Source organism: Hippopotamus amphibius, chromosome 13 (genome assembly GCF_030028045.1).
Source record: "Hippopotamus amphibius kiboko isolate mHipAmp2 chromosome 13, mHipAmp2.hap2, whole genome shotgun sequence".
Taxonomy (NCBI): Eukaryota; Metazoa; Chordata; class Mammalia; order Artiodactyla; family Hippopotamidae; genus Hippopotamus; species Hippopotamus amphibius.
Genome location: NC_080198.1, coordinates 94,192,922 through 94,265,010, shown reverse-complemented (window position 1 = coordinate 94,265,010; position 72,089 = coordinate 94,192,922).

Here is a 72,089-nt window from a genome sequence, read left to right as displayed (position 1 = left end):
TCATTTTTTCATACAGAGAATACATATTAGAATACATGTAAGAGCTGTTCCGCTCTATCAGTTACAGCAAATGCATGTTCTGAAAAATCCCTTAAACAACTAATTTTCTGGCAACGGAGACTATCTTATTAAAAAGACATTTTAGTTTACTGTGTATTGCTAGAAAAATAAGTTATTAAATAAGAAGCTTACAGCTCAGTCGAGAATCCCTTTCAAAAGCACAATCAATAAATAGAAAGGGGGAGTAGGGAAGTGCCCCAGGATCCCCACTGTCTGAGGGGCCCTTGCTATGCTCATTGGAACAGCAGGGTCATAAGAAGTGCACCTTTAGATTTGATAAATCAGACAGACCTTAGTTGGATCTTGATGGGCACACACATTGGGCAGTTCAGGCCCTCATCCAAGCCTGAGTTTTCTCATGTTCTTTGAAGGTTATTGTTATCATTATTATGCTTCTTGGGAACATCACTGAAGCTTTTACTTTATTTCATTTTATTTTTTAAGGTAATATATCAGTTACAAAAAGTCCAAGTTATAAGTAAATAAATACATATAAAATATAATGAATAAATCTATGTAACCTTACTATAGACATTCCCCTGCACTTTACAGTTTCCTTACCTATGCTGGAGATCCTTCCGTTAAGAACATAAGAACTTATTTTTCTTTATATTACATTGTATGGATACAGGATAATTTTTTACATTAAATCTTACATATGGACCTTTAGGTGCTTTCCAGTCTCACTTTTTTAAAAATAATGTTGCAATGAATAAATGTATACATACAAAAATTCACAAATATGCAAGTATATCTGCAGAATTGATTATTAGGTTAAAATACATCTCCATTTGTTGCTTTGATGCACTTTTCAATATGTTCCTCATGGTGGTTATTCCAATTCCCATCCCTCATTTCCTCCCACAGTAGCAGGTGAACAGAGTGTGTATCAAATTTTTTGAGTCTGATTTTTGTCAAACTAGACTGGCATGTCAGTCTGGTTTGAATTTGTATTTATTTTATTTTTGACCAAAACTGAGAATTTTGTTAATATGTTGAAAATATATTAGTAGTTTTTGATTAATGAGCAGTCCAGTCATATCCTTTGCACATTTTGGGGGGGTTATTATTTTTTTCCTCATCAATGTGTTGGGCCTTTTATAAATGAAGGAAATTAGCTTCATGTCTGTGATAAGAATTGCCAGTGCTTAATATGTTAAAACTATCATAATATATTTTTAAAATTTGATGTAGTTTTAGAAGTTGAATGCTTTATGGCATTTATTTACACATCAAGAAGGACATTCCCATTTCAGAAATTATGCAGTTATTCTTCCATTGTTTCTTCTATTACTTTTTCAATATTTTTGGCACATTTAAGTATTTTTTCTTTTTTTACTTTGGAAATTTTCCTGGTTAACATTTGAAGTATAGGCACAATCATTTTTATTTCTTTTCGTATGTCTACCTATTCGTGCCAAGATTTCTTTGAAGAGCCAATATTTCTCCCAAGTATTGTAAACTTTACTTTTGTCATAACTAAATTTCTGTAGGGCTACGGGGTAGTTTCTAGAATGTGTATTCTAATAATTTAATGTCTTAAGTTCACGTAGCACATCAATACCGTTGAACAATAATGTCTTTGTAATTACTTAAATATCCAGTAAATGTAAACTCTAGTCATTACTATTTTTTTTTCTTTTTAAAAAAATTTTTTATTGTAGTAAAAGTCAGATAAAACATACTATTTTAACCATATTTAAGTGTACAGTTCAGTGGCACTAAGCACATTCACGATGTTGTGCAGCTCTCACCATCATCCACCTCATGAATTTTTCAACTTCCTAAACAAACTCTATCCCCATTAAACACTAACTCCCCATCCCTCCCAATTCCCGCCCACCCGCACCCCCCCACCTCTGCCTGCCCGCCCCGCCCCGGCCCCTGGCATCTATCAATGTATTTTCTGACTCTGAATTTGGCTATTCTAGGTACCTCATATAAATGGAACTAGACAGTATTTTTCTGAACCTAAGAGTCATTACTATTTTTTATTCATATTTTTTCATTCTATTCTTGATTAATTTCTTTTTCACTAAAAAAGTTTGGAATCATCTTGTCTATTGAAATAAAAAAGACAAATAAATACACAATGCATTATTATTTTTACAAGTATTATATTAAATTATTAAATGTATAGTTTAACATGGACAGATTGACTTATTTACACTTCTAAAGTCCCCATGCACAATTACGATGTACTTTCCATTTGTTCAAGCTTTCTTTTGTATTCCTTCAAAGACATTTGAAGTCTTAAAGTTTATTCCTACATATTTTATTTCTTGTGTTTCAGATTGTAATAGGATCTTCATTCCATTTAATTTCTACTTCATCCCACATTCTTGCCTATTGGTTTTACTCATTTATGTATTTCTATGGTGTATCCCACTACCTTACTGAATTCTTGCATTAGTTGCCATGATTTTTCAGTTGATTAACTTTTCAGATAATCATTTTACCTGCCAGTAGTGATAGTTTTAATTCCTACTTTATCACTTTTATACTTGAAATTTATTTCTCTTATGTATTTATGTTTGCTTGTATTTAGAAATATGAGAATTAATAGTCAGTATCCTTGCCCTAGACTTTACTAAGAATGTTTTCTTGTTTGCCTTTTATGCCTGTTGCCTTTGAGGCTGAGGTGAGACTGTATTTATCAATGTTATAAATTTTTACATTTGTATTTTTTGTTTTTCTAAACTCAATTATAGATATTTAATTTTATCAAAGGCCACTTTAATGTCTACAGATGTAATCTCTTTTTTCCCTGAGATCAAGTAATATGGTTAAATTATATTAAATTCTTAGTTTTGAAACATTATCTTCCTGATGGTCCACTAATTTTTTATTATGCTTCTAAAAGCTACTTGCTGAGACTGAATTTATGATTTTTGCAACAAATTATTTATTTTATTATTTTTTTTATCTATCTTTTCCCATTACAGTAAAGGTCCTTAAGGACAAAATTTATCTCTTGTTTTTTTTTCCACTAAAACTCAGCATCTAAAGCTACCTGGCACATAAGTAATTTCTCAAGAATATGTTGACATTTATTAATTCAATAAATTGAGATTTTTCTGTTTTGCCTCTTTTGTTGAATTTCAGTGTCAATTTATATATACTTCACAAAAATCTAGAAAACAATTCAAATAGCTTTGGACTTATCACTGCTTTAAAATTAGAGTTAGTTTAAATCAGTAGGAACACTTACCTTGGAATTCTAAATGCAGTTATGCCTCAGGTATAAAACTTTGTATGGCTGGTTTAAGAGACATTTAGTGTCATTTAACACTTAAAAAGAATTATCTTAACACAGGTTATTTGCTATTTAATAAATGAGTTTTTTGTCCGTATATAATATTGAGCCTTATTTGTATACCTATTGATCTATCAAGTATCTATCTAGTACTATCTATTATCTATTTAGATGATCTAGAAGCAATCTGTGTATAATTTAAGAACAACAAAAAAAATTAAACCTATATCTCACTAAACATTATAACATTTTGTTTTCTTGTTTTTGTAATCTCTGAGAATGGAATCATACTGTTTGTGGTCATCTATGATATTTTAACTCAATAAAATAAATATGTTTTTCTAAATTCACCCTTTTAATATTTTTTGTCATTGACTCATTCTCATTGTAGTACAATAGTCCACACATTGGGTTGTTAGCAGTTTCTTGGTAGTATGAGATCCACTGCTGTAAATATTTTTGCCTCGTTTCCTAGTACTTAAGAGTTTCTCTACAAGAAAGTTTTATAAACAGGACTGCTGGTTGGTAATATACACCCATTCAAGTTAATAATATAACTCCTAATTATTTGTCAAAATGCTTGGATTAATTTACAATCCCACCAGCAATGTGCCAAGGTTCAATTTAATGAATATTTACAACTGACATTTGATATTATTAGACATTAACTTTCTTGCCAATCTCATGATGTAAAATGATATCTAATTGTGGTCTTAATTTAGATTTCCCCACTTACTAATGAAGTGGAGCATATTTCATATGCTTTTTTGTTTTTTAATGTGTGTTTATTGCCCATTTGTCTTTCCTGTGCAATTTTAGTTAACTATTAATTTGATTTTTTTTAATGGTTGTAGTGTTTTTCAGGCTTTCTATTTTTTTCTTATGTCAGTTTCAGTAATTTATAATATCTAGAATTTCCTCTGTCTTAAACATTTTGTATATGATAATTCATAAATTAGTTTAGATTTTTTTCCTGTTTGATTTCTACTTACAGTTTTGTTTTTACTCCTAACGTTGCTCATTGGTGCCTAATGTTATATTCAGTATCGCCAAAGGATTAATTTAGTCTTTATTTTTCTTTTACCAGAAGATTTGATTTGTTTCTGTTGGGTCTTGCATGCTGACATCAGCCAGAGGCTATTTTATCCCTCTTGAAAGTCCCTACTTTAATTGAGGAATCTCAAGTTCATTTCCCTATTTTGCCCAAGGTAAATGAGATGATCACAGCAGTGTTCGCATTCAAGAAGATGCTGTCTTACATGTCTGCTTATCTCTCCTCCTCCCTGCTTTGCTTCCTTGATTGTTGTCATCTTTGTTGTTTTATTTGGGGTTTTTTTTGTTTGTTTGTTTTAACTCTTAGAGATTTTCTTTAATTTCTAATGAGCCAAGAGGTACCCTAAAAATAACAATCATAATTTTTTCATGAACTAGGTATATTTAGAAGGAGAGTTTTTCAGAGAACACAGCATAATGTATTTTTAGAAATCAAAGTGCTAATGCATTTATTTTCAAAAATTTAGAAATAATTTGTAACTGTCATAATCACCATAAATATGGGGTTTACTGCATTGTAAACTATTATTTTTTTCTTAAAATTGTTTCATTCATTTATATTTATGCATATACACATATGCTAAGGTTTAGGTTTGTCAGTTTATTATATATTCTGTTTTTATAACCTTTAAAAATATTTCATTATAAGACCTTTTATCTTTTCTTTTTCACTTATTGTTTGTGTGATATTTTGGATGGTTTTTATGTTGGTTACATTAATAACCACAATTTATATATGATATCCTCAAATTTCTATTTTGTATTGTACCTTAAATTGCTATTTCTTAAGACATTTGTATTTGTTTCCTACTGATTATATTCAACAAAATAAGAGCTCAAAATGAAGAATTGCCACATAGGTCAAGAAAATGTTCATAATGAAAGACAATAAGAAAAAATAAAGAACATATTTAAGCCTCCCTGAGGAATTCAGAAACTGGAATTACCACTTACAAAATATGGCACAGTTGTTGTGTTAAAAGGTTAAAGTAAAGAAGGGGGAGTGGCCAAGATGGTGAAGTAGGAAGACTCTGACTCACCTACTTCCACAGGCATACCAAAATGACAACTATTTAAAGAGCAACTGTTGATAAGAAACACTAGAAGATAGCAGAAAAGATCTTCTACCACTAAAGATATAAAGAGAGAACCACAACAAGATGGGAAAGAGGGGTGGAGATGCAACATAGTCAAGAATTATAAGCAATCTAGATTCAAAGCAATCCTTGTCAAATTACCAACGGCATTTTTTTACAGAACTAGAACAAAAAGTCCTAGAATTTGTATGGAGACACAAAAGACCCCAAATAGCCAAAGCAATCTTGAGGGGGAAAAAAAACAGAGCTGGAGGAATCAGACTCCCTGACTTCAGACTAAACTACAAAGCTACAGTAATCAAGACAATATGATACTGGTACAAAAACAGAAATACAGATCAATGGAACAGGATAGAAAGTCCAGAGATAAACTATGATCAACTAATCTATGACAGAGGAGGCAAGGATATACAATGGAGAAAAGACAGCCTCTTCCATAAGTGGTGCTAGGAAAATTGGACAGCTACATGTAAGAGAATGAAATTAGAACACTCCCTAACACCATACACAAAAATAAATTCAAAATGGATTAAAGACCTAAATGTAAGCCCAGACACTATAAAACTCTTAGAGGAAAACATAGGAAGAACACTCTTTGACATAAATCACAGCAAGATTTTTTTTGACCCACCTCCTAGAGTGATGCAAATAAAATCAAAAATAAACAAATGGGACCTAATGAAACTTATAAGCTTTTGCACAGCAAAGGAAACTATAAACAAGGCAAAAAGACAACCCTCAGAATGGGAGAAAATATTTGCAAATGAATCAACAGACAAATGATTAATCTCCAAAATATATAAATAGTTCATGCAGCTCAGTATCATAAAAGCAAACAACCCAATCAAAAAATAGGCAGATCTAAATAGGCATTTCTCCAAAGAAGACATACAGATGGCCAAGATGCACATGAAAAGCTGTTCAGCATCACTAATGATTAGAGAAGTGCAAATTAGAATGGGCATCATCAGAAAATCTACAAACAATAAATACTGGAGAGGGTGTGGAGAAAAGGGAACCCTCTTGCACTGTTGGTGGGAATGTAAATTGATACAGCCACAATGGAGAACAGTATGGAGGTTCCTTAAAAAATTAAAAATACAATTACCATATGACCGAGCAATCCCATTACTGGGCATATACCCAGAGAACACCATAACTCAAAAGGACACATGCACCCTAGTGTTCACTGCAGCACTATTTACAATAGCCAGGACATGGAAGCAACCTAAACGTCCATCAACAGATGAATGGATAAAGAAGATGTGGTGCATATATACAATGGAATATTACTCAGCCATAAAAAGGAACGAAATTGGGACATGGATGGACCTAGAGACTTTCATACAGAGTGTAGTAAGTCAGAAAGAGAAAAACATCCTATATTAATGCATATATGAGGAATATAGAAAAATGGTATAGAACAACTGGTTTGCAAGGCAGAAACAGAGACACAGGTGTAGAGAACAAACATATGGACAGCAAGGGGGGAAAGCAGGGTGGGGGGAAGTTAGAGTGGGATGAATTGGGAGATTGGGATTGCCATATGTACATTATTAATAAGAAAAAAAAATCAAAGTGTAGACTTCAAATATATGCAGTTTATTGTATGTCAATTATATCTCAATAGAAGTCCTTAAAAAAATTATACTCCTGGGCAGGTGACCCAAAATGGAGGATAATTACAATTGCAGAGGTTCTACCCAAGGATCCAGGGGTCTGATCCCCATATTATATTCCCCAGCCTGGGGGTCCTCCACTGGAAAAATGAGCCCCTAGAATATTTGGATTTGAAGCCCAGAAGAGCTTACTTCTGGAAGAGCCAGAGGACTGGGGGAAATACTCTATTCTTAAAAGGTGCACATAAAATCTCACACACTCTAAGACACTGGGCAGAAGCAGTAATTTGACAGAAGCCTGAGTCAGACCCACTTGCTGATCTAAGATAACCTCCCAGAGAAACAAGAGGCAATTGGAGCCCACCCTGCAGACACAGACACTGCAGGCAGCCATTTTTAGGAACTCTTTCTATGATGAGGATGCTGATTGGACAAGCATCACTTTGGAATCCCCCCCCTCTAGCTTATTAGCATCAGGACCCCCACTGAGCTTACCAGCCTGTCGGCACCATTATAGGGATACCTCAGGACAAGCAACTAGCTTTGGGGAGATACAGCCCCACTCACCTGCTACCTTAAGATCCCCTAAGCCCATAGCCTATCCTGACCCAGTCCTGTCTACCAGAAAGCCCAAGACCTGGCCCTGCATAACAGTGCACTTGCACTAGTCCCAGGACTACCAGGACCCTGCAGTCAGTGAACCTGGGACCTGACAGTTGGTCACAAGCCTCAGAAATCCCTGTGTCCTGGCACCAACCATCAGTGGGCTGACATTAGATGTAAGGCCACCACAGCCCCATAGCCTGCCATGACAGGACCCATACCATCCAACAGCATGTCAGCACCAGCTCTGGGAGATCTTGGGCCCCAGCCCAGGCCACCAGCAGGAAAACACAAGCTCTGGAACACTGGGAACTTCAGCCAGCTGCCCTGGGACAAGCCCCACCCACCAGTGGGCCAACACCAGCTTCAGGACACCATGGACTCTGCTGCCAGATATGTCAGAACCTGGTGTGTCTGCTAGTAGGCCCACAGCTAATATCATACTCACTGATGAAAAAATAAAAGCATTTCTTCTAAGATAAGGAATAAGAACAAGCATGCCCACTCTTACTACTTTTATTTGGCATAGTATTGGAGGTTCTAGCCACAGCAATTAGACAAGAAAAAGAAATTAAACAGACTCAAATTGGAAAGGAAAAAATAAAACTGTAATTATTTGCAGATGACATGATACTACACACAGAAAATTCTAAAGATGTCACCAAAAACCTATTAGAACAAATAAATGAATTCCTTGAAGTTGAAGGATACAAAATTAATAGAGAAAAAATAGTTGAATTGCTATACACTAAAAATGAACTATCAGAAAGAGCAATTAAGACAACAATCCCATTCACAATCATATCAAAAATAATAAAATACCTAGAAACAAATCTAACTAAGGAGGTAAATTCCTGTACTCGAAAAACTATAAGACACTGATGAAAGAAACTGAAGATGACACAAACAGATGGAAAGAAATACTTTGCTCGTTAATTGGAAGAATTAATATTTTTTAAATGACCATATCATCCAAGGCAAACTACAGAGTCAATGCAATCCATATGGGAATCTCAGAGTTATTTTTTTTTTCAGAAATAGAATAATTGCAAAATTTGCATGGAAATACAAAAGACCTCAAATAGCCAAAATAATCTTAAGAAAGAACAAAGCTGGAGGTATCACACCCCTTGATTTCAAAGTATAATACAAAGCTACAGTAATCAAAGCACTATGTTACTAGCACAAAAACAGACACATAAATCAATGCAACCAAATAGAGTCAAGAAATGAACCCACACTTATATGGGTAATTTATGACAAAGGAGGCAAGAATATACAATGGAGAAAGAGCAGCCTCTTCAAATGGTGTTGGGAAAACTTGACAGCTACATGCAAAAGATTCAAATTGGACTACTCTGTCACATCATGCACAAAAAACAAATTCAAAATGGATTAAAAACTTTAATATGAGACCTAAAACAATAAAACTTCTAGAAGAAAACAGGCAGTGAGCTCTTTGACATTGCCTTTGTAATATTTTTTTTCTATATGTCCTTTAGGCAAGGGAAGCAAAAGCATAAATAAACAAATGGAACTACATCAAGCTAAAAATCCTTTGCACAGTTAAGGAAACTCTCAACAAAAGGAAAAGGCAGCCTGCTGAGTGGGTGACGATAATTGCAAAAGGTATATCTCATAAGAGGTTAATGTCAAAATATACAAATAAATCATACAACTCAATATCAAAAAACCAACCTGATTAAAAAATGGGCAGAAGGTTTGTATAGACATTTTTCCAAAGAAGACATACAGATGGCCAACAGGCTCATAAAAAGATGCTCAACATCACTAATTATCAAGGAAATGTAAACCAAAAACAACGTAATTTCACCTCACACCTGTCAGGGTGGTATCAGTACTATCAGAAAGATAAAAAACAACAATAGTATCTGTGATTTGAAATACCAGTGGCTATTCTTATTGAGGGGAGGCCTGACCCTGAGAAGACCCCACATACTTCCAAGTTGCCTCTGCTCCAGGAAAAGGCAGCTCTCCTGCAGCGCTATTTTCTGGGGTGTGTGCAGACTTTTCACCAGGAGGATTAGGGACTCTTTTTTCTTTCTGTCACAAAGGCAAGTTCAGTTGGTAATAACAAGACAACTGGTGTATCTATCAATCTCCTGTCTTGTATGTAACTGCTTCCTGCGTCACATTTCAGCTTAGTTGGTCATGTTGTATTTGAGCCAGCCCTTTTCACACTGTCACATCTCAAGGATTTTACCCTTTCCTCTCTTGCTGGAGGTAAAACAGTTTGTGGCACATGAGTCACTAGTGGCAAAGTAATGGGCGCTTTATAAAGAGGGTGTTGTCTGCCAAAAAGCCCTAGAAAGCCCACACACCAGAGTGATAAAGGACATTTAGGAACCCTTCTAACAATGCTGTGAGATCATGCTGTTCTCTCTCAACCAGATCTTAGCAAGGAAAAAGTAAACGGTGAAAACATGAAAAGATGAAATTGAAGAAAAAGGATTAACTATTAACCCAAGTCAACTTAAATTCCAAAAGAATCATTAATATTTCCCCAATATATATGAGGAACAGAAACTCCTGCTGGTGAGGATATGGAGAAAAGGGAACTCCTATGCACTGTGGATGGGAATGTAAATTGGTGCAACTAGTATGGAAAACAGCATGGAGATTCCTCAAAAAATTAAAAATAGAGCTACAATATAATCCAGCAATTCCGCTCCTGGGTATTTATCCAAAAAAACAAAAAACAAAACACTAATTAGAAAACATATATGGAATCCTATGTTCATAGCAGCATTATTTACAATAGCCAAGATATAGAAAGCAACCTAAGTGCCCATCAGTAGATAATGGACAAAGAAGATATGGTGTGTGTATATAAACATATATTTTATGTTTAGCATATATGTGATATATATATATGTACACACACACATATACATACAATGGAATACTATTCAGCTGTAAAAAAAAAAATGAAATCTTAACATTTGTGACCACATGGATGGACCTAGAGGATATTATGCTAAGTGAAGTAAATCAAACAGAGAAAGACAAATACTGTGTGATTTTAGTTACATGTGGAGTCTAAACAAATAAACAAACATGACAAAAGAGAAAGAGACTTATAGATATAGACGACAAACTGTTTGTTGCCAGAGGGGAGAGGGTGGCAGGAGAAAATAAATACATAAGGGAGATTGAGGTACAAACTCCCAGTTGCAAAATAAATGAGTCATGGGTATGAAGTGTACAGTGTAGAGAATGTAGTCAATAACTATGTAATATCTTTGTAAGGTGATGTATCTAACTAGATTTATTGGGGTGATCATTTTGAAATGTATAAAAATATCAAATTACTATGTTATATAACAGGAACTGACATAGTATTGTAGATCAATTATACCTCAAAAAGAAAGAAAAAGAACAAAGAAACTCATAGAAAAGTACATAAGATTTCTGGTTACCAGAGGTGTAGCATGGAGGAAGGGGAACTAGATTAAGGTAGTCAAAAAGTACAAATTTCTAGTTATATGATAAATAAGTACTAGGGATGTAATGTACAAATTGATAAATAGAATTAACACTACTGTATTTTATATATGAAAGTTAAGAGGGTAAGCCCTAAGAGTTCTCATCCCAAGGAAAAAAAAAATTATTTCTTTAATTTTTTATCTCTATAAGATGATAAATATTCACCAATACATTGTAATAATCACGTTGTATTTTAAGTCCAATAATTATGCCTCATGTCAATTATATCTCAATAAATTGGATGACAAGAAACAAAGTTAAAATAGTAAGCTGGAAGTAAAAAATTGAATAAAGGAAAAGAGACCATCAAAAATGCAAAGCAAATATAAAAAAGCAGCAAATGAAACAAACGAAGATAAAAAATAAAAAATAAAACTGTTGCAATGACATTTCAGTGTATATTTAGCAGCAGCTGAGACAGCTAAATAAAATATCAATTTTTATTATATGATTTTTTAAAAAACTTAGAGTAAAGCACTGAAAAAAATTAGGTAGATAATATGAAATAAATATTAAGGTTGGAGAAAACAGACTGAGAAGGCATAACATGCCTGCTTTTAAAGTTTCAGAGGGAAAAATTTGAGGGTAGGAGGCAGAGGAATGATTGGGGGAGATAATGGCTGAGAATTATACAGACGTAATTGAAGATATGACTCTACAGAGAAAGAATAAGAATTATAAAAATAGTCTGTATCTTGGAGCACTGTGACAAAACCGGAGACTCCCAAAGACCATGAGAAGATGTCAAAAACAGCCACAAGGGTAAAACTTTATCACATACTCAAGAATGACAATTAGACTTAAAACACACTCACAAGAGGCAACAGCAAGAGGAGTCAGATTGTGGACCAACATCATCAGGGCGTTAAGAGGAAATAACTGTTACCTTAGGATATCTGATACACTAAACCTATTCTTTGGAATTCTAGGTTTATTTATGTATTTATTTATTTAAAGACAGTAGAGAATACTTTTATTTTTTTAATTAATTAATTAATTAATTGGCTGCATTGGATCTTCATTGCTTCACACAGGCTTTCTCTCATTGTGTTGAGCAGGGACCCCCCCTCATTGTGGTGCGTGGGCTCCTCATTATGGTGGCTTCTCTTGTCGGGGCACACGGGCTCTAGGCACGTGGGCTTCAGTCGTTGCGGCACACAGGCTCAGTAGTTGTGGCTCAAGGGCTTAGTTGCTCCACGGCATGTAGTATCTTCCCGGAACAGGGATCAAAGCCATGTCCCCTGCATTGGCAGGTGGATTCTCAACCACTGCGCCACCTAGGAAGTCCCTCTGGGTTTATTTTTAATATACTTAAATGTTTTCGAAATCATTCTAAAAGCTATGTCTTGTTTGTACAGATAATATACTCTCTTATAGTAAACACTAATATAATACAAATGCAATACAGAAAACACATGAAGTAGGGCAGTGACTTTTTGTAGGAGTTGGGTCCCAAGCTGGCTCCCAACGACCCCTGACTCCTGATATTTGTGACCCTGTGTAGTCGTCGCCAGCATGTTATATCAGTCTGATAAGAAATAGAATAGGGCAGAAGTGGTGGTATCATAAGTTTCTCTCTTTTGTATCACTTTGTCTGGAGGGTACAAAGTGTCATGTGTGAGGAAATGATGATTTGGTAAGTAACTGAAGCCCCCAGCAACCAGCCAGAAGAGGATGAAGCATTCTGGCAAACAGCTACAAAAGTGACTTTAGAAATTGATCTTTCAGCCTCAGTCAGGGCTTCACAGGACTGCAGCCCAACTGACAGCTAGATTTCAGTCTGAACCAGAACCACCCAGGTAAACTGCCTCTGAATCCCTGAGCCGCAAAAATGGAGAAAACGACAATTTGTGGTTTAAAGCCACTATGTTTTGGAGTAATGTGTTATATGGCAAAAAACAACTAAAATATGTGACTAATACATCTTTTAATGTGTCGTAGCTCAGGTTGCCAGACGAAGCAACATAGACTGAATGGCTTAAGCAATAAGAATTGATTTCTCACAGTTCTGGAAGGTAAGTCCAAGATCAAGGTGCCAGTGCTTCTGGGTCCCCAGAGAGGGCGGTCTTCCTGGCTTGCAGACGGCCACCTCCTTTCTGTCTCCTCACATGGCAGAGAGAGTAAGAGAGAGGGAGCTCTCTTCTTGTGAGGACAATAATTCCATCATAAGAGCCTCACCCTCATAAGCTCATCAGAACCTAATTGTCTCCCAAAGGCCCCACTTCCAAATGCCATCACATCGGTGGGTTGGGAGTCAACATATGTATTTGAAGGGATGGGCAGCACAAATCAGTCCATAACAATATGAGAAAAATATTAACGTTTTGGTGGATGTATAAGCTGCAACTATTAACTGCAGACACTCCTTCAAAGCCACAAAATCAAAGATGACATATTTCAAGCTACCTGGGACATCAAACACCAGTGTTCTCTTCCAGAATCTGCTTGATTTCTCTTTCTGGAAATGGCACTTGTTTCTCTGACTTTTTTTTTTTTCTCTTACATACACAGATAATTTTATATAAAAAAGATTATACCATTGCTCTTCCACTCAAAAATATGTTATGGGAGTCTTTCCAAGTCAATGTAAAAACCAACTAGGCATCAGATTTTGCGCAGGCTGCAGAGTATTCCATTACTTGAATAACCATCATGTATATAATGTATCAAATATTGATGCACATTTAGCTTGTTTCCATTGCTTTGATTAACAAAACGGAGATGAATAGCCTTGTACATTCATCTTGGTAGTACTGCTAAATTACTGCCTTAGGAAAAGTTTCTAAAAGTGCAATAGCTTTGCCAAAGCAATGGAGACCACATTTCAAATGATTTATTTTCCTCTTGTATTTGAAATTACACACTCAACATTTGCTGAAGTGATACGTTTATTCCCTGTCAAAAAAAGGAAACTAAGCTAAATCCCTTCCTACTTCACCTTGAACGTATCATTCTATTATTTTCTAATTTACTGTGATTGTTTATTTAGACAAATTAAGTCATATTTGAAATTTTCTTCATGCCATGCTTTTTTAAACGAGTGTTAATTTAACATAATGTTAGATTGATTTTTTTAGCACTATCTTGCTTCTGTCAACTTTATTAAATTTACTTTGAGTTACAAAAGTAATACATCCTTTCTGTAATAAGTTTAGCTATCAGAATATAAATTAACTGACAGTTAGCTGTGGCAGGGCTGCTGCAAATCGGCCAGTGGTGATGCCTTTTCTCCATCCACTGGCTGGACTCGCCATCAAAGGGGAAAACCCTCCTTTCTTTGTTTAGTCCCTCTCCCTAATTTTTAAATTTCACTTGTTTGTTTCAGAGTAAGATTATGCATGTTGGTGGCGTAGTTCTGAATATGTAGAGCTCTTGATAGCATTACACTGTGCTGTCTCAGAAAGGGGAAGATGCGTGCAGTTTTAAAAGTGGACTCCCTCAAATATGGGAATACCTGGGGAGTTCCTGAGGGATGGCAGTAAGCTAACTGCAGTCAAGTACAGGAGACCCAGGTTGGGCTGATGTGACCACTGGCCGATTCTGGACTCCAGGCCCCAGCATTGAGGCCATGAGAACCGAAGTAGAGGCCCCTATGTTCAAGCTATAGAAAAGGGATTTAGAAATACCAGCCCCTGAACCCTAATGCATGTGTTATCATAGTACAAGCAGTGGGCCTTCTTCTTTTCCTGGACCATGTAAATCCAGGGATGAGGAGAAGGCCCTAAATGTGTCATATCTTAGACTTCTTTTCATCCTTGGGTAGTAGGGACAAGCAAATTGAAGTCTGTATACATATTTTTTAATTTTCAAAAATGTGGCACTATTGCACCATGACTATCATAGAATGACTGATGCTGATAATACTGCTGACTTCATTCATTCATTCATAAACTCAATCATTCTTCCCACCAGCTAACGGATAGTCATAGTCACTGCTCGCACAAAGCTTACAGTTGAATATGGAAGGCAGACTTAAACATACCACAGAAATACATATGTAATCATGAATTATTACATCCTCCGGAATGAGAAGGCTACCTGATCAATCCAAATGATTACCAATTTTAGCCAGGATTTCTCTGCTCAGCACATTATTTCTGAATCAGCTCTTAACTATTTTTTTTTTAAAGCATCTCTTTGGTGATGGTGGAGCAGAAAAGGACCTTGCCAGTTCCTATAGAAAATAGTGAGCCCATTCAATCATCTCTTGACTTTATCTTTTTTTTTTTTTGCACTTGTAACTTAGTATTTGATTTAAATCTATTTGCCCCTTTGTTTATTGTTCTCTCTTCATAATGAGGGTGGCAGTCCACGATGGCAGGGACTTGGCCTCCTTCCCTATATCTGTCATACCTTCGAAAAGTTTCAAAGGCATAGTATATACTGGACAAGTGTTTACTGGATGAGTAAACAAATCTGAGTCAGGACTACTCAGGATGTCAATATCTGAGCTGCCATATAAAAATGTGAAAATCTTTAACAAATACAGCATTTTTTTGTACGAGAAGCTAAATGTTATGACCTCTGAGACAAGTAACATTTGACTTCTCAATTCCTTCTTCTCCTCAAATCTAGAAACACTTTAGTCAGTCAGATTGTCCTCAACAGAGACCCTGTCTAAGATCTCAGACTTGGAGCTCTGTCTCAGAAGCCCCCTTCCCTCTTCTCCGAGCCCAACTGTTTATCCATCCCTCCTTTCCTTTTAGAGATAAATACTGCAAACAGATACTCCATGCATAGAAGTGCGGCGTAACTTTGCTACGATATCAATGTTACTGTGAAGGCACCTGAGACACACACCCAAACTTACATAGTGAAAAGGCCTCTGCATTCATTTATTGAGAAAGTATTTCCCCTTTTTCCAAGTCTTGTGCTCAGAAGGAAAATTGTCATTACTTGTATTTCCGCAGCTTTTGTTATTTGCTTTCTCAGGCATTATTTAATATTTTTGCTGAAATACAGGGATTTCTCCAAGTTTTGCTCTTACCCCCTCCTCAAAAAAAAAAAAAAAATCCAAATACAATTGCTTGATACCAAGGTCTTCTTTCTTACCAAGCTACTTTGGGGTGACACCTCCATTTTTTCTAAGCTCTTTATTGGAATATATTTGCTTTACACTCTTGTACCAGGTTTTGAGGTACACCAAAGTGAATCAGCTACATTTATACATATATCCCCATATCCCCTTCCCCCTGCAACGCCCTCCCTCCCTCCCTGTCTTGTTCATCTAAGGCATCCCCCATCATCAAGTTGATCTCCTTTTGTTGTACAGCAACTTCCCACTAGCTATCTATTTTACAGTTGGTAGTGTAAATATGTCTATGCTACTCTCTCACTTCGTCCCAGCTTCCCCTTCGCACCCCCCCACCCCAGCCACGTGTCCTCAAGTCCGTTCTCTACTTCTGTATCTCCACTCTTGCCCTGTCACTGAACCCAGTGATACCTCCTTTTTACAATGATGCCACCTAAAAGAAGTTCCCCCACTACTTATAGTCAAATTCTAATTATTTATGCTACAACCTTCAGTTTCTCACTGCCATTTCAGCAGCAGGAATTAAAGCTCTCTTGGCTACCTTTCTGAAATTTTGCTATTTAACCCTTTCATTCCCTTGGGCAGGTATCATCTTTGTACACAATCACATATATGATAGACACAGTACATATTTACCAAATGAAGTTCTAACGAGAGAACTTTCCTTTGACTCTGAATCCCTCTAATGCTACTGTTTTCTTTCTTTAAAAAAAAAAATTCTCTGGCCTTACCTTCCCCAGTAGTTACATTTTCTACTTAACTCAGCTTCTTACCCCTACTTCAGCAAACATTGGTTGAACATGAACTCTAAGTTGTGTACTTGGATAGATCTGGATAGAGAGATGCATGCCCTAGTTTCCTTTTTGACCTAATTAATATGCTTTCCCTCAAACTAAACAAGGGTATTAGCCAAAAGTTTTTTGTTGTTGTTGTTGTTTGTTTGTTTGTTTTTAAGTAATACAGACTAGCAATGTATTCGTGGTGAGTTGTATTTCAACAGACATTTGCAACACTGAGTTATAAATGACAGAGCATTTGTAGGAAAAACAAAGATAACCAGACTTTGTTTGGTTATCTTTGTTTCTGAGTTCTTTCAGACTTTTAAAGTGGTAACTTTCTTTTATGGAAACAACCAGACTCTGGGACTTTGAACAGTGTTTGTGGTTGCAGAGCAGATGCCTGTGTCATGACTTGTATTTCAGTCATGTCGGAGGCCCAGTAAGATACAGAAATCTGCGGTTGGCTACCATGCCTCTTGGCCCTACTAAGAATTATATCCCCTAATCTTTAAGAACTTCATACTATCAATTGGTCTCCAGAGAACAGCACCAGAGAGACCTAAAAGAAATCCATTCAAAGAAATGGCTATTATAAATAACTCCTTCTCCTTTCCTTTGACTTTACACACAGTCACTCTACATTATTCAGGCACTGAATATCCATGCTGTGAATTATTCAGTCCTCCACTGCCTCATCTCCCTCTTGATGTCTGACTCTTGCCCTTTTCCAAGTCATTAGAAATTTCACTGAGGTAGACAAAGAAAGGGACTGAAGATTAAAGAGATGGCTTATCCATGTCCCTTAATGAGAGATCTGTTAGAAAAAGTGCTAATATTTTGGAGAACAGATCACAATTTTTCAATATATGTAATGGATAAAATGACATAGTAAAACTAATGAAAGTAACAATAATACTGTTTGTTTTTCATTCAACATGTACTAATTGCATTGTGTCACTAAAATAGATGTTCTTAATATAGTACTGAATAATAATAATAATAACAAAAAATAGTAATTCCTTTCAGAAATTTACATTCTAGTCGAGGAAAACAAGTGCAAACATAAACAAGTAAGTATGAAAATTTTAGATAATTACAAGTGCTAAAACAGAATAGCAGGATAGAGAGTGTTAGGATTAGGAAATTTCTTTAATACTGGGATGGATGTAATGTCTTCCTTGAGGTGCAAATGCTCAATAGAACAATTAAAGAATAAGTGTGACCCAACTGAGAAGCAGGTCATATAAAACCTAAACATAAACTCATCATATAACCTAGCAATTCCACTCTTAGGTATACACTCAAAATAACTGAAAACATTTATTCACACAAAAATGTGCACACAAATGTTCATAGCACCAACATTCATAGCCAAAAAAAGCCGAAACAAGTCAAATTATCATCAACCAATTGACCGATAACTGATAAACACCATATGGTATATTCACACAGTGGAATATTACGCAGCCATGAAAAATGAATGAACTACTGATACATGCTGCAGCAGGGAAGAACATTGAAAATATTACACTGAGTAAAAGAAGATAGACACAAAATGTCACATACTGCATGATTCCATTTATATGAAATGTCAAGAATAGGCAAATCCATAGAGATAGAAGTTAGATCAGAGGTTGCCACAGGCTGAGAGGAAGGGGGGTGAAGAATGACTGCAAATGACTGTGGGGTTCCTTTGGTTGTGATGAAAACATTCTGAAATTAGTGATAGCGGATATGGTTGCACATCTTATGGATATACTAGAACCTACTGGTTTGTAAATTTTAAAAGGATACATTGTATGGTATTTGAAGTATATCTCAATAGAAGAGAACCCAATGATTTATGTGTCTGCCTGCTAAAAAATAATCTTTTCAAAACCAAATTCTTTTTATGTCACTTATCAGTTTAAAATAACAGGTCCTCTGCACTTATAGGTTAAAACTCAAACACATGTGGTCAACACATATGTTCTTTATTATCTGCATTGTCCTAAGTCCCCAGCCTCATCTCCAGTCATTTCTGTTTACCACTTTCTTGAGTCATAAGAAATACTTGCCTTTGCTTTACTCCATGAGCTCTTCTGCACTTTACACCTCCTCAACTCATGCTTCTTGGAGTAGTCTACCCTCCTCCTTCTTCACCTAATTAACAGCACTTGCGACTTTCTTTCAGAGCCCCCCCACCAACTTAGAAACACTTGCCTTGTGGTTCCATGGAGTCCTCTGCATATCATAGATCTTTTCTAAACTGTATTATGAGGATCTGATTTTTTCATCCATCTCCTCCTTTCCACAGTATGGTTTGTGAGAAGAGAGGTCATTAATGTTTTCTTCTATGCAACCTCAGCATTTGTCAGAGTGAGTGAGTGTTCAGTAAAATTGCTGTGGCTTGAATATGAATAATATGTTAGTTTTCAAGCCAAAGTAGTAAATGATGTCATACATGGAGAGAGCATAGAAAAAAATAAAATAAAATGTAGTTTGAACTTTGGTAAAACCCTATATTTATACCAAGGAGGTGGAAGTCTGGGACACCTGAATACATATGAATACATATGAGTTCATTCTATGAGAGATGCTTATAAAATGTATTGCTCATTCCGGGCTATTTATAGAAGGAAGGTAAGATGTTATTATACTTATTCTAGATCAACAGGTATAAACCACAACTTTCCTGGGTAGATCAAGATGATGTGACGATATTAAGTATTTTACCATTAGCTACTGCTGTGTATTAGAGTATTTTACTGACGTTGTTATTGTAAATGTTTTCCCCCAGATATCTCAAGGCTTATTTCCTCATTTAATTCAATCTCTGCTCAAGTGTCGTCTTGTTGGAAAAGTCTCACCAGGTACCTAAAATAACTCTCCATAAGACTGTATGTTAGCATTAATCACTGCCAGGATCCCTAGTGAGAATGCAAGGTCTATGAAAGAATGGATGCTTGCCTCCAGATCCTAAAATGAAGTCCAGCTCATAGTAGCTGCTCAATAAGTACTTCTTGAGTTAATTAATAAGTAGTGTTGTGATTATTATTCATGAGTATAAATAATATATTTTAGGGATTAATTGATAGAGGTCAAATTAACAAATCCAAAGATATTAAGTTTTCAAGATTTTTTTCACATTGCCACTTTTCTAACAAAAGTTTGCACCAATTTTCCAGTGATTAAATTTAATTTTCATTTTAAGACACTCTTACTGGTATCTAGTATATGAAATATTTATTAACACAGTGGTCAACTTGTTAGACATAAATAACTAAACAAATAAAAATGTCCTTTCCAATACACAGAGGTCACACTACATGGATTACAAATAAACAATTTTAAAGCTTTTCAATTTTGAAACTAATTTCACATACATTAACCTTTGAAATCTACACATGCGTATGAAATAACCAGTTCTCGTGTATACATCATTTTATAGACAAATGGAAACGACTCTCCACAATGACAATAGAGATGCCAAGGAAAGGTTAAAACAAAATTTGTCAAGTAGAAATAAAAAAAAATTAAGTTGGTTTATTCAGGAGAATTGTATCAATCAGCCAGAACAAGGGATCATAGAAAGAATAAGGTTTTTATTCTTCATGACCTACCTCTCCCCTACCCTTCTGGACTTATCTAATACTATATTCTCCTTCCTTTTTCTGTCAGGTATTACAACCAGCTTCTCACTTTCTCTACTCCACATACCTTAAATATAATAATCTGATTTCTTCCACCATCAAGTCTTAACTTGTAGTTTTCTCTCCATCTTTCTGCTCCTCACAATATAAGCATTCTGCAAAGCTCAGCAGGTATATCTCTTCCATGGCCCCTTTCCAATTTTCTGACTCAAGTTAATCACACATACCTAGGCTTTTATCCCTGCCCTGCCAAGCCTCTCCTTGGAAGATATTCCATCTTCAAGCATGTTTGTATTCCTGTCTCCCCCAGTAAAGGGAAATCTTGATGAAGTAAGACATGGTCCCTCATTCCCCCCAGTTTCTCCCAGGTGTTATGCACATAAATAGCTCTCCAAAGTACTGCTGTTCCTGGCGTTAAGCAAATAGAATATGAAGTTCTTTTTATAATAAAAAAGAAAACTAATGTTTACCAAGCAAATATATGTGTCAGGCATTTTAAAATATATTATTTTTCTCCCAGCAGGACTATCTATTCCTCATATATATTGGGGCAATATAAATGATTCTTTTGGAATTTAAGTTGACTTGGGTTAATAGCTAATTCTTTTTCTTCAATTTCATCTTTTCATGTTTTCACCATTAACTTTTTCCTTGCTAAGATCTGGTTGAGAGAGAACAGCATGATCTCACAGCATTGTTAGAAGGGTTCCTAAATGCCTTTTATCACTCTAGTGTGTGGGCTTTCTAGGGCTTTTTGGCAGACAACACCCTCTTTATAAAGCACCCATTACTTTGCCACCAGTGACTCATGTGCCACAAACTGTTTTACCTCCAGCAAGAGAGGAAAGGGTAAAATCCTTGAGATGGGACAGTGTGAAAAGGGCTGGCTCAAATCCAACATGACCAACTAAGCTGAAATGTGACGCAAGAAGCAGTTACATACAAGACAGGAGATTGATAGATACACCAGTTGTCTTGTTATTACCAACTGAACTTGCCTTTGTGACAGAAAGAAAAAAGAGTCCCTAATCCTCCTGGTGAAAAGTCTGCACACACCCCAGAAAATAGCACTGCAGGAGAGCTGCCTTTTCCTGGAGCAGAGGCAACTTGGAAGTATTGGGGTCTTCTCAGGATCAGGCCTCCCCCCAGTAAGAATAGCCACTGGTATTTCAAATCACAGATTTTTTTTTAATATTGGAACATATTTTACCTAATGACTGATATAGTATATGCTGATGTTTTCCACAGAAACAGGATAAAGCAAAGGGCACACAGCCCCATGAAAACATGACGGGGTGGTGTGGCAGGTGTAGGTCAATGACTGAATCTCCATGAGAAAACAGGAAAATGGAAAGCCAACAATTTCATTGCCTGATGATGCAAATCATAACACGTTTTCTGTTTTATGAAGGAGGAGTCAGGAGGCATTAGTACTCGGTGTTCCTGGCAAAAGAGTCAATCCAGATGGGAACATTCATTGATTTGACCAGATGTGTGACAATGTCACTCTGAAAGGTGGTTTTGGTATGCTGAACTGACATAGATCATCACAGAAACTGCACTGCTAATAGAATATATCGAATTAGCAGCTCTCTAGTGGGAGCTCCATCACTTTGAACCATAAAGAACACAGGATTTCAGAGTTAAAAAAGACTTGAGCTCTCATGTGGTCTGAAAGTCTTATTTTATACAAGAGGAAGTTAAGGCTTAGTGACTTAAATTACGTCGCATGAGCTCCTTAAATGATGTGTGGCACAACTGAGAATTTATGCTGGATCCCAGGACCGCCTAACCAGGCTTCTGTGCTCTCAGACCTTAGTCTCATTTTCACGGATTCCTCCATTTTCCTCAGCAGTTAAGTATGCAGTACCCATTATATAACAGACAAGAGGGGAAGGCGTTGGGAAGTAGTGATAAAAAGATAAGCAAAATCCCTGCCTTCGAAGGTGCTTACTGTCTAGTGGTGAACCTCAGATGGAAACAAAATACATTTGACCAAAAATAAGCACAATGAAGACAATGCAAGAGGAGAGCATTGGAGAGAGTGACTGGGGTGAAACAGTAGTTTTTGGTAGGGTAGAGAAGAAAGGATGTGCCACTCCTGTTTACACTCATAATAAATCTGAAAAGGAGCCAATGGAGTGATGAAAGATGCTTTGAAGAGGTAGACATTACAGGTGTGAGGTTCACGTGAGCTTGGAGTGGAAAACAAACAGAAAGAGGCTGATGTAGCTACAGTGCACTGAGCAACAGCAGAGTAGCAGGTGGCCAGCTCCTGCCAGACCCCGTGAGTTGGATTTTATTCCAAGTGCAATTGGAAACCATTGGAGGGGTTTACACAAAGGAGCAATAGACTCTGATTGTTAAGCGCCTAATTGCACATAGTCTATCCCAGGACATGTAATATTTCAGGCTACAGAGCACTCTAATGCGGACACTGCAGAGAATACTTCAGACCTAATCCTGTATTCAATTAAAATATCACTCAGGTTTCCATTTGAATCAATGGTAAGGTCGAGAAAGCTTTAGAACCAACCTCGGCTAAACAATCAATCCACCTAATCTTCTTTTAATTAATAAACTTTATTTTTTGAGCCGTTTTAGATCTACAGAATTGAACCGATGGTATAAAACATTCTCATATACTCCCTCCCCTCCCATACACGTTTTCCCTGTTATTAGCATCTTGCTTTAGTGGGGTACATTGGTTAGAATTGATAAATAATACTGAGAGATTGTTATTAACTAAAGTTCATAGTTTACATTAGGGTTCAAACTTTGTTCTGTTCTAGGCGTCTGGACAAACGTGCAATGTCATGTATTCACCATTAAAGTGTCATACAGAAGAGTTCACTGCCCAAAAATTCCTCTGTGCTCCACCTAGTCATCCTTCCTCCCCTACCCTGAGTTCCTGGCAACCTCTAATCTTGCCACTGTGTATGCAGTTTTCCTTTTTCAGAATGCCGTGTTGTTGGAATCATACAGTACAGAGACTTTTCAGACTGGCTTCTCTAACTAAGTAATATGCAGTAAAGATCCCTCCAGGCCCTTTCATGGCTTTTTCTTGTTTATCCCTGAGATATTATTTCAGTGTATGGATGTACCACAGTGTGTTTATCTATTCCTCTTTTAAAGTGCATCTTGGTTGCTTACAGATTTTGCCATTATGAATAAAGGTAATATAAATATTTGTGTGCAGTGTTTATGTGGACACACAATTTTAACACATACGGAGAAATAACAAGGAGCATGATTCCTGGATTGTATGGTAAGAGTGTGCTTAGCTTCGTACGGACCTGCCAAACTGCCTTCTACAGCGTCTGTTCCATTTTGCATTCCCATCAGCAGTGAGTGAGAATTCCTGTCGCTCCACATTCTCACCAGTATTTGGTATTGTCAAAATTTGTTTTTTTTAATTAGCCATTCCAGTATATATATAATAACATCTCACTATTTTAATGTGCAACTCCCTAATGACATATGATGTTAAGTATTTTTTGGTTTGTTTTTAAACAGTAATGTATAAATACTCACAATAATGTCACATGTATACATATATGTATGTGTATACATGTATGTGTATATATATGTGTGTGCATGTGTAACTATGATGACACTCCATGCTTCAATTCATCCAGCATATATTTAGTACCTATTGTGTCCAGGAGCTTCAACCAAGCACTAAGGAAACAGGTGATTCAGTCAGCACCTTCCCTCCTTCTAGGAGTTCATAGTCTAAAGGAGAGGGGACACACATAGGCAGGAATACTGGGATTATGAGAGCTCTGAGGAAAAACATCTAACTCTTCCTTGGTGGGATCAGAGATCTTTTTAAAGTAGGAAATCCTAGAACTGAGCTAAAATAAAGCAGAAGAGTTTACCAGCTGATGGTAGTAGAGTGGAGTCTTAAGTTACTCAGCCTGGTCTCTGAGCGAAACTGCAAATTAAGCTCAGAAGTGCTGTCATGTCTTATTCACTGAGAGGTAAGGTTAAAGGGGTCAACATAGGCCAACCTTAAGGAGACCTGAGTGACATATAGAAACCATTGATGGTTATTCTGCCATGAAGGCAATATTCCTATTGAAGTCAGTTTTTCAATAATAAAAGTTTATTTATTTAGATTGGTCATTATAAAAGTTTATAATATCTATAAAATACAAATAGTTTTTATTGCAATAGCATACAATTTTAATAATATAATAAATACAGCTTGTGTTTTTACTTTTTAATATAAGTTTAAAAAGTTTGTTACATGATGGAAGCATACACAAAATACAAATATATCAAAAACTAGGTAATAATCTCACACTCATAAATTATAATAATTAATATTCTGGTTTATAATATTTCATGCTTTTATATGTGTGTATAGACATGTGTATTAACAAAATTGATCACTGCATGCTATTTCCCTTCATTAAGTGGAGGTGTGCAACATCATTTTTAATGACTTCTGAGTAATCAATCTATGAAATGAACAAAGCATGATTTATTTACCAATTCTCCCTTGAAGGTTAGTTCAGGCACTTCTACTTTTCCATATCATAGATAGATCTGAGTTGAAATTATGGTATGAAATCTTTGGGAATTGATTCAATTATTTTATTAGGATAATTCTTTATAAGGTGAAATTTCTGTTCAAAGTATATGCACCTAGTTAGTAGGGCTTTGATAAATATTGCTAAGTAATTAAATAAGTCAAAATATGACAATAGTGTATGTATGTATATATGTAAGTACATATATGCTGTATAAATATACACACATGCGTATATGAATGTGCATTTTCACACTGATGATATCATTTTAATCTCTGTCAATATTATAGATAGAAAATATGTTTGGTGCTGCTTTATTTTGTCACAATCATAACGTGTCTGGTCCAAAGTTCTATTTCCTACCTCTTTTTCTTCTTCATTTCTTATCATTGACAATCTCTTCTCCACAGATCGAAGGGATCTCTTAAAAAAGTGAATCCATCCTATCACCTTCTCCACTCAAAATTCTTCAATAAGGTCTTCGTGCTATTAGAGTAAAATCTAACTGATCCTATTGGATAGAGTTCCTTCCTACCTGACTGGTCTGATTTCATACTCTGCTTATTAACTCCTTCCCACAGCTTCCCCCGCCCAGACCCATTCCCACCCTCTTCAGCTTTATCCACACTACTCTTCTGTTCCTTAAGGAATTACCTTGCTCTTTCCTTGCTCGGGATAGCTGTGCAACTGGCCCTTCTCCTGATTCAGGACTCAGCTCACATATCACCACCCCGGAGATGTCTTCCTTGAGGACCATAATCAAGGAGGCCCTTGCTCCAATCCAGTGTCTCTCCATCAGATCACCCTGTTTTGTTGCATTAATAGCACCTACTGTTATCTGAAAGGGTCTTGTATTTTATTTGTTTCTCTTTTGTAAACAGATGCCTGGGACCCTGTCTGTGTTCTCCATTCTGCATTAACCCTAGCGTCTTGTTTGTTCCTAGCACATCACAGGCAATAAAAACACATGTATTAAATTATTGAAAGAGTTGAACGTTCCATTTTTGTTCCTTCTGGAATAAGTAGCCTTTTAATAACTGTAGCCCATTTTTCTATTGAATGTTCATCTTTCCCCTGGTTATAAGAATTCTCTAGCATATGGACAACTTGTTTCCTGACATTTAAAAAAATATTCCCCAAATAACTATTCCCTGCATAATTGTTTAATTATGATTTCTATGGTAAATATTTTTTACATCTTTAATTGTCAAATGCACCAATGTTCATTTTTTTTCTTTCTGACTTTTGGAGCCCACTTGTGAAGTTCTTCCCTACACATTAATATCCATACATGTCTAGAATTGTTATATTTTTCATTAACATATTACTACATGTGTAAATTATCTTGGAGTAAAGGGTGAGATGCTGATTAAATCTTATTTTTCCAGAGGAAACTTCTGATATGCTTTTTAAATAATCTATTCTTCCTCAATCATTTGAGTTTAACCTTTACCATATTCTTAATTTACAAACACAGTTCAGCCTCTGAGTTTTCTTTTCTATGGAATCATTTTGCTTGTTTATTTCTGAATTGTTGTCATAGCATTTTGATTATTTTAGTTTTGTGTTTTAAAAATAGTAAGACAAGGCTTTCTATAATTTTTCTTTGCACTTCTGCTCTGCTTACTTTTCCAGAGGAGCTTGAAAATACTTTTGTCAAACACGTCCAAAAACCCCATTGACATTTAAGATTCTGTTTTTTAGAAAAGTGTTATCAGTTTGGATAGAATTGAAAACTTCATAATTTAATTCTTCTTGTTTAAGTTCATAATCTAAATTTTCCTTACATCTCTTAATGTAACTTTAATGTCCCTAATATAATATCTCTTCATATTTTTTAAAACTATAATCATATAGTCACTGAAGGCTTCTTGATCAATTTGTTCTGTTATTAACATTTTTGTTTTCACTATGTCTAGAATCTTTTATTTTGAAGTAGTTATAATATAATAAAGGAAATATTAATTGTACCTTGAAAATTAAACATTTCACTATTATTACTTATTAGCCCAAATGCTTTTTTAAGTGGAATCTATTGTATTTTCCTGGTAAGAGTTTATATTATTATTTCCAAAAGGTAAAGATTACATATTTTACCAACAATAATTATGCCATATTAATTTTTCTTCATTTTTTGCCTAAAATTTCTAGTAAAAATTTTTTTGAATAAAAAGGCAATAGATGGCTTCATCTTGTTATTTTAGTCTTATTTTGTCTCATTTTAAGAGTTGTTTCTGATCAGAATTATGTGAAAACACTTTATTATAGATTCAAGTTCCTGATTATAAATACTATTTGTTAAAACTTGCAGATTTTTTGAGGACTGTAGAGCTCTTTGCTTTTTCACTAAATTTCTCCAAATTACTAAGCTTGCAAGTTTTGTTTTTCTTCTCTACTATTAAGAGTTTTTACTCTTTCACCCATCTAATATTATCTGGCACAATCCTATTGTGATTTCTTTATGTTGCTTCTAAACCCATTCAAACACTTCTCTAGGTTTCCCCTTAAGGTAGCACTGAGTGCATGAACATTTGAAAACTATTTACTGCTTATAGGAATAAAAAATAAACTTAATTTGCTACTGTGCTCTTGGTGGATGTGCTTCTCAGATATCTGACCATCAGGCAAATGGGCAGGTTGTTATATGAGTGGAGATAACGTAGGGGATGCATGTAGATCATGGTTGAGAAACATTGCTTTAAAGGCATATCTAGTATCAAGATTCATCCTGTTAATATAATAACCGGGCTCTTCATCTGCTCTGCTAGAAGAAATTTTTATTTTTCCTGCTCTGTTTTTTATTATATACTTGATAGTTTACCACAAATGAGCTTTCATTTATGGCTTACCAATCAGAGTGTGTGGGAAAGAGAAGCTTAAAAAATGAAGAAATCAATGAGCAAATGCATGAACCAATGAACAGAAGAAAGAGAAGAAGAGAGAAAGGGAGGAAGGGAAGGAGGGAGGAAGGGAGGGCGGGAGGAAAAAAATAGGGAAAAAACCCATCATATTTTCATGTGCTACAGAAAGTAAAAAAGTCAGTACCTCTCTATTGAATCACCCTGATAAAATTATCCTGAATCATTGTGCATTCAAAAAGAATTGAACTAAGTCTATCTTACAAGGAGTTATGATATATACTTGTGGGCGCGCGCGCGCACACACACACACACACACACACACACAAGCACGCAGAGCGACCATGGGAAATTCCAACTGTGTTCTTATGGAAGGAGCTCTCTGGCTCCACTGCTAACATAATTTATTAAAAAATCTTCACATCAGCATCTCTGTTAACCTTCTCTGGGTGGAGGTTTTTTAGAAACTTACAAAAGAGATCAATGCTAAGTAGGATGACTATTGCAACTTTGTACTTCTCTTAGAAATCTAACGAAATGGGTCCCTAAACAATGAAGGTACAGTAGAAACAATTCCAACCCATTTAAGCAGCCATCTGGAGTAGTTATTCATGCTTCCTAAAAATAGGCTGTTTGAGAACATGCAAAGTTTTTTCCCCTGATATAATTCAGTGGTCTCTCTAACACCAGGCAAGCTGGCTGGAGGAGTGAGAGTAAAGATGTTTTCAATGGGCAAGTATAGTTGTTTAATTTCTATTGTCATGTAAAAAAGTACCCGGAATTTAGATCTCAAAGTCATCTTGTACGTTCCCAGCTACCGTCATCAAAATTCTTTTACGGGTACCCTTCTCTTCCCTTGCTATCACTCCTGCTGATGTAGGGGCTTATTTCCTCCAAATTTCACCATAACACACAAATCTCTAATTTATCTGTGTCCTCCATCACCTACCCCTTCAATCCCTCACACTGTTTTGCATTCATCCTTCACTTTATATCATTCATTCAGCAACTTACATTGAGACGGTATTAGTAATGCCTTTAAAAATAATAGCAATATCCCTTCTTTTACTATTGAGGCAATGTAAACATCGCAAAGTTATTTGCCCTCAGTTTCTTAGTTACATAATGCTAGAACGCTAAAGAAAAGTAGGATCTCCTAGCAGTTGTTTGCTTATTTCTAAAGTAGCTCTCCAATTATTTACACCTGGAATTCTGTAGCTGTCAGGACCAAAATCACACTCCTTACACTGGACAAGCTGTATCCTCTGTGAACTGGTTCTAATCTGACTTTCTAATATCCTCTTACTCTACTTTCATTCATGCACATTTGCCATCTACTGTTTCCTTCACTTCCTTTCCTATTATAATTAGTTTAATTGAGGAGACTAAACTCTGTAATGGGGGCAGCTTTAATTTCTCAGTCACAGCTAATTAGTCTAAGCTCCCTTTCTCTCTTTTTTTTTTTTTTTTTCCCACTGAAGGCTGACTTGAAGCTCCTACAGCTTGGAATCCAGATAGAGGCATGATCCCCTCCTTTACTATCAGCTCCCCTTTCTCTGTGCTTCCTCCAGCTTTGAGAGGGAGCAAGAGGTCCCCCTAAGGGCTTAATCACATGGTGGATGTAGCAAGCTATCTGCCTACTTTTGGATGATTTCTGGAACCTCTAGCTTATCACCTGTTGACTCAGTGTAGATGCATGGGAGCCCTGTTGGTGTGAGCTTTAAGCACAGCCCTTTCTGTGGTGTTAAAGAAAGAAATATTCAGGATATTTGTTAAAGAATGTTAAGGCCACCCTCATTCAAGAGGGGTCATCATGACAGGGACCACTGCAGTGGGGTTTTGCAGTGGCGGAGAGAGATTGAGTTCAACTTCAAAGACGATAAGGAAAAATGGATGTTTATAGCCAAGGATCATGGAGGGTGAGAGTAAGTGGATGGAAAATTACAAAGAGGAAACATCAGGGATAAGTGGAGTGTCTTAATAAAATGACCTAACAGGATTCTTACTGAAGGCAGGCCAGGGGGACCAGACATCATCTGGTGGATGATGAGGAACCCAATTCAATACGGAAGGGGACCGAATATCAAGGATGGAGAATTCTGACTAAAGCAACTTAGCAGGTTTCTTGCTAAAATTTTTCAATACCGAGATGAACATGGAAGCCCCAAAGCCAAGGCATAGGTGAAAAATAACTCAGAAGAGCCTGAGTAGAGTTTGGTCAAGGAGAGTATTTTCACTAGTGGTCCCTTGTGAGATTGACTGTCTGCTTCCCTCCAGCTTGGAGTGGTTTCCAGCACCATCACAGACCCAGTTCCCCCTTGAGTTTCTCCCCAGAGACCCAGACTCACCTGTCCTGAGCACTGGCAAAGCATAATTTCCCTTCATCTCAGAAAACACAAGGGATCAAGCCATCATACCTTCTCTGCTTTCTCATTTTTTCCAGTTTTGTGGTTACCAGGAAGGTTAGCAAACCCTTTGTCTCCTCGGTGATCCAACCTCAATTCAGTGTGTGTTTTTCTCTTTGAATTTATATCACTCCCCTAGAAACTCCAGAAAGGACCATGGCTCTGCTAACACCTTGATTTTAGCCTGGTGAGACCTACAGCAGAATTTTGATGTAAAGAACTGTAAATTAATAAGTCTGTGTCAGTTTTAGCTGCTAAATTTGTGGCAGTTTGTTATAATAGCAATAGAAAACATGTATTCTTACAGTTGACCCCTTCCACATACATGAATATTGTAGTCCCGTTGATTCTTCTAAAATGGTACTTTTCCAGTAGCTGTATATGATTGGCTGGATTTATAGCAGGTACTCCTCTGAATCTAAAATGGATTTCCTGGTGCTTTTGTTCTGAGATTTGATCTCTAGCCTCCAATTCTAGGAAATTCTATACTTTCTGAACAAACATCCTTAATATTATTTTCTCATGTGAGAATATTACCCATCTGCGATGGTTAATTTTAACGTGTCAATCTGTGCCATGCGTTGCCCAGATAACTAGTTAAACATTATTATTTTTTGATGTGTCTGTAAGGTTATTTCTGGAAGAGATTAGCATTTGAATTGGTGGACTGAGTAAATGTGAAGTAAATCAAGTGGACCCCTCCCCCTGTAAGTGTAGGTAGGCTTCATCTAATCTATTGAGGGCCTAAAAAGAACAAAAAAGGCAGAGGAAGGTTGAATTAACTCTGCTTAATTGTTTTGACCTGGGACATAGAAAAGAAAAAAGAAAAGAAAAGAAAGAAAAGAGAAAAGAAAAGGAAAGAGAAAACCCAGTGAAGGAGTGATGCAAGCCTCTTGCTTTTATTTTCCACACTTGTATAGTGGACACAACATCATGACATGGACCTTATTTTTATGAAAATCAAGAGAGAGTGTATGAAACACCTAGTTAAGGCACTCTACTGCTAGTATCCTTCCCTCCCTTCTAGTGTTTTTTTTTTCCCTTGCCCTACAGAAAGGCCTCATAGATTTTTTTAACGGTTCTAGCGACCAAAAAAGTCACTAGTAGTGGTATGCTGATAAACAAACAAACCAAAAATGAAAACAAACAAAAAATTTACTTGTAGTGCTTGCTGATGTCCATGGCTTCCTTCTCGGCCAGTTTTAAGCTATTATATTTGACAGTCGCCTCCTGCATTGTTATCAATTAACTCTCATGACCTAGGACAAGCAGGCTGCAGTATACCACTGGAACTTTGAGGGGGTACATGTTTTTCAATAAATATGTTAAATATATATATATAATATATGCTATTTAATAAAATCTATTAAGTAAAACACTTCAGACAATAAGGATATTTTTGAAGCAGAAATTGCAGCTCCTTACATGAAAAGGCATGGTGAGGAATTTTCCATGCTATAAAAGGATATTTGTATTATCAATATTCATTTGGCCTAAGACTGAAGCACAATCTTGACCATATAAACTATTTAGAATCAACACCTTGATGCTTTAAATTAGATATGAAATTAGGATGCGAAAGCTTGATGGAAAAGTATTTAGTAATCAATTCTAACCTCTTCATTTTATAGGAAGGCATATTGAGTATCAGACAGATGAATGCCTTTGCTTGTAATCAAATTGCAAGTTTACAGCAAGTTTATATCTAAACTATAATTTCTAGATATCTGGATGCCTTTGTTTACTGTATCAACAGCTAAAGTGAATAGAATTAACCGAGTCATGTTAGAAAAATAACATTTACCTTGGTACTGTTGTATGTTTTTATTCTTCAGATAGGTTTTCATAATATTTACATTCATTCACTCATCTTGCATCTATCCAGCGTTATATTTCGTGTAACTACTGTGTGTCGGGCTGTAGTTCGAGGAACAGAGCATACACTGGTAAACAAAACAGATAGGTCCTTTTCATCAATGGGGCTTACTGTCTAGTCTTTTTTTTTTAAAGGGACAAAAACAAGGGAAAAGAGAGTTATAGCATATGTTTTCAGGAGGGCAAAAATGGAAGTAGAAAAATCACTAGGGAGAATGTTGTGATAGCCCACAGCTGAAATAACGCTGGCACAGTGAAAATTATAAGAAATGGTTGGATGCAGTCTACTTACCAAGGTGTAGCTAACAGGACATGGTGGTGTGTTACATAAAGATTGTGAAGGAATTTGAAGATGACCACTAGGTTTTTGACCTGCGAAGCTGATTCAATGATGATGCAATTTACGAAGATGGAAAAGATGCTGTGTGAAGGTTTTTAATTGAGACGTCTCTTGGATATATTAATTGTGAGATATTTCTTGAACATGCTAGTGATGCACTAAATGCTCAGGTAAAAGAGAATGGGCTGAAATTTAATTTGTGAATGTTTGGCTTACAGGTGCTTTGGGAAGCCATGAAACTCAGTAAGATCAACTAGGAAATGGAGCAGGAGAAAAAACAATCTCAAAACATGAGTTCCAAACTATTGCAAAAGTGCTCACTAAAGTACTTTTGAATAAATCAACTCACACTAAAAGGCAAAAAACAAAACCAAACCAATGCACCCACATATACACACCAGCTCACACACATGGCACACACTCTCATACACATTTACACACACTCACACTGTCTCACACACACCCAGGGAAGGGCGTGGGGATGGAAGAAGAGAACTACTGGCAGTGTTGTACATTTAGGTAGTTTGGAGACATCATCTTATTTAATTTTCATAAGAGCAAGGTGTCTGTGAGAAATAGAAAACCCAACAAAGATGTCTGAGGAAGTCCAGCTGGTGAAATATGGGGGAAATTAGGACATTTTAAATGAATGAAATATTTTAGATCTGGGAGAGGGTTTAGGTCTCCTCAATACTGCAAGCAGGTGGAATACAGTGAAGACTGAAACTGACCACTGGGTCAGCTGTCTTGAGGTCACTTGTAACTTTGACCAAGGCAGTTTCAGTGACGTGGTAGAGAGACAACGAGTTCAAGAGAACGTGGTAAGTGAGGATGAGTACACCATGAGAGGAATGAGACGTCCTGACAGTTTTCTCTAAGTGAACCAGAGATGCTGGGAAGTAGCTAGAGTGATGGGAGATGGAGGGAGCTATTGCAGAATGTTTTGTAATATACTACAGGGAATATCAGACACGATTCAACAAAGAAAACCTGGTTGCAGGACGGGAAGGGATAAGCACAGAAGGGTAAGTGATTTCTTACCTGAGCATATAACTGTTTATGGGACTCAATGCATAAATTCAGGATTTGGACTTCTATAGGAGGGAGGATGGTTCCTTTACTTCAGTAGGAAAGGAAGTAGGCATAGGCAGGAAGAAGGCAATAAAGGTGGAGATACGATAGATGGGTAGATTTGGGGATGCACAGATTAGAAAGCTCATTTCAGGTTTGTTAGTGAGAGGGAATGACTTCCAGAGTTCATCAGATGATGAAGAATTTTGGAAGAGCTGAATTTGCGCAGGAGCTGTACATAGCCTTAGGGGGGAGAGTGAGCAATGAGAGACAGCTAGAAGACTAGGAGGTAAAGACATATGTTTGATGGGATCAGTGCTAATTCTCTACCAAGAAAAAGCAGATAATCAGCTCTAATTATAGCTTCCTTCATGGGCAAGGGCTCCTAGGTGTTGTGGAATAGTGAAGTCCCCAGTGTTGTGAAGGGGAGGGAGAAACAGCTTGATACGGTTCAGAGGCTCTCTCTGCATCCGTCATCCAGCCTGGATCCATCCTGAGCTCAGGGGGCCTCCTTTAAATCTGGATACGGGAGATATAGAAGCTGATTGGGAAAGGTGGTCTAAACTGGAGCCTCTGGAGCTCAAATGCAAGCATAAAATTCAACTTACATGAGTCATGTAATCTATGGAAAAAAGTGTTAAAAAAGACTTACCAATATCTAAAATAGGGATGTGGATTTCAAGTATTCTCTACTGCTGCAGCCATGGTCAGCATTGCTAATCAATCAAGTCTTTCTATTATAGATAGGTCATCTGGAATCCTATACCTCATGGCACTCTGATTAGCCCCTGCTTACCTATCAGAGTCAACATGAGAAAAGAAAACTTCCCCAAGTGACGCTCAGCCTTCAGAAGACCTCTATTCTGCTGCCTACTAGACATGTCAAATGATAAACCCCCAAATGAACCCCTGATCTCCCCTCAACCCTAGCACCTCAACTTGCTTTTGCCAACTGAAAAAAAAATGCACCACCTAAAGGTTGAGATTTGGTGGACTTGCTGAGGACTTAAACCCTGAAAGCAGCATCTCAGATGCTCTGAGGGACTGCTTTGAAAACGTAAGGGAGGAGCCAGGATATATAGGCGTTTTTTGCGGACTGTGTGTGTGGGGGGCGGGGAGGGGGGGGGGGGGATGGGACAGTTAGTCCAAACATCAAAAGATTATTGTTTTAAGAAAAAACAGACGTCTCACATTAAATGAATTTAGCACTTTTCTAAGTATAGGAAGACGCCAGAGTCTGGGCTCATTGAAATCATTCCTTTGATATGCACCTTAACTATCTAAGGCCAGCATCCTGTTTTTCTCCAGCCTGAAGCCCCTCAGGGTGCAAAGTCGGAGCAGCTGCAGTGGCTGCTGTCTTGATGGCCACAACATCCTTTGTTTACTGATATGCTGGGTAATGTTCTTCGTCTGCATTTTCAGAGTCCTTCTAATCTCAGCAAATGACTCCTTGCTTTTTCCTATATATCAAATCTAATAGATTAACCTATCCTTTGGCTCTAAACTTAAAAGGGACCCATAATCTTCCCCCTTTTTACTGCCTCCACCACAACTCCTGGGTCTACCCTGTTGCCTCCCTACATCTGTTCTAAAGTCTCTGGAGACCGTTCTCAGCACAGAAGCCAGAAGGATCCTTTATAGCAGGTTCAGATCACACCAGGTCACTTCTCTCCTCACAGTCCTCCTGTGGACTCTCATCTCACCACTTATGTAAAAACCAACCACCAGCCAATGGCCTACCTGGACTGCATGACTTGTGGCCTCTTCTTTCCTCTTTTATTTTTTTTTTCTCTTTTTCTTTTTGGCCACACTGCATGGCATTGAGAACTTCCCTGACCAGAGACTGAACCCATGCCCTCTGCAGTGGAAGCGTGGAGTCTTAACCACTCCTCCCCTCTCTGACCTCAGCTAGGCTTCCCTCCTTTGCTCACCCAGGTCAGATATGCTGGCCTTTCCCGTCCTTCCCTCTGCCAGGAGATGTTTTCCCCAGACAACACAAGTTAACCCTCTCCCTGCCTGTCTCAGTTGTCACCTTATACCCTTCCACTTACCCTTTGAACCCTGGAATCCTCTTAACCTCCTTTATGCTTTCCCCAGCATTTATAACCATCTGACATACTTTATACTTAGAATAGTTTCTGTTTATTGTCTGCCTCCTTGCTGCCAGTGTATATATATTCCATTCTAAGAAAGCAGCAATTTTGATCAATATTTGGTCCCTAGCACCTAAAGGAGCCCTCAGCTGACAGAAGGTTCCCAAAGAATAAATGAAAGGGTTAATGAATTTGCAAACCCTGATCTGAGCAACATCCTTACCTGAGCACAATTATTTCTGAAAACACAAGATGCTTGTGGAGTTCAGTTTGATCCAGTTTGAAATCATGGGAGTGAAAGAATTTCCTTTTGGAAGCCATTGTATAAGCCATCAGCTCCCTTGAGGGTGCTTTTATCAGCTCTGAAAGCAAGTTTTGCCATTCATCAGCTGTTTGCAGGAGGACTGAGCCGACCTCTCTGTGCTCTGCATCCACACCCCCTCCCACCTCTCCCTGAGAGATTTTCAGTTCCAGGAAAATCTCTTGTCTGCTGCAGCATGCCCTGCTAGCAGGCTGTGCCTTCTGCGGCAGGAAAGGTTACATTCAGTCACTTGTTATTCCAATATGCATCCACATCATCTATTTTTCTCTCTCACTTTTTTCTCTTCTCCTGACCTGAGTTAATCCTCTCATTATCTGCTTCCCACTTGGATTAAATCCCCCTTCAACTTTTGTTCTTATCCTGGCCCTATATTTGCCAACCTCCCCGGGGACTTTGCAAGAGCCAGGGTTTAAAGACCACTCTTTCAGTCCCAGGCCCAATTGACAGCCAAAGAACAAAGAAGAGTGAACTACTTTCCAAGGAAACAGCACCACTGAGAGTCTCCCTTCTAAGAATGCCTCCTCTTGTCTGCAGAAATCTAAGCCTAAGTATTAATTAAGAGAAGGAGCCAGGCCAGAACTAATATTTGTGGAAATATGCCTTGTCTCAGGAATGGGGTCGGGGGCATTTTTCACAGTTTATCTCAAATAACAGTTGTATGCAGCTCACAAATCAAGTAACAATCACCGCCATATAAAATGTCCCATTTTAGAAAGGAAATAAGAGCATGGCATTCTCCTGTTCAAAGTGCTAAGTGGCTTGCCCTTGAAATCCCAAGGCCTAACCATGGCCAACCACGGCCTGACCTTATTCCCCACTCCTCTCACCACTCCCCAGCCTCCCTCCCCATTCCAGCAATGGGATCTCATATTTTTTGCAATAACTCTAGTGTCTGTGCATTTACTGTTTCCTCTGCATGTCCTGCTCTCCTCCTCCCCCTACTTTAATCACACGGTTCACAGTTTCTCTTCTTCAAGGCTCTCAACTGTCATCTTTCCAGAAAGACCTTAGCTGACCACTCTACAGGGTGACCTCCAACTCTGGAAACAGATCTGGAAAATGTATAATCCATGATTTATTGACATTGCATTTCAACACAAGGTGAAATAGTAATATTTGAGTTACTGGTGTTTACGATCACCTTGTTTTTAAGTTGTATCCCTCCCCTCACTCTCTGCCCTGCTTTACTATCATATGTTCTTTATTTTTTTATTTTTTTATTTATTTATTATTCTTTGGGGGGTACACTCAGTTCAATCATCTGTTTTTATACACATATCCCCGTATTCCCTCCCTCCCTCAACTCCCCCCCCCACCCTCCCTCGAGTCCCCCCCACCCTCCCTGTCCCAGTCCTCTAAGGCATCTTCCATCCTCGAGTTGGACTCCCTTTGTTATACAACAACTTCCCACTGGCTATCTATTTTACAGTTGGTAGTATATATGTGTCTGTGCTACTCTCTCGCTTTGTCTCAGCTTCCCCTTCACCCCCCGCCCCCTCCCATACCTCGAGTTCTCCAGTCCATCCTCTGCATCTGCGTCCTTGTTCTTGTCACTGAGTTCATCAGTACCATTTTTAGATTCCGTATATGTGAGTTAGCATACAATATTTGTCTTTCTCTTTCTGACTTACTTCACTCTGTATGACAGACTCTAGGTCTATCCACCTCATTACATAGAGCTCCATCTCATCCCTTTTTATAGCTGAGTAATATTCCATTGTATATATATGCCACATCTTCTGTATCCATTCATTTGTTGATGGGTATTTAGGTTGCTTCCATGTCCTGGCTATTGTAAATAGTGCTGCAATAAACATTATGGTACATGTTTCTTTTGGGATTACGGTTTTCTTTGGGTATATGGCCAGAAGTGGGATTACTGGATCATATGGTAGTTCTATTTGTAGTTTTTGAAGGAACCCCCAAATTGTTTTCCATAGTGGCTGTACCAACTTACAGTCCCACCAACAGTGCAGGAGAGTTCCCTTTTCTCCACACCCTCTCCAACATTTGTTATTTCCAGATTTTGTGATGATGGCCATTCTAATCGGTGTGAGGTAATACTTCATGGTGGCTTTGACTTGCATTTCTCTGATGATTAGTGATGTTGAGCATCTTTTCATGTGTTTGTTGGCCATCTGTATGTCTTCTTTGGAGAAATGTCTATTTAGGTCTTCTGCCCATTTGTGGATTGGGTTATTTGCTTTTTTGGTATGAAGCTGCATGAGCTGCTTGTATATTTTGGAGGTTAATCCTTTGTCCGTTGTTTCATAGGCAACTATTTTTTCCCATTCTGAGGGTTGTCTTCTTGTCTTGTTTATGGTTTCTTTCACTGTGCAAAAGCTTTTAAGTTTCATGAGGTCCCATTTGTTTATTCTTGATTTTATTTCCATGATTCTAGGAGGTGGGTCAAAAAGGATCTTGCTTTGGTGTATGTCATACAGTGTTCTGCCTATGTTTTCCTCTAGGAGTTTTATAGTGTCTGGCCTTACATGTAGGTCTTTAATCCACCTGGAGTTTATTTTTGTGTATGGTGTTAGGAAGTGTTCTAATTTCATTCTTTGACATGTTGCTGTCCAATTTTCCCAGTACCATCATACGTTCTTTATACTTCCAATGTATTTTTTGTTATGTTCCCTGAGGGTAGGGCATGGTTATATTTACAGCCAGCTCTCTGGTGTCTAGAAAGATGCTGGCACAGAATTGGTACCAGGTAAATATGGTTGAAGGAATGAACTGAGCAAGTGGAAGCACAGAAAATGTAAATAATGTGCTCAAGGTCACAAAACTATTTAAATGGTTTAGACAAAATTTGAAGCAAATTTTTATTCCAAAGCCTACACATGTACTGCTCCAAACTGAACCCACTTTGTTTTTGTTCTGCAGTCATATCAACTGTAGAGGCACCTGGAGATAGAAAGGGATAGTCAGCACTAAACCTCCGACCAGATCATTGGCAAAATAAACGAAAACAACCCTGACAGAAGACTGGGTGTCGCTATGGAGGGAAGTGGCTTGATCTTGGGAGTCCCAGGGAACCATGTCCATTGCTGCCTCTTCTACCTGCCAACCCTTTTGAACTGAGGTAATGTTGTTGAGCTTCAATTTCCTCAGCCACCCAATGAAATTAACAGTAATCTCTAACGTGATCATAATCGACCTCTAAGCTCTGAGATTCAGAAAGCGTGGAATCAAATTCTGATATCCTGATTCCCTCCCTGACTTGGTCAAGTTATTTAAACTTGCTAATCTGATTATTCAGCTTGCTAACCACCAATGTAAATTGGAAATAGAAAGAGTATCTTCATTATAAGGTAACTGTGAGTTTATCCATTTAAATTACTTAACCCAGGGCTCAATATATGCAAGCAATTGCTTGTTACTACTAATTTTGCTGTCTCTCCTCCTTCTCCTCCTTCTTCTTTACATTGTTTTTATTATTATTAGACATAGCGGTAGTCGTAAAAGCAGTAGTTATTGTTTCATTAAGTAGAGATAAAATTGTGGCCCTTTCTCACCATAATGTCAATGTTTCTTGAAGACAGAGACTATATTACGCGTATACACTTTGTCTGATACTCTACTTGGAGAATATAGAAGCATGTGCTTACAAACACTTGTGTGTTAATTAATGGGAAACAATGAAATAATAAAATCAGTGGAGCTTTTCAACACGGCTTAATATCAGCTATTGTCAATGCATACACTGGGAAATTACAGTCAAGAAGCTCTGGGAATTTTTGACTTTCAAAAAGAGTAATGACGCTGATTTTTTAAGTCTTAGAATCACTCATTCCCACATTATTGTATTGATTTTTACAAAACTCTGCACAGTAGGCAGGCAGGGGTCATTATTTTCTGTTTGGCCCCCACCGAAGTCTTTATGTGCTTTACATATGGTTTTTGAGATGATCTTCTTTATTTCATAATGCTCTATGCACGTCTTCTATTCATCTGCCACGTTTTAGTCAATACATGTTTACATTCAATAAAAAGTCAACTGAGTGTTTTTTAAATGCCCAGCATGGGGGATATAAAGATGAATTAGTACAAACTTTGAAGCGGGAGGACTTGAATTCTGGGGAGATAGCTACACAAACAACACAGCTCACGATTCTGTAGACTGCCCCTGCCTGTGGGTACAGGTAGATTAATATAATAGTAAGAGCAGAAAAATCTCCCTAACTCAAGCCCCATCTGCAGATTCACTGGAAATGCAGGCCTAGAGATCCTTAGTCCCAGGATAATAGGCACTGTGCACCTGGGCGAGGTGTTTTTTGCAAAAGTCTGGGCAAGACAAAGATTGGGCACCTCGTGATAATCCTTGAAGTTCATGGAAAAGAAGGATCGTTTCTGAAAGCAGCATCTAAGTAAACTGAAAGGCTGCTATTTGAAAATCAGTTCATCAAACAAAATCAGGATAAGAATATAGGAATAAAAAAGGAATTCAAAGCACTGTGCTCTCCATGATAAAGTTAGTTAGCAGCAGAGATATTCTTCCAGGAAAATTGTACCTATTGTTAAATCTACCTCATTGCTATATAAAAACTGAATTTCTTCCACACGTTTCCCTAACATGTCTTCTCCTAGCTGATGACACGTCTTTACAAACTTAGAGCTTGTGAACATTTCCTTAAGAGAAATAATGAGATTGTCAGGCCTCCTGGGATGGTGGTACAAGTTCTGAGTTTAAAAAGACATGGTATAGTACAAATTTAGTTGTTTTTCTGAACGTTAAGGACGATTTGAGAATCCACTAGCACCTGTGTTTTCAATATACTTGCCTTAAAATGGGGGAATTTATTAGTACTTGGGTATATATGATATGTCTTTCCACCAAGCAGTGACCCATCTTAAATCCCTCAGCTGCTACTAGAGATGAGGGCATGGAGATTGAGGGTAGCCATTGAGACTAGATGGAGGAAAATGGTGAGAAATAAAGGTTTTTAAGGCTTATATAACTCAGAAACCAGCATGGAATGGTCAAAACAGCTTTTTGTCCTCCTTCTCCTGAGAATGCTGACGTGCACATTTTGGAAGCACTTAAGAGATTTCAATAAGCAGAGCACTCTCTTTTGTTTGGTGATGATTGCCTATGACAGCCCCCTGCCATCACTTCACAGCATCTACCTTGAAGATCATCGTTGGATTTTCCCAACAATCTTTTGAGATTTGTATGATTATACTGCTTTGTAAGAAAAGAAAACCAAAGTTCTAAGAGTTTAAAAAAATGACCCAAGTTCTCAGAAGATACTTAGTGGCCAGATCTTGATTCAAAGTCCAGACTTTTTTCATGAATAGCTATAAGGATTGCTAGTGCATATTTGCTCTTTGTGATAGGAAGCCTTCAAGAAAGTCCCAATGATACCTGTCTCCTGATGTTCACTCCCTTGTATAATCCCCCCAGTTGAGTGTGGGCTGGGCTTAGTGACTCATCCCTTAAGAATAGAATGGCAAAAGTGATGGATTCCCACCTGAAAGGTTATGTTGTAAAAGATGATGGCTTCTATGTTGGATGCTCTCTCTTAGATCACTTGCTCTGGGAGAAGCCAGCTTCTCTGTCATGAGAGAGCTCTGTAGAGAGGCTTACATGATCAACCTAGAAGATCTTCTGAGGATTTCTACCAGCTAGGCGAGCTGTAAGGATCTTCCAAGGCCTGCCAACAGTCACAGAAACAGCACCTCTTCCAGTCAAGGCTTGAGATGATTATAGACAAGTCTGCCACCTTGATTGCAGACTCATGAGAGATTCTGAGCCAAAACCATCCAGCTAAGCCACCCCCAAATCTCTGATCCATAGAAATTGTGAAACATTAAATACTTATGGTTTTCAGTGGCTGAGTTTGGGGATAGTTCATGACACAGAAATAGATAAATCATACAATATCCAATATCACTTTAAAAACCAAACTAGTTTTTTGGTAGCATTGCGGTAAAATTAATAATGTGTCATTTTCCAAGAACTCCATCACTATAACTTATAAAAACCCCTGTGAAAGAAGCATATACCACCATTTTATAGATGAAATAAATTAACATGTTATAAAATTTAACAGTAATGTGCTGTATGTGAATTATGACGTTTTAGCACTGACTTTTAAAATTTGCAAATAAAGGTTGTTTACCAACTCTGATGGTTAATTTTATGTGTCATCCTGCCTAGGCTAGGGAATGCCCTGATAGCTAGTAAAACTTTATTTTTGCATGTGTCCATGAGGGTGTTTCAGGAAGACATCAGCATTTGAATTGGTAGACTGGGTAAAGATTGATGCCCACACCAATGTGGATGGGCATCATCCAATCCATTGAGCGCCCAAATAGAACCAAAAGGTGAAGGAAGGGAAATTTCACTCTCTGCTTGAGATGGTACATCCCTTTTCTCATGCCCTCAGACACCAGCTCTCCTGGTTCTTGAGCCCTTGGACTCAGACTGAATTACACCACCAGCTTTCAGAGCTCTCCAGCTTACAGATGGGACTTCTTGGCTTCCATAATCATATGAGCCAATTCTTATAATCAATCTTCTCTCTCATCTTCTTTCTTTCTTTTCTCTTTCTCTTTCTTTCTGTCTTACAGATAGATAGATAGATGATAGATAGATAGATAGATAGATAGATAGATAGATAGATAGATAGACAGATAGGTAGATAGATAGATAGATAGATAGATAGATAGATAGATAGATGATAGAGATAGAGGTATAATCTATATCTATATATCATATCTCACATCTGTATCTGTTTCTCTGGAGAATACTGACAAACATGCCTACCAATATGATAATAAAACTGAAGGGATGGGAGTGGATGGCATGTTCATTTAGAACAATTTAAAACATACAGACCTTGGAATAATTACTTTGATGGGATGGTGGGACAGAGTATTTAAAAGAGTAGATTAAAAAGGATGCTCAAGTTTTGATCCTAGGTGCATGGAAGAATGGATTTTGGATACAGTTTTTACCTAATTATGAGAAAACCAACATAAATAAGATGTAGATATCAACAGGGTGGGGCTTATTTCTCTTTGATTTCCCAAACCTTGTCTGACTTCTATGATGTCTCCCCTTTATTTTTAATATCTCAAGAAACCTAGACTTTATGTGTCATTTTATGCACTTAATAAATATGTCCTTTCCAAGAACTTTGTCATTTCCAATATATGGTACATCTGACGCCTGTGAGGGGAGTGACTCCCTCAACTTTACAGACAGTATGAGTTTACACATTAAGAAGAAATAACAGTTGATGACCTGATTCGTGTGGTTAAACACAGGTTTAGCAGAGATTTTTCATTTCCAATTAAAGATTGTTTATTTCTTCTGCATATTTTTAACCTATAGGATGAATAGTTTATTCATTGACTTCAAACTAGAAATCTGAAGGCCTCCTGCAATATGCTACAGCTTATTTCTTTCTTGGAAATCACTACTTCTCTTCTAAGCTGTAAGAGAAGCTGAAGTCTTCAAGTCAATTAGAATCGAATTGCTGTCTCCTGGCTCTTGTACAACATTCTCCTCACCACACAAGTTTAGTCAACCAAGGGCTAGGTCCCAAACCCTAAAACAACCTCCATCATAATGATTTTGAAATAAAGTAAGCCCTGGCTGGGGCTATGTCTAGACATGGGTACCCAAACAGCCTTGGCTATTTAAATGATTTCTGCCATCTTGATGGCTGTCCCAATCAAATCAATTGCGCAAGGATCTGCTTTTTTTTGGCAAAGCAATTTGTATTCTCAGCTCATCCAGACGTTAGGATAACATTATTGATTTAATAGATGCTTTTATTGAGGTAAAATTCACATAACACAACAGTAACCACTTTAAAGAGTCCAACTTAGCTGCATTTAGTACGTTCACAACGTTGTGTAACCACCACTTCTATCAATTTGCAGAAACTTTCCTCACTACAAACTACCTATCCACCCTCTCCAGCCCTCACTCCCACCTCAAGCCCCTGACAATCACCAATACTCTTTCCGTTTCTAGGAATTTACCTAACCTGGTTGTTACATATAAATGAAATCATGCAATATGTGGTCTTTTGTACCTGGTTGCTTTCACTTGTAATGTCAGACTTCATCCACCTTGTAACATATGTTAGTACTTCATTCCTAATCATGGATGAATAATATTTCTTTGTATAGGTATACATTTTATTTATCCATTCATTTGTCAATGGACATTTGATTTGTTTCTACCTTTTGAACATCTTGAATAGAGCTACTATGAGCATTAGTGTACAGTTATTTGTTTGTCTGGTTTCAATTCACTGGAATGTTCCATAGGGCTTAAAAAAAGAGGGAAACAGTGGGGATTGGGGAAGAGGTAACTAGAAGTAACTACAGTGTTTTGGTTGAGTGCACTTTTATATGATCTTTAATTCACTTGTATTTTTATTTACCCTCTTCAGCCCTTCAGCATCTCTCTAGATCCTGACACATAGCAGGTGGTCCATCAACATTCTTACTTGCCTTATTTTGCTGTCTTGTGCTGCTAATATAAGAGTCAATAACATTTTCCCTGGCACTTCCCTGGTAGTCCAGTGGTTAAGACTCTGCACTTCCTTTGCAGGGGTCGCGGGTTTGATCCCTGGTCTGGGAACTAAGATTCCACATGCTGCACGGTGTGGCCCAAAGCAAATAAATGAAAAACACAACAACAACAACAACAAAATCTCATATTTAAAAAAAAAACAACAAACATTTTACCAAGTAATTATTTTTTCATTTAAAGTGAGAGGACATGGTATGTCCAAAAAAATCATTTCCACAATTTGCTGAAAATAATCTTTTTTTCCCCTCTTTTATAACTACACACACTTTATTAGATTACCTACCACCTACTACTTTATGATTTGAAGCTTGTTTTCCTCAAAAATTGCTGGTGTTATCTCTGAGGGATTCTCATAACACTAAGTAAGGAAGTGCCTTGACAGGCTTGAGAGAGAGATTTCCATATTTCCTGTTATTGTTAGTGATTTCCCTTGTTATGAGCCTATTTTATATCTCTCTGTCAATTATGTGTCACATGTCCTGAATAATGCAAGCAGGATTTCACAGCAGCACATGTAACAATAGCAGAGTTACGACATGCTGTTCTATTTCTGCAACTGATTTGTTATTTAAACTAAGCCCCGTGGAAAAAAATCATGTGTATTTTTCCTCTTAGTTTTATATTTTCCTTACATTCTTATGGCACTAAAAGACTTTTTTGGGAATGTAAGACTATTACTAAAGAAGAGTAATAGCTATAATATTTAAGTTCTCACAAAAAATACTTCACTTCAAACTTATCTTGCAATAAATAAATTCTTCCATAATAGTTAAAAACTGTGCTTGGTAATTCACTTGAGACACTGGAAATAATTAATGATCTTTCTGCACATTGTACACACCAGTCTATTCCTCAATTTTTTTCCTCTGGTTCGAATGAGAAGTGTAAAATTTGAAAGGGAATGGGACTGAATCTTATGACTTACAGATTCAGAACTCAGGGAACAGGTGTTCATCAAGCTAAATTAAAAATAATAATAAAAAATAAAAAAGATAAATGAAAGCTTTTCTTAGCACCTGTAGAAAAGCCAAGACTTGCATTTCAGACATCTGTACAAGAACGATGGATTATGTCTCAAAATACTTTGTTCATTTGTTACAGGGTAAAAAATAGAGATTGCAGTGAAAGTGTTTTCGATCTTTTTAGAGGATCCCACTGCTGATGCTGGAATGGGTTAAGCATTTTAACTGTGGATGAATAATGATTTGCATATTTCAATAGCCTTGCCAAGTAGAATTTCATTAGACTTTGGTGATGAGTATTTAATTAGCAGAATGAATATGTTCAGATGGTAAATGTTCTGGCCCAAGACCATTCCCATTTTCTCTGCTTCTCATGGTAAGTTCAAGAAGTGTTTTATAAAGAAACCGTTTGTCTCAAAACTACTAAGAGCACCAAACTAAATTTCCATCTTCCAGCCTCTCTCTTCCAGAGTGAGATGCATTGGTGGGTGCAGAGGAAATTCACCCACTGCTGCAAGTCCATCCAGGCCTGACACCAAACCTCACCCATGCTTGATTAACATTGAGAGCATTGCATACCTCAAGTTTGGATCCTGGAAGCTCTTTGGCTTGTTGACATTCCTTTTACCCTCCTGCTTTGGTTTAAATTTGCTCATTTGATTTTAAATTCCCCCTGGAAGGTGGCAGATCCAGCTTGGAGAACTTTCCAGAGATGATGTAAAGAGCCACAACTTCAGTTTTAGGCAGGATGCATATGTTCTCAGATGCTGTTTCTCAAAGTATGAAACGTCTAATCCTTTGGCTACATACCACTTTCAAATCTTCTTACCAGTTAGTTGAAGGGTAAATTCATTATAATCCGGTAGTGTCTATGATGTAGGTAACCACATACACGGTTATAGGACCCCATATGTAGCCCATCCCTAATCACCTTAACGACTACTCCATCCATCTCCTACTCGTTCAATTATTGATACTATCTCTTGTCAAAGTCCCTCTTGTTTCCCAGTGAGTATCACTAAATGTAAGGCATCCTGACCCAGGTTTCTGCAGTCATAGTAAGTGCGCCTGCAGAGCTGTGAGGCCGGCTCAGGGTTGTCACAAGCCCTGCCCATGATCCTTTCAGAGTAACTACTCTTCTCTAGTTTTCCCAGCTCCCAACTTGGTTTTATATATGGCTCTTTCTATGACATTTATGCCTGTTCAGACATTTTGATGGTCAGTCTTTGTTTATTTAACTTGTTTCCTAATTGTTACCTCTGACATCAGCTCCTCTGCTCCAGCTTCTCGATCAGAACATCAGTGTTTCCCAGACCTCTGCTCAACACAGGATCCAAATATCCTTCTTCTTTTTAGTGCTTGGTGCTATAATATTATACCTATCTGGGAAGGAAGTGGGCCATTTTCAATGCAATTGTCTTTCCTTGCTTTCATCCTCCTTTTCTTACTCCCATCGCTCCTTTTTATCTCTCTCTCTCTGATGTAAATTGGATGATGCCATGTGTCAAGTACTCTAAAAGACAGTGGATAAATAAAAGCACACGAAAAATAATGAAAACATTCCCTATCATTGTGAGCTTCTTGGGAACCCAAGACTAGAGAGGGAGAGATGAAAAAAATTCAACAAGTACTTAGACCACAAATGTAGCACCCAGTATATGGAAAGCACAGTAGGTGCTAGGCATTGATTTTTTTTTAAATTTTTATTGGACTATGGTTGCTTTACAATGTTGTGTTAGCCGCCACTGCACAACAAAATGAATCAACCACATTCATACACACATCCCCTCTTTCTGGACTTCCCTCCCAATTAGGTTATCACAGTGGGTTTCCTGGAATTCCCTGCGCTATACAGTATGTTTCCATCATTGTCTACTTTATACATAGTATCAATAATGTATATGTCAATCCCAATCTCCCAGTTCCTCCCATCCCACCCCTTTCCCCCTTGGTACTGGGCATATACCCAGAGAAAACCATAATTCAAAAAAACATATGCACCCCAGTGTTCATAGCAGCACTATTTACAATAGGCAGGACATGGAAGCAACCCAAATATTCATCAACAGGGGAATGGATAAAGAAGATGCGGTACATACATACAATGGAATATTACTACGCATTGTTTTTATAAGAAAAGGAGGTTAAGGAAAGAAGAGTAGTTCTAACCCTCCCTGCTACTGAATCGCCACCTAGTGGGGGGAATGGGGACAATGCATGGCAGATGACAGCAATGCTTTAGAAAATTGTGTGGTTGCAAAACGTGCTGTGAATAAGAAAATCTTAACATACTGGGATAGATGATAAATGTTTCATGAACAAGATAATATTTAAGCTTAATCTGGGAGAATAAATTGAATTCCATTCACTGGAGAAATAGGAAAATATCCCAGGCTCGTTATTCCATACACCAGGCAATAGGTTGTAAGATTAACTTATTTTTTAAGGTGTTTCAAACTTAATAATTTATGTGAAAAAAAAAAAGCAGATTGTTCAACTGACAGAATAAAGAGAGAGTTTTGTTTAAGTTTATGGGTCAAAGGCTAATCGTTAGCAAAGTCTTTGGTGATACACAAAAGTTAACTCACTGAAGAATGGCAGAGATACCTTAATAAAATGGGCATGATTTATCAGGAATTAAGGGAATTGAGTTGATAAGGTTTTCATAAGAAGAGTGGAGGCACATCTTACCAATGGATGAAGACATATCAATACAAATGCTACTTAGATACTAAGTGAGTGGCTCTTTGACAGCAAATTTAGGGAGAAAACACCGTCTAGTTTACAGATGAGAAAATAAAAGCAGAAGAAATTAAGTGGTTTGCTGAAGGTCATAAAACTAGTTTGGAGCAGAAGTTAAATCAGAACAAGCTCACTCACATAGCAGTTCAATTATTTTTAAACATAACCAATAGCTTGGAACTTTCTTTAGGTTTCCCTTGTTGAACTGGGGTGCCTCTTTAATTAACTCACAATTTTTTTGTGCTTAGGTTATATCCTGTTCGTTCAGTTATCCTTGAGTGCTTTGTATTCTGTCACATCTCTATGTCTCTACAAGAATATATCTGTCTTTTCCTTTCACTGTATAAATTAATCCTCACAACAGTACTGTGAAGTAGAGGGGGAAATGCAGTAGTTGTTTCTGAGATGAGAAAAGTGATGTTCAAAAATATTGAATGACTTTTCCAACATCATCAGGTTTCTAAAAGAAAAGGAAAAAGAAGCTTAATATTGTCACTGCAAAATGCAAAAGTCTTTTAGAGATTCATTTGCAGCATTAAGCCATGATTATGTCTTAGAAAATATGATAATTTTTGACTTTATATTTATACTGGCTTTAAATTTGCAGAAAAATTGGGAAGATAATACAAATTTTTCCTGCATATCCATATATCCCCCCCCCATAGTTTTGCTATTATTAATACCTTACCTTAGTAAGGGAATTTCTTATAATTAGTGAGCCAATATTTATACATTATTATTAACTGAAGCCCATATTTTATTCAGATTTTCTTACTTTTCACTTAATGTCCTTTTTCTGTCCCAAACTCCATATTATATTTAGACTCTTGAGTCTCCTTTTGGTTGTGACACTTTCTCAGAATTCAACATGACTTAATACTATTGCTGTTGACCTTGACCACGTAACTGAGGTAGTATTTGTGAGATTTTCTCCACTATAAATGTATTTATCCCCCTTTTCCACACTGTACTTTTTGGTAAGAAGTCACTAAGAGCAGCTCACACTTAAGGAGTTGGGGGTTATACTCCACCTGCTAAGAGTGGAATATCTCCATAAATTATTTCAGATTCTTCTGCATGGAGATTTGTCGTCTCCCTTACATGTTTATTCATTTACATCAGTGTGGACTTGCAGATATTTATTTTATACTTTGGGCAATAATTCAATGTTACTTTATTTTGTTGCTCAATGTATCCCACATTTGGGCATTAGCCTTGATTTCTTTTAAATTCAAATTCACAGTTAATTTAATTTCAAAATTACTCTTTGTATTTTTCAATCTTGCTGTATTCCCCTACTAGTTCCAGAAGTGTTTTGTCCACTTCTTGGAATTTCCTACATAGACAATCATGTCACCTGTGAATAATTTTTTTTTGCTCCTTCCTTTTAAATCTATATATTTAATTTTCTCATCTTATTGCACTAGTGAGGACTTCCAGCATAGAATTAAATAGAAGTGATGAGAGAGGCTATCCTTACCCAATTTCCAATCTTTGAAAGCATCTAATTTACCAACATTAAATAAGATACTAGCTGTAGACTTTTTTCATTTTCTTTTTTTCTTTTTTCTTTTTTTTTAAGCTCTTTATTGGAAAATAATTGCTTTACACTCTTGTAGACTTTTTGTATATGTTCTTAGTCAAGTTGAGGAAGTTCTCCTCTACTCTTAGTTTACTGGAATTTTTTGTTTGTTTTTAACCATGAATGAGTGCTGGATTTTGTCAATGCTTTTGATATGTCCCTGTCAATTGATAGGATTATCTGATTATTCTTCTTCAGCCTATCAATGTAGTTAATTGCATTTACTGATTTCCAAATGTTGAAACAACTTCACATACCTGGAATACAGCTGACTTGGTCATAGCATATAACTATCTTTTATACATTCTTGGATTCTAGTTACTAAGTTTGTGGGGAGAATTTTCATCTGTTCATGAGAGATATTGGTCTGCTCTGTAGTTTTCCTTACTTGTAACATCTTTATCTGGTCTTTATATGAATGTAATACTGGCCTCATACAAAGAATTAGAAAGTGTTCCCCTTAATTTAAATTTCTGTAATAGAGTATGGATAATTTTTTCCTTAAATATTGGGTATAACTTACTAATGAAGACACAGGGGTCTGATGCTCTTTTTTGAAGGTTATTAATTAATGACTTAATTTTATTAATATAAGAAGGTTCGTTCAGATTGTATCTCATTGTATGAATTTTGGTAGTTTGTGTCAAGGAATTGGTCCATATTATGTAAGTTATCACACCTGTGGACATAGAGTTGTTTGTAGTATTCTTTTCTTTTAATGTCTATTAGATCAGCAGGTATGAGCCCCTCCTTTACTTCTGATATCGGCAATTATTGTCTCCTCTTTTTCTCTCCCTCCAGTTACCCTTGCTAGCATTTATAAATTTTACTGATGTTTTCAAAGAAACAGCTTTGATTATGTCAATTTTCTCTATTGATTTCCTACTTTCAGTTTCATTGGTTTATGCTCTATTTTTCAATTTCTTTTCTTATAGTTGCTTTAAACTTAAATTGCTTTTTGTATGATTTTGTTTTTAAATTTCAGTTGCAGAGAAATGATATGTGCCATCCTCACACTTGATTAAGTTGCAAATCAATGCTCAGTTTTCAACTAAAATACTCTGTCCTGTAATCATTGAAGACCACAGCGTAAGTGATCAAAACCTCTTCTAAATTTCTAGAGAATATGTTATCTATTTTTTCTTGCACATGGATTACATATCGAATTTGATTGCAGTTTTCTGAATATGTGTAGTGTCTCTTCTACAAGATTGACCATTTCTTGACTATAAGAAATTTTGTACCAACATTTGCTGTTTCAGTTACACCTGACATTGTGTTTAGAATACAGAAGATATTCAATAAATATTTATTCAGTGATTCTGGGCTGTGTACTGTGGTGACCTCAATATATAGTAAATAAAATAGTGATCTTTTCAAACTGAAAGTAGCATGTCTGATCAGTTTATTTTTAAAGAAAAAAAAGGGAAAGACTAATGATGACAGTAATTCATTAGAACGTTTCCTCCTCTAGAGTCATAGGAAACCTGTAATAGGGTGATAAAGCCACCACAACTTTACCCGTGTCAGATAGCAATAATAATTTTGATATGTAACCAGGAGTTTGTCATGTTTCTTCTACCATGGTAAGACCCACCCCTGGTTATCTGGAGTGAATGTGGATCCAAAATACACATCTGTTTTCTTTGAGGATAAAAGAGAAAAAACAAAACAAAACAAATTAAAAAAACCCCGCAAAACTCAGCAAAGGGAAAATCAGCATACACACAAAATCAGTGACTTTGGAGGCCAGCATGACCTGTTACTTTTGTTTTTGTTTTGTTTTTGTTTTGTAAATAATTCACTTAAGGTTAAGTGAATTATTTACAATGTCTGCATTTAGGGGTAGAAAACTGATCTGCATTCACTCAAGGAATTGCCCATTCTAAATGGAAAACAGCACTTATTTACATTAAATTTTTATTTAGTCTCTATTGCTGTCTTTTTCTGAGAAGAACTAAAATAATGCAGTAATATGAGTTGTGAATATGTGAGATTAACACAAGAGAATGTGGCTCATAGGACTGAGCTTTTCAAGATATGTGATATCAACATGATAAATCACACAATTGGTGAGCCAGATTTCATGAAATCTTTCATTCACTCATCAATATTTTTGAAGTACTTATTCTGCATCAGTCACAGGGGTGTGTGTTTAACATTGGTTATACAGTATAGCAAACAAACTAACATAATGTAATGATAGTAAAGCTCTCCAAAGTAAAGGATGCTAGAACATGGTAGTCAAAGTTGTATTCATCCTTTTAACCCCAAAATGTATCCTTACTGAGTTCCAGGTGTTATGATTTTTCATTCTTGTGCTATATTCAAGGAATATTAGATGGACTGAGTATCTGTTCATGCATATTTGGTAAATATTTCTTGCATGAAGAAACAAGTGAAAGAAGTGAATTTCAGGGATATTACAGAATACTAAAATTGTAAATATGATTAAATAAGAATCTCTACTGTCTAGTCTATTGCTGCAATTCTCATGTAACCAGACATGTAATATCATAGAGATTGGCACAAAGGTTGAGGGAACCCAGAAGAGATAACCATTAAGTAGGCCTGATACAGGCTAGTGTATCAAGCCTGATACAAGCCTGATACAGGTAGTTAGATACAGTCATGAAGAAAAGTCAATATATGAATTGGGCCTTAAAGATGAATGAGTTCACTAGATGGAAACTAGGTAATGATATTCTCAGCCTATGAATTAGAATGTGCAAAAACATTTAGGTAAAGCAATTATGCTCCAATAAAGGGCTTTAAAAAAACACACATACACATTGAGGTAAGATAGAGTTCAGTGCACACAGGGACCAGTCAATATTCCTGTGTAAATAGACAATAGGATCTATATATATCTGAGACTGTCAAGAAATATGATTGGAAAGATACACTATGAAAGTTTGGTTTTTGGAGCATTGTACAGTACCTGGAATGTAACAGGTGGTTAGTAAATAATTTATTGGTGAATCTGCCATATTTTCATTTAAAAGGGACCCAGTAGAGAGTTTAATTAAAGCTGAATCCCACAAAGATCACACTAGTTCCTGAATAACAGGAAAAGACAAGCACAGTAGGAAAGACAAGACAAGAGCAGGGCCTGTGAGCAAGTATGGAGCAAAGTGTTAAACCCAAGAATTATTTCACAGGCAAAACCACAAGGATAGTCTTTTATTGAGGGGAAGGGAATGGTGGAAGCACACACACTCTAGAGTGTTATTTTCAAAGATAAAGTTAGCAGGAGGTCTGTGTCTTAAGCAGACACATACTGACTTCAGACTATACTACAAAGCTACAGTAGACAAAATGGTATGGTACTGGCACAAAAATAGACACATAGATCAATGGTACAGAATACACAGCCCAGAAATAAATCACACACTTATGGTCAATTAATCTACAACAAAGGAGGCAAGAATATATGATGGTGAAAACATTGTATCTTCAGTAAGTGGTACTGGAAAAACTGGGCAGCTACATGTAAAAGAATTAAATTAGAACATTCTCCCATATCATATACAAAAATAAACTCAAAGTGGATTAAAGACCTAAATGTAAGACCAGAAACAATAAAACTCCTAGAAGAAAACATAGGCAGAACACTTTTTGACATAAATCATAACAATTTTTTGGGATATGTCTCCTAAGACAAAGGAAATAAAAACAAATAAACAAATAAACAAAACAAACAAAAAAACCCAAATGGAACCTAATTAAACTTAAAAGCTTTGTCACAGCAAAGGAAACCACTGACAAAACAAAAAGAAAACCTACAGAATGAGAGAAAATATTTGGGAATGATATGACCAATAAGAGGTTAATATCTAGATATACTTTAAAATATATTCATATATATAACATAAACAGCTCATATAATTCAGTATTGGAAAACAAACAACCTGATTTTAAAAAATGGGTAGAAGATCTGAATAAACATTTTTCTAAAAAAGACATACAGATAGGCATAGGAAAAGATGCTCATCAATAAGCATCAGAGAAATATAAGCCAAAACAACAATGAAATATCACCTCTCACCTGTTAGAATTACTATTATCAGTAAGACCACAAATAACACACGGTTGGTGAGGATATGGAGACAAAGTACCCTGTTAGTGGGAATGTAAATTTGTGCAGCCACTATGGAAAACAGTGTGGAGGTTCCTCATAAAACTAGAAATAGAACTTCCATATAATTCAGAAATTCCACTTCTGGGTATATATTGGAATACAACAAAGACATTAATTTGAAAAGTTACATGCACCCCAATGTTTATAGCAACATTATTTATAGTAGCCTAGATATGGAAGCAACCTAAGTGTCCATCAACAGATGAGTGGATAAAGAAGATGTGTGTGTATATATATACATATATGTGTGTATATATGTGTATATACATACACATGCACACACACACATACTGTATTCAGCCATAAAAAAATGAAATTTTGTCATTTGCAAGAACACAGAGGGAGGGTATTACTCTTAGTGAAATAAGTCAAACAGAAATACTGTATGTTAGCACATATGTGGGATCTAAAAAATAGAATGAAGGAATGAATATAACAAAACAGAATTTGGCTCACAGGTGTAGAGAACAAACTAGTGGTTACCAATGGCGAGAGGGAAGGGAGGAAGAGCAAGATAGGGGTAGGGGATTAAGAGATGCAAACCACTATGTATAGAATACATAAACTACAAGAATATATTATACAGCCCAAGGAATATAGACAATATTTCATAACTTTAAATGGAGCATGTAATAAAAATTTTGAGTCATTATGTTATATACCTGAAGTAATACAATTTGTAAATTGACTAAACCTCAGTAAAAAACAATGATTATTAAAACCAAATGTATCCTCAAGTTTCTATGAATAAAACCAAAAATGTCAGAGAAATCACAAATACTCGTTATTTTACAAATAAATTATTGATTTTATTACATAATACTTCTTCTAGTTAATTAAGAGCAAAGTTGGACAATTTGCTTTGCCTTTCTATTAGGCTTTCTTTTATAATTAAAATTTGGTTTTGAAAATCACTGCCTCTGGTTGGTCTCACTTGATAGCAGTTATAAACATCAGCAGTTCTCACCGTGCAAAGATGTCCTACCTCCTTCAGTGTGGTCTTCCCATACTTTAGAAGATCAAACAAAATGATTTCCACATCAGTCCTTGCAGTCATGTGAGTCCTCATTTTCTCTCGATGTTTGAAGTAATTCCATTAATATACAAGGTGGTCTAGAAATCAGAACTGACTTGGGGTCAAGGGGTTACCTTTAGTTAAAACACACAATAATTGATTTTTTGTTTGTTTTCCTGTTGTTTGAGTTTTTTTTTTCTGAAACCCCTAGATATCAAGGCATGGAAGCTAGATGGCTCAGTCCTGATAAACACATGTATTTTTAGACCATGTGGTAAGCAAGGACTTCAGAGTGTCCCTACTCACCATGTGTTCCCTGAGTCACCTAGTAAACATTGCAAACACTTGCCATGCCAAGCACTCCACTGGACATTCAGGATACAGATGGAAGACACATCCCTGCCCTTAAGGAACTAATGGGCTGATGAGAAACAAGTTACATTAGAGAATGATAAGAACCCTGAAAGAAGTAGAAACACTAAAGATGGATAATCTGTACCTGAGGACCTCTGACCTTCTAGACAATTGCTGAATAATATCAAATCGACAAAAATCTGCACCTAGAGATTCCTTCACATGAAAAGGCAATTATTTCTGACCATTAATTCAAGAGGGAAAAGAAAGATTTACTTCAGTTGCTAAATGGTAAGATAGAACAGATACATTACATATATTATTATTTATGAATATGCATATATATTTATATTAATGTAACAGCTTATTCCTTCATTATGACTTTGGTCCCACATAAAAGAAGGTCAGGGCACTCTTCCCATTTGCCTTTTGTTAAAAGCTTTCAAAAGTGACCTGTTGAAAGGTGGGCTGTAGGATGGAAAGGCTCTGTTGTTTAGAATTTATAAATGCATTGAAATAGACTTCAAGCTTTATTTGCAGCAAACTACACATTTAGAAACCTAGAATTGTAAAGAATAGAAATGTGGCACTCAGAGACCTCCTTCAGATTATCTAAGGCAATTTTTTTTTCAAGCTCTTTATTGGAAAATAATTGCTTTACACTCTTGTACCAGCTTTTGAGGTACTCCGAAGTGAATCGGGTGTATTTATACATACATCCCCATATCCCCTCCCTCCCGCGACTCCCTCCCACCCTCCTTGTTCTGGCCCTCTAAGGCATCACCCATTATCGAGTTGATCTCCCTTTGTTATACAGCAACTTCCCACTAGCTATCTATTTTACAGTTGGTAGTATATATATGTCTATGCTACTCTCTCACTTTGTCCCAGCTTCCCCTTCGTCCCCCGCCCCCCCAACCCCGTGTCCTCCAGTCCACTCTCTGCATCTGCATCCTTATTCTTGCCCTGTCACTGGGTTCACCAGGACCATTTCTTTTTTTAGATTCCTTATATATAAGTTAGCATACAGTATTTGTTTTTCTCTTTCTGGCATACTTCACTCTGTATGACAGACTCTAGGTCTATCCACCTCATTGCATATAGCTCCATTCATTCCTTTTTATGGCTGAGTAATATTCCATTGCATATATATATGCCACATCTTCCTTATTCAGGACATGGAAGCAACCTAAATGCCCATCAACAGATGAATGGATAAAGAAGATAAGGCAATTTTTAAAAGTTACTTTAAAGAAGGTGGAAACAACTCACAATAGCATTGATCATGGGCCCAAGAACTTGAGAAACAAAATAAGCCTAGATCCAGTCTTGGGACGCATGGCAGGAATGAGAGTATTCTTTCCCACACTTGCTATTTTCTTTCAAGTGGAAGGGCTCCATTAGCATAAAACATCTGTCCACTCTTTGACTCCTCACCTTCCTTCCTTGGGAGATGGATTGCATGTTTGCTTGGTGTGTGTAGAAGCGAGAACAAGGCATATATAGAAAGGATGTCCTTCTTCTTTTTCTCTGGAGCTGGCCAGCCTGTGTAGAGAGTGAGTTTTGACAGCTCTTGGCTGTGTAGTGAGTTCCTTAGAGAGCCCGGCCACCATGCAAATGGACTTCACTGCCCCGTTGTTGCCTGGATGTGAGAATGGGAAGTCTACATCCAAAGTTAAGCATTAGATAGTCCACTTCAACCAATGCTGTCTCGATTAGTAATAACATTAATATTTTGATCTCTGAACAGGAGTGTGCTGGTAAATGTCCAACAACCAACTGCCCAAGGTAAAAACAAACAAACAAAAAACTCATATTTGTAGCATCTGCAAAGATGTGTGCTATACATAACCACACCTGGGCTTATTTCAAGCTACTACCTTGAACATCATTGAATGAGGAATTGGGAAGACACAGATATAATCGACTCCTGTAAAATGGAGCAAGATGGATTCTGCTCAGAACTCTCTACTATTAACTTTATTATTTTACCTTATTTCTCAATGGGTGCAGACTCTGTTTATACAAGAAGGGTCTATTTATCGGCCACCCTCAAACACTGATATTCAGGTTTCCTAACTTCCAATTGAATGTATTTCATACTACATCACCATGTCACTTGGAAACCAGAGTTTCGCTACTCATTACGTAATCAAATACATACACAATTTATATATATATATACACACATATATATATAGACATACATACATATGTATGTATATAAATGTGTGTGTACTGGGCATATTTATATGTATTTACGCACGAATGTAGTGTGTCGGTTATGGTAGCATTTGTGCAGGTATACACATTGTCAAATCTTATGGAAAATTTAAAATAAGTAAATTTGATTTTATGTGAATTTTACCTCAATAAAATTAATTTTTAAAAAGTCAACTTATTCACTTGTAACAAACATATAAAAATAGTAGCAGTAGTTTATATCAGACACAGAAAACCAATGAAGTGATAGTATTGAATTGTTTCACTTCCGAATTTTCACCCTTATTAATTCTATGTTTTTGCTCTGTGACTCGCTGTTCCTTCACTATTTAAATTTAAAATAAAGGAAATAAATGAGAAAAATCAGAGCATATTGCCATAAAATTGCTATCAAAACATCAACCAAACAGCCAGATTTTACCCTATCTATAGGCAGCAATCTTCCTTGAGCTATAACCTGCTCCTCCGATTACTGAACTGATATGTTTTAATGAGACAAAATTATACGCAGCTTGTCCTTGGCAGCAAATATCAAGCAGATGAAAGTTGCATTAGGCTTCTAATTAAGATATTACTTTGACATTGAATGCTCTTAGTGGACTGGATATCAATTAACTTCTTGAACTTCTGGCACTTTAATTGATCATCCCACTTTTCTATTTTAAGTAGGAGTTTTAAAATATTTTTCTCCAGAGTTACAGCCTCTGTTTATCTTTTTCCCTTGGCCTATAGTGCCAAATTAATAGATATCTGGTATATCTCCATTGCTTGAATTATAGAAATTATATCCATTTGGCATCTAAATACACACAGAGACAGACACAGACACACTCACACATTTCAGGTTGTCAGCCTAACTCATGGTATGTTATAAGATACTTTCATATAATCTAAAATATCGATATAGACACCTATCACTGAATATTATCACCTGATATTAAATTTAATTTTAATGACATAAATATAAGCTCCAGAAATAAACACATAATAGACACATTTATTCATATACAGGGATATGTGATTTAAGAAAGTAATATATGTGATATTTTCAGCATCTACATGCAAATGAATGTGACCTGTTTCTCAATTGCCTTGTGAGGAGATATGCACTCCTACCAACAGGGGTGCCATCACTGAAAACCTGTTCTTCATTTCTGAAGCTGTTCTTTTTGAAAATTGCCTTTGGTGCTAACTCTTCCTTATACTAACCAGCGTAGACTCTTGGCAAAGGCTTGGTCCTTTGAGAGTTGACTTAACTACTTGAAACTGTCAAAGGCATGAGGAACCAAGACTAATGAAGATGGCTGGTGGAGAAGGTGAGGACACAGCTTGGAATCAGTAACTCAGTGTGACTATGACATAATAAGGCTGTATTTTTCTCTGTGGCTTCTAACCTGTGTCTGAAGCCAGGCTCAAATGCAGAGTTCACAACATGCTTTGAACAAAAGTATATGAAAGCTCTTCTTAATTGCCTACTTGAGCTACACAAAATAATATATAATATTGGCAGCACATTCACTCTTCTTATATTTATTCCTCTCCTGGAAAGTCCCTATTTCACACCAAGGCAACGTGATAACTCCCTCCTCTTGGAAAAATGTAGTCTAAACTTCCTATAACACTTCCATGGAATTTCAGGTTTAAGACTTTATTTAACTTATTTGTGAAGTGGCACATAAATCTTAGGTCATGAGTGTTTTTTGAAGATTTAACAATAAAGCATGTAAAGTCTATTAACAGTATCTGTGCAAAGTAGTTGTATATAAATTTTAATTATCTTTTTCTCACTCTTCACTCCTCTTCCCAACTCATAAAATATTTGGGATATTCTAACGTGTCAAATTATGTTGTTAATCCAGCAAATCATAAATGCTATAAGCTTTTCTGCATCCCCCCCAAAAAAATAATTGCAACCAGTTTCAACCCATCAGAGCAGAAATGCCATGAATTTTAGAGTCATTCATATACTGCACATGTCACTCTCTTCTCCAATACAGGAAACTCTTTAGTCATGTGTGATGAATTCCAACAAAATATCTCAACTTGAAGCAAAACATTTTTTTTAATTGAGGTACAATTGACATACAATATTATATTAGTTTCAGATGTACAACATAGTGATTCGACATGGTGTACATTTCCAAATGATCAACGTGGAAGTCTAGCTGCCATCTGCCACCATACACGGTTAATACAATATTATTGACTACATTTTCCATGCTGTACTTGACATTTCCATGACTTTTTTATTTTATAACTGGAATTTTGTATGTCTTGATCCATTTCATGCATTCTCTCCCCCACAACCTCACTCCTCTCTAGCAGCAATCAATCTGTTCTCTGTATCTACGAGTCTGGGTTTTATCTTGCTTTGTTTGTTTGTTTTGTTTTTCAGATTCCACATATAAGTCAGACAGAGAAAGACAAATATGGCATGATTTCACTTTATGAAGCAAACCATTTTTGTCACATTTTCATCATTTTACAATTTCCGTAGGTGATGATAAAACACTGAAGCGGACGGGGCATTTTAGACAAAACTATTTACACAGGCATGTTTTGGATTGATTGGTTGCAAGGAGATTGTATCTGTTTTCTTTTTGCTGTTCTAATTTTGAGAAAAACAAAGAATACTGGTACCATAAATATACACAAAATGTTTTCAAACGGTATTTATTTTTGGCTCCCAGAGAGCTCAGCTGCAAAGGAAGGTGCTGAAATGTTGATGATGCCAAGTTTGAACTGAGGGTGTGCCTGAGCTGAGGTTACAACACCAGGAAGCCCCCGGCTTCAGTGGTCCCCCACTTAGAGGCAAAGTGGGCTTACTCTACACTGCAAAGTGGCTACACACTGTGAACACAAAAGCAGAATGACAGCATTTGGATGAACCTGCCACTCTAAATTGCATTTTCTCACACAGGGCCCATAATAGCCGTGGAAAAATCCTCCAACCAGACTATTCTTACAGATAGCAGATGACATCCCTCCTCTGGAGATGCAGCTCTCTTGAATGGATCATTTAATTATATAGTGTTTCTTTCTTCTTTTTTTTTTTTTAAGTGGGAGGTGTGGCTTTGAGGTGTCTTTTGAAGATAGTGGACCAGAACCTGTCATTAACTAGAAAGCATTCAGAGAATTCCTCAGCAAAAGCAGTGGTTTTACACTATGATTTGCATTTCTAGGGAGAACTTAGAATGAACTCATTAGGCTTCTGCAGGGGAGACCTCTCCCATTTATTTTTAATTTTGTATCCTTGTCCTTAGGTGTGAGAGGAGTGCCTACTGTGTCCAGCTGCCACATCTCTCCTACCTCTTTGGGGGAAAAGTCTATTCCATTATCTTAGTTGACATGTACATTATGGTTCCTAGAATTATTTCTGAGACAGTTGAAAAGTTTGCTTGGGGTGAAATGTGGGAGGGAGAGATGGGTTAAGAGCCAACAGCAGCACAATTTCTCAGAGATAATATAGTGGTGCCTTAGCAAAACAACTCTCGACGAACATTTGGTGTGGAAAGAGTGTCTTCAGGCTAAGATCCAGATGGTCTGAGCTTAAGGTAAGGAAAACTTAATTGCTTTGCATAAAAACATAGATTTTTCTACAGACAGTCCAGGAAGGAAGAGGGTAAAGATTCTCAGAAATAAAGAGATGCAAGAATTTGTGATAGAAAATGACTACGTTTAATATAAGAGGCAGGGGCTCTGGAAATAAGGCATCCAAGAGATAGATCTTTGGGCTGACTTCTTTGAAGCTACTTAGTAATTATTACAAATTACTTGTTGAGTGGCTCTTTGCTATTCCCTTGTTGGCAGGAACCTCCAAAGTCAGTTAAATTCTACTTGGAACTATGACCATGTCAGAGCAGTGCCTTGAAGAAATAAAGGCTGAGGGTTTTTGTTTGTTTGTTTGCTTTGTTCTATTATTTGGTACAGAAAAGGGAACAACTAAAAGAAACAAGATAGGAGACTTGAGTGGAAGCAGAATATTAGGTTAATAAGGGATTATGAGAAATGCAAGTTCTTGGAAGAATGTCCCAAAACATTGGGAAGTGTGTCAATAACTCAGGTTGTCCATAATTTGCATAAGAACATATAATTTATTTTTATTTAGATGTCATCATTCAGCATAAACCCAAAGTCCTGAAGGCTTGGGGATTGCTTGGATAGCAATCTCAATATTTCCACTTGGGATTTTTAGAGATATTTTGTTTAATTAGCTGTATGTAATTTCTCTGCAAGGAGGCATGAATCTTCAGAATCTGCACGTAAAATCCAAACTCCTAAGGGTTGTGTAACTTCTGGGCCCAAACTACTTCTCACCCACTTTTCTTGCTTTTCCTTGTAAGACTTATCAACAAACCCGTTGATGAAAAATTTTCCCAAACTCGACCTGGAATAGAAACAATTTATAGGAGTGGTTCATGACACCATTTCTTTAGAAGAGAAAGAACACATTCTGGAGAGGAGAAGTAATCTTTTTGACTTGTATAGTTCACAGAACCCTCCTTCTGGGGAGCAATTACTATTATTGCCAAAATGTTAAGTGATTTTCTGCTGGACTTGAGCAGGATTAAGTCTTATTCTGGGAACTTCACCCTCCCAGTTGACGGTCAGCTAATTGTCAGTCAAGAATCCAATGGCTTTTAAGGAGATGTTCTTTTCTTTCTGTATCTAACATGATTATCTGTAATTAATAGATAACCCAACAAGATTACTTATTCTTTCTCTTGTTCTACAAAATACCTAGTAAGAGTGAACCCTTGAATGGGCTCATTAGGACTTTTATAAAAATATTTTATACAAGATTGTAATAAAACTTTGACTCAATCAAGCTGTCTGAAAAGCTCTCTTTAATACACAAGGTAAAATATTTTGGTTGCTTCAAAGCAGCTAAATACAAATATGGAACCTAAAAAGTACAGGCAGCTGAGCAGCTAGAGTTATATGAAACAAAAATAAACAATCAAATCAAACATATGTATATTATATGTATATAATATATATATAAAGATAATATTTGTTATTTGAGTAAATATACATATTGGGAATTCCCTATTGGAGTGTATTATAGATCTGTACTGTCTTATAAGTTAGCTATTGGGAATAGCAGCTATTGAGGATTTGAAATGTTACTTGTTCAATTAAGATTTGCTATAAGGCTAAAATACGCATTTGGTTTTCAATACTCTATTTAAAAACAGAATGCAAAGTATCTAGTAATGTTTATATTGATTACATGAAGAAATACTATATTGGATAAAATTATATGTATTAGTAAAATTAATTTTACCTGGTTCTCTATTTTTTTTATGTGACTTTAACAATGCACACGCAGCTTGTATTTGCAGCACACATTATGTTTACATTGGATGGCGCTATTATAGATAATGGGAAATTTTTTTATTTTTTATTTTGTTCATTTGGTTTTTCAGTATGATTTCTAAGAGGCCTAGCTGTAAAAATTGTGGAAAGTATTTTGGCTTGACTTGGTATGGGATATAGTGAATGAAGCCCTCCATCTGACTACAGAGTAATAAATAGATGCTAGATTGAAGGACAACAGTAATTCTGTTTCCTTTTTTTAATAAATATTTAATGAATTTAACAAATATTTACTAAACATCAAATATACACTGACCATGGTACTATATCCTGGGGTTACAATGATAAACAATGCAGGTGTTTCTTTTCCTCTTTATTTTGCAGAGTAAGTAGGTATCAGGCGTCACACCTACAGCTAAAAGCATGGGGGATATCACATAAAGGATTTTAAGTGGTGCTACTGGTAAATAACCAATAACCATTAATGAATAACCATAGTTAACCTGGAGAGTTTTGAAATGGACTCTACAATTTAATATTTTAAACCTGATACCTAAATAAAGGAATATACGAGGGTGAATCAAAAATTATCCCCTCTCTGGCTGTAGAATTTATTTTAATTAACTTTTAGAAAAGACAAATACATCATTTTTCAACATACTCTCCTTGATTTTCAATACACTTTGTCCATCTGTCAACAAGCTTTCGTATTCCCTTATTAAAAAATGTTCTAGGCTGAGCTGCGAGTCACGAATATACCGCTGTCTTCACTCCTTCATCAGAAGTGAATCTTCATCCTCATAGGGCTGCTTTCAGGGGACCAAACTGGTGAAAGTCCAATGCAGCAAGATCAGGACTGTAGGGAGGATGCTTTAACACCTCAAAACGAAGTTTTGCCATGTCGACAGTGTGGGCAGAAGTGTGTGGACGTGCATTTTCATGCAAGATCACAACGCCCTTGGATAGCAGTCCTCCGCGTTTAATCCAAAGTTTAGGCTTCAGCTCTTCAATAAGCATCCCACTGAAATGAACACTGTTAATTGTTGAAGCTTTGAGCCATGGCTGATTTGCAAATAATTTGCCACACAATCCACTGTCACTCTATCAGACAGAATCATTTCACATGTACGTTCAATGTCATCAGCCATGGATGTGGACGGGTGTCTGGCTCCTTCTTGATGGCTAACACTTGTGCAACATTCCTTGAATTTATCTATCCATGCATACACACTTCTTTGCAACGAAACACTTCCTCCACACTGCACACAAAGCCTTTGATAAATAACGGCCACAACCACAAAAGACGTATCACTGCACGCTGCTCTTCTTTCGTGCAAATCACAAGTGGGGCATCCAATTTTGCTCACACCGCAGTTACAAATGAACTGATGTAACGCGTTCACACTTACACAGCAGTGACTTGGGAGACTGTAGCCTTGAACGGAAAGGGCTGATAAGACAGTGTGGCCAACAGAAGTTTTAATATAACTGGAGTGCGGATAATTTTTGACTCACCCTCGTATATTAGCTGAGTAAAGAGGGATTTCTGGTAAGGAAACTCTTCAGTTAGGGCCATTCCTAGAGGGGGATTCTGCTGAAAGCCATCACATACTGAAGGATGAGTGTCCAGGTCTTAAAGGTAGAATCTGGGCAGCAAAACACAGTGTTCACTACAGAATTTGTTAGGTTTGAGCTTCTCCAAAATGTCAAATTGTGGCTGTTTTTTGGATCCAGAAGTAGATTAACTGTGAATATCCAGCTTCAGGAACTTTCTCTGACAGGGGTCCCTACTAAGGTTCTGGGAAGGACACTGGCAGTGAGTTGATAGGGTCTTGTATGTTTGTAAATTTGTGAAAGTAACATATTTTAATGCCTATTTCTACAACTCTACAACACTGACTTTCCTCTGAATTCCACTGGTGAGGTCACAGGTATTTAGGGACCTTGTATGGGCAAGATAAAGTAAGGATTCATCACATTTCATAAATATGATTTTAGCAGATTATACATATGAAATTTAGAGTCACTTTCAAGATAAGTTGTTATTAGCTATGCCAGCATGGGAAGGTCTTTCAGGAATGTCTGGTGTACAATATGACACGGAAGTGCATCACCAGGGGTCATACAGTGACATACACATGTTCTATGAAGTCTAGTGCCAGAAGCATATGAATAATGGAGGGGCAATAAGGTTTAATATGTAAGGAACCAACATCTAATCTCTAGAAAATTATTCGAATAATTGGATGTGCTGAATTGTAAACAGAAGACTCAGTTCTCATCAACACCTACTCAAAACAGAAGATCTGCCTTGTCAATGATATACTTGAGGTGGAAATGATTCAGAAGAGAGGACCCTTGTGAAGAACATCATGGGTGCTCTGTGTGTCCATCAAGGATCTCACCCAAAGGAAGTGGAATTTATAAGGTGAACTCCCAGAGAGCTTGACACAGGTTCTCAGAAGTTAGCAGAACATAGGGTTGCCCTTTGGTTCTGGCTAAGAAACTCTAAACATGAGCAAAAGATCAGGAGCTGTCCTTTTTCTGATATCAGAGCAAAAAGTAGAATAATGTAATCAAAATGTACTTCTCCCATGTGCTGTCAGCATAAAGAGCTAGTTAGAAAAGAAGTATTGATCAAATCAAGGACACTGCAGTTGAGGTCCTAAGCAGAGAATCTCTGAGAAATCCACAAAAGTACTCAGTGAGAGAAATAATCATCAAAAGGACATCTGATACCATAGGGGCACTGATGCTGGCTCACAGCACTGCCAGACGTTTCCCTCAAATTACCTCTCCCTCTGAAACTATCAGGGGTAGCAGTTGAATAGTATGAGGTGGAAGAGAAAGAAAGAAGCCCTCTTTTGCCCACTGCAAACTCCCAAGGCTAAATCAGAACTAGGGCTTTCAATTGGCTGAGAGTTTTCAATGTTTATTATTGCATTACCATAAACCAGAGTCACTTGATGATTCAACTAGAGCGGATTTTTAATGCCAAAAAAAGGGTGGAAGGATGGGAAGCATCACAAAATTGTGGAATAATTCTAAAATTTCAAACAAAAATAGAGAAAGTGCCATCCCAGAGATCGAAATTGAAGGGAGAGTGGAAGAAAGAATAAAGCTAGTTTTTATATATCTTCTCAAGCCCAGCTTGACAATAAAACAAGTTACACACATGCTTCCCACATTTGCGCTCATTCAGATCTTAATTTTTCATCTTTGTGTACTGAAAAATTAGTTCATTGTCAGATATATACTGGTCACAGAATACATTTTTTATTTTTTTTATTTTTTTATTTTATTTATTTATTTATTTTTTTTTGGGGGGTACACCAGGTTCAATCAACTGTTTTTATACACATATTCCCATATTCCCTCCCTTCCTTGACGCCCCCCCACCTCGAGTCCCCCCCACCCTCCCTGCCCCAGTCCTCTAAGGCATCTTCCATCCTTGAGTTGGACTCCCTTTGTTATACAACTTCCCACTGACTATTTTACAGTTGGTAGTATATATATGTCTGTGCTACTCTCTAGCTTCTTCTCAGTTTCCCCTTCACCCCCCACCCCCTCCCATACCTCGAGTTCTCCAGTCCATTCTCTGTATCTGCTTCCTTGTTCTTGTCACTGAGTTCATCAGTACCATTTTTAGATTCCGTATATGTGAGTTAGCATACAATATTTGTCCTTCTCTTTCTGACTTACTTCACTATGTATGACAGATTGTAGTTCTATCCACCTCATTACATATAGCTCCATCTCATCCCTTTTTATAACTGAGTAATATTCCATTGTATATATATGCCACATCTTCTGTATCCATTCATTTGTTGATGGGCATTTAGGTTGCTTCCATGTCCTGGCTATTGTAAATAGTGCTGCAATAAACATTATGGTACAAGTTTCTTTTGGGATTATGGTTTTCTTTGGGTATATGCCCAGGAGTGGGATGACTGGATCATATGGTAGTTCTATTTGTAGTTTTTGAAGGAACCTCCAAATTGTTTTCCATAGTGGCTGTACCAACTTACAGTCCCACCAACAGTGCAGGAGAGTTCCCTTTTCTCCACACCCTCTCCAACATTTGTTGTTTCCAGACTTTGTGATGATGGCCATTCTGATTGGTGTGAGGTGATATCTCATTGTGGCTTTGACTTGCATTTCTCTGATGATTAGTGATGTTGAGCATCTTTTCATGTGTTTGTTGGCCATCTGTATGTCTTCTTTGGAGAAATGTCTATTTAGGTCTTCTGCCCATTTGTGGATTGGGTTATTTGCTTTTTTGGTATGAAGCTGCATGAGCTGTTTGTATATTTTGGAGGTTAATCCTTTGTCCGTTGTTTCATAGGCAATTATTTTTTCCCATTCTGAGGGTTGCCTTTTAGTCTTGTTTATGGTTTCTTTTGCTGTGCAAAAGCTTTTAAAAAGTTTCATGAGGTCCCATTCATTTATTCTTGATTTTATTTCCATGATTCTAGGAGGTGGGTCAAAAAGGATCTTGCTTTGATGGATGTCATAGAGTGTTCTGCCTATGTTTTCCTCTAAGAGTTTTATAGTGTCTGGCCTTACATGTAGGTCTTTAATCCATTTGGAGTTTATTTTTGTGTATGGTGTTAGGAGGTGTTCTAAGTTCATTCTTTTACATGTTGCTGTCCAATTTTCCCAGCACCACTTATTGAAGAGGCTGTCTTTTTTCCATTGTATACTCGTGCCTCCTTTGTCAAAGATAAGGTGCCCATATGTGTTTGGGCTTACTTCTGAGTTCTCTATTCTATTCCATTGATCTTCCTTTCTATTTTTGTGCCAGTACCATACTGTCTTGATCACCATGGCCTTGTAGTATAGTTTGAAGTCAGGAAGCCTGATTCCACCAACTCCATTTTTCCTTCTCAAGATTGCTTTGGCTATTCGGGGTCTTTTGCGTTTCCATACAAATCGTAAGATTTCTTGCTCTAGTTCTGTGAAAAATGCCATTGGTAATTTGATCAGGATTGCATTGAATCTGTAAATTGCTTTGGGTAGTACAGTCATTTTCACGATGTTGATTCTTCCAATCCAGGAACATGGTATGTCCCTCCATCTGTTTGTGTCGTCTTTGATTTCTTTCATCAATGTCTTAAAGTTTTCTGCATACAGATCTTTTGCCTCCTTAGGCAGGTTTATTCCTAGGTATTTTATTCTTTTGATTGCAATGGTGAATGGGAGAGTTTCCTTAATTTCTCTTTCTGCTCTTCCGTTGTTAGTGTATAGGAATGCAAGAGATTTCTGTGCATTAATTTTGTATCCTGCTACTTTACTAAACTCATCAATTAGTGCTAGCAGTTTTCTGGTAGAGTCTTTAGGGTTCTCTATATATAATATCATGTCATCTGCAGAGAGTGACAATTTTACTTCTTCCTTTCCAATTTGGATTCCTTTAATTTCTTTTTCTTCTCTGATTGCTGTGGCTAAAACTTCCAAAACTATGTTGAATAATAGTGGTGAGAGTGGACACCCTTGTCTTGTTCCTGTTCTTAGAGGGAATTCTTCCAGTTTTTCTCCATTGAGAACAATGTTGGCTTTTGGTTTTTCATATATGGCTTTTATGATGTTGCGGTAATTTCCTTCTATGCCCATTTTCTGGAGAGCTTTTATCATAAATGGATGTTGAACATTGTCAAAAGCTTTTTCTGCATCTATTGAAATGATCATATGGTTTTTATCCTTCAATTTGTTGATATGATGTATCACGTTGATTGATTTGCGTATATTGAAGAATCCTTGCATCCCAGGGATAAACCCCACTTGATCGTGGTGTATGATTTTTTTAATGTGCTGTTGCAGTCTGTTAGCTAGTATTTTGTTGAGGATTTTTGCATCTATATTCATCAGTGATATTGGTCTGTAGTTTTCTTTTTTTTGTGACATCTTTGCCTGGTTTTGGTATCAGGGTGATGGTAGCCTCATAGAATGAGTTTGGGAGTGTTCCGCCTTCTGCAATATTTTGGAAGAGTTTGAGAAGGATAGGTGTTAACTCTTCTCGAAATGTTTGATAGAATTCGCCTGTGAATCCATCTGGTCCTGGGCTTTTGTGTGTTGGGAGATTTTTAATCACTGCCTCAATTTCTGTACTTGTGATTGGTCTGTTCATGGTTTCTATTTCTTCCTGGTTCAGTCTTGGAAGATTGTATTTTTCTAAGAATGTATCCATTTCTTCCAGGTTATCCAATTGATTGGCATATAGTTGCTTGTAGTAGTCTCTCATGATGTTTTGTATTACAGAATACATTTTTAATAAATAAATAAATGTTGTGTGTGTGTGTGTGTTATGTAATGTAGTGTTTGGGGGAGAGAGGTACTGAAAAAAAAATATCTGTCTGACATCGGAATTGGCTAAAGACATGACCTTACCAGCTGGGAAGTTGGAAAGGTAATTTTTCACAGCTATAGGCACCGATGAAGTGCTAAACTCAGTAGGGTTCAAAGGTCTAAGAGGATGAAATTTCTTACACTTTATCACCACTTATGAGTGGATACTAGCAAGCTAATAACAAAGGGTTTACATCATTAGAATTAATGAGGAATTAAAACACCTGAATGAATCAAGGGAAATTTTTCAAAGTTATCTGCCATAGGCTATTGATGTCTCAGCAGTTCATTAAACACCTGAAGCAAACATCGCCCTGAGCCAGTAGGGCAGTGGATGGGAGCACAAAAGATTTACAGATGGAGTGGGGATGTGTTCCATCAGTATCCTCTTTGTCTTCCCTTGTCCACCTCCACTCTCATCCCAGATCTCTTTTCCGTTGATGTGTTGATGTCCTAGTCCTTTCTACTTTCTTAGAAGGTCTCCTAGGGATTAATGAAGTCAGATAAATATAACAATGTTCAACACAGAGGTTTAGAAATCATGTAATTCGATGGTCCGTTTTCCTAAAGCTGTATTTGGCCAGAGTAAATCCTGAATCAGGAATCAAACCGTGCTTTCCATAAGCCAGATATTTACTATTTTTACTATTTTTCTAGATTGACTCCCTGCACTGCCCCCTCTTTAAATTCCAGTGTAAATCATGCCTCACATGAAAAATCACTCACAGGCACCCTGTCTCGTAGCCATATACTAACTGTTGTTAATTGCATAATATAGGAGCTTCTTTAAAATATATGGAAATATAAAAGGAAAGGGAAAGCGATACTTAAGCAAGAATAGAAGCTGAGTGTTATCTTGAAAGTTGATGAAAAAATCAAAATCATTTAATAATTTTTCAAGTATAAAAGAACCAACAGATGTCAAATCTCCTAATTAAATAATAGTAGGTAACTAGTGCATAGAAGATCAATAGATAGATACACAGAAAGATACATAGATAAATTTATACTTATACTTTAATGAATGTATTTAAATTAGTTTTATCCCTTTCTCCTGGATCATTGACCAGTTTAATATATATATTTGTTAGCCACCTATATTGTCAGAAAGTGTGCTACATAGTTAAGGAGAGAAGGCAATTAGGAGTTAGGCAGTGACTTGAGACATCACAGTCTTTTGGAGATGACAAGTGAACACAGGATCATAAGACAGGTAAACTGAGCTCTGATGGAGGCAATCTGCTTTCCAGGAAACTCAGAAGAAGTGTTGCCAGGGTTGAAGGGTGTTATGGACTGATTTGTGTCTCCCTCCCCAAACCTATATGTTGAAATTCTAACTCTCGGGGCCTCAGAATGTGACTGTGTTTGAGATACGGTCTTTTAAGAGATGATTAAGGTAAAACAAGGTCATTAGGGTGGCTCTAATCCAGTATGACTGAGAGGAGGCTGGGACATAGACACATAGAGAGGGAAGACCAGGTGAGGACAGAGGGAGAAGAGGCCATCTAGAGCCCCAAGGAAAGAAGCCTCAGAAGAGAACAAACAGATGAATGGATAAAGATGTGGTATATAAATATACAATGAAATATTACTAAGCCACAAAAAATAACGAAATAATGCCATTTGCAGCAACATGGATGGACTTAGAGATGATCATACCAAGTGAAGTAAGTCAGACAAAGACAAATATCATATGATATCACTTATATGTGGAATCTAAAAAATGATACAAGTGAACTTATTTACAATAAAAAAGAAGTAGACTCACAGATATAGAAAACAAACTTATGGTTAATGAAGGGGAAAGGGCAGGGAGGGAGGGATAAATCAGAAGTCTAGGATTAACAGATACATGCCATTCTATATGAAATAGATAAACAACAAGGGTGTATTGTATAGCACAGGGAACTATATTCAATATCTCATAATAACCTACCATGGAAAAGAATCTGAAAAAGAATATATATATATATATATATATACACATACACATACAGACAGATATATCTATATATATACATATGAATATCATATATATGTATGAATTACTTGGCTGTACACCTGAAACTAAGACAATATTGTAAATCAACTACACTTCAAGAAAACAAAACAAAACGCTAAATATATCTGACTGGAGGACAGAATGGGAATATGCATGGCAAGATGAATGTGGCCTCTCAGCAGGGTTCAGATCTTAGAGGATAGTAAGTGGTTGGTTAACAGGAGCCATTGACTTCCTAGCAGGAAAAGAGAAAGAGTCTTACAGTGCTGAGGATGACACACTGGCAAAGTTGGATTTCATCCTCTGCTTCATCTTTGGACATTTTGAACATTCTGTGCTTTGTGGCTCATTTCTGACCTCACCTGTGATGGGGAAAGTCACATGACAGAACCCATGAAAAAAGCCACCTTTATGAAAGGACATTAATTTTTTGGCAGAGATTCTGAGGGGTGTTAGAATGGACTGCTCATAACAGATGGAGACAAGTCGCTTGAGGAAGTGAACAGCTGCATTGGTCTGTTTCTTTTTCATGATTTCAAATTTATAACAAAATTAATACAACTTATCACCAGAGATTGATGGCATTTCAAAAGCAATGAGTATAGCCACAGGGGTGAAACAGTTTACTATATATCTGAACACAGTCATTAGTTAAAGCAAGAAGTGTTCTTTAAACTATGGGATGGATGACTGGATAAGTGAATAGA